Source organism: Lycium barbarum, chromosome 2 (genome assembly GCF_019175385.1).
Source record: "Lycium barbarum isolate Lr01 chromosome 2, ASM1917538v2, whole genome shotgun sequence".
NCBI lineage: Eukaryota > Viridiplantae > Streptophyta > Magnoliopsida > Solanales > Solanaceae > Lycium > Lycium barbarum.
Genome location: NC_083338.1, coordinates 127,715,267 through 127,776,194, shown reverse-complemented (window position 1 = coordinate 127,776,194; position 60,928 = coordinate 127,715,267). Strand labels below are relative to the sequence as shown.

The following is a 60,928-nucleotide window of genomic DNA, read 5'->3' as shown; positions in this document are numbered from 1 at the left end:
TCTAACACCAAATGTCTCACATTAGCCACAACATTCGCTTGAAAAATGACCACAGTAATTATATCATCCGCTCAGTCAAATTTATTTTTACTTAGCGGGATTATCATTTCTCTGAATCTTCTTCACATTGAGGTGTATGATGGCTTAGTTTATTTGCCACACTCAAAATAACTTTTCAAGAATTTCATCACAATAAATATATATTAAAAAATATGCATCTGCATCCGGCTTATATAATTAACACCTCAAATGTAAATATTCACAAATACTCAAACAAGCTGGAAATTATCAAGAGCAATTTAAAATAATATTACAACAACACAAACACATAGTTATATGAAGAAAAATCAGTCATTATTCAGCATTCACCCAAATGACCAAGAGTTATGTAAATATTATTTTTAGATCATAAAGTACTTCCACCCAAATGTAATATACTTTGGTTCTTCAATATATATATTAGTGTCGCCACAAGAACCAAAAATTTCGTAAGGCTCTTCCATATTGACATTAAAAAGGCTATTTTGATAAATTCAGATTTAGAATTACTCATTGATCACTCATGATCTCTAGCAACATAAGTAAACTGTAAAATATAAAATTAAGTTCTTCCACTGTTTAAAAGAAAATAATATATTGCCTCTTTAAAATGTTAAGAAAGAAACCTTAAAACACACAAGATAATGAGAACTAAAAAAAAGCAACTCTTATATAAAACTAAAGAGATAACATGCAGTTTCTTTCACAATACAAAATGCACATATATAATAACACACAACAAATCCACATCAGTAAATTATAACGTACAACCCCAAACAGTAATAAAATGAAAAGGAAATTATATGTATCATCTTAAGGCCAAAGTTTATCTTCCTATTGTATTCTCACGAGAATAAACATGAAATAATAACTATTGAGGAGGCATTAGCTCAATTACGCATACTTGACATTTAGACGTAATATTATGCAAAATCATATCAAGTGGAAGATGTTACTGTCCGCTTTTAAAGTCCATAAGAATTTCATAAGTAGTATTCGATCTCCATAAGAACAAAGTGAAAATATCCTCAAGATTGTTGTCTTAATTGACATGCCTCAAGCTTTGAAGAATTCCGTGCAGTGTTCGTGATCAAGTATTTTCCGACAAGGTTCGTGATCAAGTATTTTCCGTAAGAATTTCCAACAGGGTCTAGGAAGGGTAGAGTGTACGCAAACCTTACCTCTATCTTGGGAGGTAGAGAGGTTGTTTCCGATAGACCCTCGGCTCAAAGAAAGGCAAACAAAAGCAGTCCGGATAAAGAAATAACTAAAAAGTAAAGGAACAATAGACAATAACAAATGCTTGGTAAGAGTAAATTTGTTATATATATACAATCAACTTGCAGACCTTTTTGAATATTTGATATAAATGGTTGGTAAATATATCTACAATTTATGGATCTTTTTATATAAAATATAAACTTATGGGTTAAGTTTTATATTTAAAAAAAATTGAAATCATGATTTGGAATTCCATATCATACCTTTAATTTTTGGAGAATTTAGAATTTGAAACCATGATATGAAGTTGAAGTTGAATTTTTATGCAAATTGCATAAACAAATGCAAATGTGGAATCAAAATATCGCACCACCAAACGCCTACTAAGACACTGAAATTGTTACGATGAGAGTACTACTTTTCTTTTGGTTTGCCTAAGGCTCGACTGAAAATGTTACGTTACCTGTACAAAGTAGCATATAACAATCGAACAATCGAGATGCTAACAAAATAATTCTAATACTAAAATTATAAAAAGAATATATTATCCCTATTATCCTTTAATAATGTTGAAATTCCCCTTTTTTGACAAATGGTTAGCAATCTTATTATTGCGATAAAACATTACTTCCTCTGTCTTAATTTATGTAACACAATTCGAGTTTTGAAAGTCAACTTTTTTAACCTTAACCAACAACAACAACATACTCAGCCCCCGTTTGGCCATAAGAGTTATTCACTTTATTCTGATTTTTTTTTTTCACTTTTTTTCGAAATCAGCGTTTGGCCATGAGAATTCCGAACACAACTTGAAGTTGTATTCCGGAATACCAAAAACTCAAAAAACTTATTTTTTAAATTTTTTCACTTTTTACAACTATATTTCACCAAAAACTACAATTTCAAAAACTATGGCCAAACACAATTCCAACTCCAAAATTCCAAAAAAAAATGATTTTTTTTTTTTTGTATCTATGGACAAACGGGGCCTCAGTATATTCTCATAAAGTGGGTTCTGAGAGGTCTGCCTTGAGAGGTAGAGACTGTTTCTGATAGACCTCGGTTCAAGAAAAGTTCTTTACATATTTAAAAATAAATCTTTATTTTTTTTTAAAAAAAATTTACATATTTAAAAATTGTCTACACTAATATAAATTACAATAATTAATAACTTAAAATATTAAAAAAGCATATGCCAAAATTGGAGAAAAGGACAAAAATGGTCCCTTAACTATGATAGTAGGTTCAAAATAGTCCCTTAACTATGCACTTAACGGTTTTAGTCCTTTAAGTTTGTTACAAGTTAACAAAAACGGTCCCTTAACTATGAGAGTAGGTTCAAAATAGTCCCTTAACTATGCACTTAACGGTTTTGGTCCTTTAAGTTTGCCATAAGTTGACAGTTTTAGTCTCGACAAAATATTCATCGAACTCTGTTTGTTAGATTTGACGAGAACTATGAAAAAAAGGGAAAAATTAGTGAGAACTCTAGATCGGTCAAATAACTCGGGACAAAACCGACGGACGTTAGTCGGTTATAGGATGGACTTCTGCGCATTTTTCCTCAAAAATAACCGATGGACTTCCGTTGGTTTTCGTAAAAAACAATAAAAATTAAAAAAAAAAATAGTGTCCCTCGATTTTATCCATCGGTTTCCGTCCATCATTTTTTTCGCTTATTTTTGGTAGTGACAACTTTTTTAGTTTCTGCTATTTCTAATTTATTTCTAAAGTCTAGTGTATTTTATTTAGTCGATGGATTCCCTCAGTTTTAATCGATAGAGTCCGTCGGTCTTTGTGTTTCGAGACATCATTTTCTGACATTATCAAACCGTTAAGTGCATACTTAAGAGACTATTTTTAACCAACCCTCATAGTTAAGGGACCATTTTGTCAACTTATGGCAAATTTAAAGGACCAAAACCGTTAAGTGCATAGTTAAGGGACTATTTTGAACCTACTCTCATAGTTAAGGGACCATTTTTATTAACTTGTAACAAATTTAAAGGACTAAAACCGTTAAGTGCATAGTTAAGGGACTATTTTAAACCTACTATCATAGTTAAGGGACCATTTTTATCCTTTTCTCGCCAAAATTGGTAAACAGAAAAAAAAAGTTTCCTTTTACAGGGCTGGAGTCCGGGGACTTCTTCAACCAACACATCAAATATAGCACCAAAAAAGCAAAGCTCAAATCAGCAATCAAAGTAAGTTCTAGTCCTTTGAGGTGAGATTTCCACAATATTGTTTTCTATTCATCCAATTATAAGAGTTCAATTTGTTTTTTAAGCTGTAATTTTACACACCTCCTAAAGTTAGAACTAGATTATTTATTAGACTTCATCATAATTTGGCGAACCATAGTGTTTATGTCTCATATTTGAGAAATACGCCAAAAAATTTATCTTTGCACCACGAATTGGCAATTACCATGTGCCTCAAAACACTGCCTAATACATTCATCTATAACGCTACTGTTGTTGCTGTGTTCTATATGCACGATAGGTGTTCGATAAAATTCCTCTGAGACATATTGCCTCTATGAATTGGGCCGCATTGATGGGGTTCATGTAGGTGTTAGATGAGAGCTTGATCACATTGCTTTTCTATGCAAGACTTCCCCTAATGCCCCATGTCTTTACTGGACTGGTGTGCTGTATTAGTGATTTAATCATGTATGAGTTAAGTGAAGGAATCCATTTTCTATGTTGTAAACTAGGATCTGATGAAGTCCATTCCATTTGGTTGTTATTCCCATGTGCCAATTTTAATTGGTTGGAATTCTTACTTGGAGCTTTTGTGCTTGGAGGCCAAGTTTGGTCTCCTATAAATGGAGAATTCCATTTGTAATCACACCAACAAAGAGAGAAAGAAGAGTGAGGCATTCACAGATAGAGAAATAGTCTGTGAGGTAAAAGAAGAGTGTGAGCTATATTGTTGGGAGGTGGGAAAATCTTAAAAGAGGGTTATTTCTTTTGAGTGTGTAGTGGTCTTTTGGAGCATTTTACTCAAACCTACAAAGTGTAAAATCCTTGCTATAGTGATATCAGTTGCTCCTCTCGGCCCGTGGTTTTTTCCCTTTTGGGTTTCCACGTAAAAATCTTGGTGTCATTATCGCTCCTTTTTATTCTTGTTGATTATCCTTATCACGGTGCTACATTATTATTCCGCTGTAAATACCGTGAATATTATTTCCGTAAATACCGTGAATATTACTTCCAAATAACGTAAGTAAGGGTGTTTGGAAGATTTTGAGAAATAGAAAGGAGGAGGGCTTGAGCTTTGAAGAGGTAGGAATTCGAGCAGACGAAAGAGGATGGAAGATCGATTTAATGACATTCTTCTTAGGATTTAGTACCATCTTTTGAATTTATACCGTTTTCAAGATATAGATACTTCCTTAGAATGGCAACCTAGTTTCAAACTGCTAGATTCAGTTAAAGACAATGGAGTATTGGCATGAAAGTTTTTTCAATTAACAGGTAGAAGACAGGCATACTGATATTTGCATTTAGGAAAGGCTCACTATTTGCAGATTTTATCACATTCTTTACACCTTCCCAACTGTTCACTGCTGTTGTAGATCAAATCTTTTCTGCTTGTTGTATGAGTAACAATAATCCATTCTATCTTGGATAAATGACGCGGAGGTGCTTACTTGAGTTCAAATGGTAAATCAATGAGAGAACAGTGATTCCATTTCATTTGCTGTTTTCAGAGTACAGGATGAAAGTCTATACTATGAACAGTTGACACCATGTCTTCTAGTGATTTGTAGAATTGAGAACAGGTTTCTCAAATTTTCCCCACTTGGGTAAAGGAAAGAATATGGGTTGACAGAAAGGCATTCAGTGAGAATATTCTCCATCTTTTGAAAAAATGGAACCCTAAATTGGATTAGTTCAACCATTGCTAAAGACACACCTCAGTTTATCTATTTCTTCCTTTTTCTGTTTATTGAAGACTTTGGTTATGGCCAACTATGGGTCCTTATCTCACCGGTCAGCTTGCACACGCAGGTGGACTGATTCTTGGTCTGCTCTGGTATCGTGTTAATATTTGACCCTTCAAAGTTCTGAAACTTGGGAGTTATTGGATACTTAGGTTTGATATTTGAAGCTTATGGATGACTATACTGAACAGCCACTTCCACCTGGGGTTCTTTCTACGTCAAAATCTTCGCCACTTGTGCCAACTTTGAATCCTGCTGGCCATTTGCCCCAGTCCTTTCAGCAAATTGCTAATTCTTGTTACCATGCTGGCAATGGCGATGGAACTCTTTTCCCTGTTGTCCCTTCTATTCAACCTAGCTCTGAAACTTTTCGTACCTTTGAACACGAGTCTTCTGAGGCTATACTCAATACATTACCGTCCAATTTGGAATCTGTTAATGGATTTAAGCTGCAGCCACAAAGTGCTAATGATCTTGAGAGTGCAACTCAGAATGCTGTTTTGCATGAACAGGTCAGTTGTACCCTTTAGGTGATCTATTCTTTCTTCACTCATTGGTCTAATTTATTTGCTTGCCTGCACAGGAAATTGCTGCACAGAAAGTAATACAAAGTCAAAGGTTTGTTTTATTTGGCTCTTATTGTTAACTTTATTAAACTGAACTATACAAGAGGAATGGATGTTTTACGACAATTTCACTTCTGAAATCCAGAGAAGCAAGGGATGCAAGTGGATCTAAGGATAATTCAGATATTTTCTCTGGTCGTCATGACCCAAATGCTTTAAAGGTGTTTTGAGTCTCTTTGATTCTTTGTTACCTTTCTTGTGATATCTCTTATGGTAGCACATTTTCTAGCTGGCCTTGCTGAATCTATCTGCTAACCGCAATTTATAGGAGCATTTACTCCAAATGACGGCAGATCATCGTGTGGAAATGGCCTTAAAGCGTGGCAAGGCGACACAGCCTGAGCAAGGTTGGTATCTTACCTCAATTTATATGGAACAGTTGATATCCTTGTAATGGTGTCACAAATCAAAACATGCAATAATGTATTCAAAACCTTTTCTTTTCCACTTCTAATATTTTCCAGGACATGAAACAATTGAAATGTGCATGTTACCAATGGCCCTTTGAAACTTTCTAGCAGTGCATTGAGAAAAGCCCTACCTTTTCCCTCACAAACATAGATATATGTTTACTTGCGTTCTAATATGTTAGAAGTATCAAGATTTTGGTTAAAAAATTGTATCACATTGGATGAATATCATGTGTATTGTGTTTGACGCCTATTAATCGGTGTCTCTTGGACTTGATAACATGATGGTATTCATGCACATATTTCTGTTTGATTGGCATATAGTTGAATTAGGAACAAACACATTGTAGATCTTAATGTATGACCTATCACACTGAAAATTGCTTGCAAATTGGTGGGAAAAAAATCTAAATCCTACTAGACTATAGCATTAGGCCCGGTCTTTCAGCTTCTGTATGTATATACGTTCAGCACCCAAGGGTGTGACCTAGCGGTCAACGAAGTGGGTGGAGAACTATGAGTTCATAGATTCAAATCCCACCGGAGGCAAAATAAACTCTAGGTGATCTCTTCCTATCTATTCAAGCCTTTGTAGACGCGATATCTGTGCTGGTGGGAGATAATAGGTATCCAGTGCAATAGTCGATGTACGCGCTATGGCTCGGACACCATCGTCATTAATAAGTTTGATTTGTGTTTTTTCGTAGTAAGTGTGTGGTCACTCTTCCCAAAAAAATTCATTGGGAAGGCATGGATTAGATGATAATGTAGTCACAATTAAATATCATAGGATTAGGATTAAAATTGTAATATCATTAAATTCAAGATGTTACTTTTTTTTAGCACATTACACAACGTTTAAGGTTGCCAATTGTACATTTCTCCCGCGCTCACTTGATGCTGCTAACCGATACACATATCCTTGACCAGTCAAAGAAAAATTAAGGACATTACCTTTTTCTTTTTGGGTGAAAATCATTTTCACCCCTCAACTTTGCTTTAAAAATCAAACTCCCCCCTCAACTTTGAACAATAGACATTCTCCTCCTTTATCCTATGCAATGACTATTTCACCCTTTTTTTTTAATCCTCTATTATGTAATACATTTTTATATTATATATAATCTTTATTTTTTTAATCTTGGTATTTATAGATTCTTATTTAAGTTCATTAATTATAAGTAGAATAATACTTCTATGAATTTGTGACAAAATCTAATGCTATTTTTTATGATTGTTCTTTCAATATTATATGCATTAAGTATGTATATATGTATGTACATGCATGTGTGTCTATTGTAGTTTCACTTCTCTCTTATTCTCTACTGTTTATATAAATACACAAGTTTTAGTTGTCACAAATGGAATATTTCTTAAATATATTAAAATTCATTTACAGTATAAATAGATAAATTTTTAAAACTTGCCCCAATTTTTAATTGTTTTTGCATTACCTGCATAGAAACATATTTATAAAGTTATTATGACATGTTATTTTTCACTTGTATAAATAAATATTAAAGTTTTGATTTTTTTATTAAATTAATTTTTTGTTTATTCTGCTAATTTATTTATTATAGTACATCATTAACTTATATACTCAATTAGTATTTCTCACTTTTTCATTCGCCTACGAGATAATATTTATTTTTATAAGAAATTTGTTACATAAATTAAAAAAGAAGAAGGAAAATATCATGATTTTAAAGAAGTAAAAAAAGAAGACAAAAGTTGATAATGTAAGGGTAAAATAGGCATTTAAAAAGTCTATTAGGATAAAGGGGGCAGAATGTCTGTTATTTAAAGTTGAGGGAGGAGTTTGATTACGAAAGCATAGTTGGGGGGTGTAAATGATTTCACCCTTTTCTTTTTTGTTGATAAAGTAATAAAAATTAAGGACGGTACTAAAAGGTGAAATTGTTGATTGGACTGCTTTACCTCTTCACCTCTTATTTGCAGATCTAGTGATCTGCTAGGGTTATTTTTAATGATAATACATGTCTTATAGAAAAATGTCTATTCAGGTTTACCGTTTATATGATGAACATTGAACATGAAGAAACTTTACATTCTACCTAACATATTGGGACAATGTTTATGACATAGTGAAAGCATTCACAGGATATCAGCTTAGAGTGAGCACGCTAATCTGGACTAAAGTAAAATCTGGTTGTTGTTTAGACAAAAATGTAATTCCACTACTGGTAAATCAGCATGTTAACAGTATCAATTTATAACTTCATTTTATAAGATAAAGTAGAGTATTAATCTATATCCTAAATCCTAAAGAGAACCCTAGCTCTGAGTTGCAAAGAACTCAGATAAACTACTAAAGCAACTCAACTAATCATGACAGCAGACATCATTGACATGCATTAGAGAAAAACGTTGAAACCCCTCGTCCAATGAGTTAAGCTGTAGTCGTATGAAATAGATCTTATTTCTTGTTTGGCAAAATTTGGGAATTGAACAACTCTTTTTTTCTTGATAAGGTAAATAATTTTATTAAGAAATGGGAATCCCGTATACAAGCCGACAAGCTGTATACCGAAAGAAGAGAACCTACCACAAAATACGGTTCTCAACAAAAGAGATCCAATCCTCTATACAAATGGGGACCTCATAAATACACCAAAAAGAAGCTAGGCACAAAACACTATGTTGCAACTTTACAAACTCTTGTTCCACCCTTTCAAAAGCTCTCCTATTTCTGATGAGGAGCTGGAACAAGGATGGCAATGCAGCAAAGAATGAGGAGAGATGGAGGATTGTCCCTGCAAGTAGCTGGTGGACGGTGTGGAAGGAGAGAAATCAGAGATGTTTTGAAGACAAGCAGAGCAGCATTCAGAACCTTAAGATGAATTGTATAGCTCTTTATTACTTTTGGTGCAAACAGGAGGTGTTAGGTCAAACAGAAGATAGTTTTACAGCTTTAGATTGGTTGTAATCTAGTGGAATATAGGAGGACAATATGTAAGATGTAACACTTTTGAAGGGGGACTACATGTTTTGATGTAGTATACCTGTGGATATATAGAGTAACTGTTACCTTTTTCAGAAAAAAAAAAAAAAAAGAAGCTCTCCTATTTCTCTCTTTCCATATGACCCACATAATTGCTAAGGGGGCAGCACTCCATGCCCTTGGGCTTCTCTTCCCCCTCCTATGCTTCCAACTTCGCAAAGCCTCCTTCATTGTGCCCGGCATCACCCATTGCATTCGAAACAAATTTAGGGCCACTCTCCATAACCGATTAGCCACCTTACAATGCAATAAAAGATGGTCAGCATTCTCTCCTCCACTCTTACACATAAAACACCAACTAACATAAGTGATCCTCCTCTTTCTCAAATTTTCCGCTGTTGATATTGCACCCCTTGCCGCCAACCATACAAAGAAACACACCTTCCTCGGAGCTCTAGGGATCCAAATAGAGTGGTGGGGGAAAGTACATTCATCTCTCACTACTAGCTTCTTATGATAAGAGCTAACAGTGAATAAACCATCACCACTCTCCCTCCACCACCATACATGCGATAAGTTAGGAGTTTCTAGCCCATACAAAAGCTCAACCAAATTGTGAAATTCTCCCATCTCCCAATCCTGAAGGTTCCTTCTGAATCTTAAGTCCCAGTGGATAACCCCCTCGTGAGATCTGCAGATATGTTGCACTGTCTTCTCTCTCTGGCAGGAGACACGGTAAATATTTGGGAAGGCTTCCCTTCAACTCGTACACCCCACACCACTTATGAGCCCAAAAACTAATCCTACTCCCATCTTCAACCTTAAAGGAAATATGTCCACAAAAGTCGTCCCACCCCTTCATAATACTTCTCCACAACCCACACCCGAACAGAGTTATAATGTTTCTAGTCCTCCACTCCTCCTCCATTTGCCCATATTTTTCCGCTACGACCCCCCTCCAAAAAGCACTTTCCTCCACCAAAATCTCCATACCCACTTCCCCAACAACGCTCTATTGAACACCTTGAGATCCTTAACTCCGAGACCACCCCATTCCTTTGGAGATGTGACAACCCTCCAATTCACAAGATGATGTTTCCTAACATCTTCTGCTGTGTCCCATAAATAATTGCGCTGAAGTCTTTCCAACCTATATAGTTGACCCTACTATGTTGTATATGGTGAAATTATATTGTTGTGGAATTGACTCTGAAAAGACGGTAGGATCAAAGGTAGACATAGATTTTGCTCACTCCATCTCTTCCCTAAATTGAACAAATGTAGAGCAGGACTAAAATCTATACAAAGTGGAGTCCAGATCTAAGTAAATAAAGACTAGAGTATTGTCATATTATGCCACCAAAATAGACAGGGCTTTCAATTTGGCATGGCTCTGTAAAACAGTTTTCTTTCGTGGGAGCTGCTCCTACATGAGTAATAGCACGGAATTTAAACCACCATACAGTTCTTAGTATAGACATTACTTTTATCAAAAAAGAGTTCTTATTATAGACATAAAAAGACATCAAATGACCGATTAATTTTGGAAATTATGCTCAAATATCACCAATTTTGAGGCAGAATTTCACGTACAGGAGAGAGAGGTTGCTTCTTTTCATCTTCACAAAATATTATGTTATAGAATCATATAATGAAATTTGGAAGTGTAACTAGAGGTGTTAAACAGTTAAAGATGGACAATCCTCTTCAGTTATCCTCTCTTGAGTTAGTTCGATCTTGCTTCAAATTTTCGTGTTATTACAACAGGATGAGAAATGGTTAAGTTTTTCCTTTGCCAGGTAATGTGGAAATTGGAAATGGGTATGGTGTGCCAGGTGGAGGTGCTTATTACAGTGCTTCAAATCCCGATGCCCCGATCTCCAGTAAGAATGGCTTCCTGTTCTGTGGGCAATGCATTTTATCTTCTTGTTTGAAGTTTTATATTAGATTCTTTGAGTTATTTGTTTTTGCTTTTTCATGTTCAGAGACAAGTACAATCACTGGTCACAGAACAAATCAACATGGTACAGACCATAATGGGGGTTCCGAACATAATTCTGTTGGTAAAGAGTTGCCTGAGTACCTCAAGCAGAAGTTGAAGGCTCGAGGTATTCTGAAAGATGATTCAAAAGTAGAGAACCATGCCATATCAAGCAATGTAAGCCGGTTATCTTCTCCGATTATCTTCCTAGTCCCTGTTTAAATTTTGACATACTTCAGATGGTCCTGGCTTACTAGAATCTTGAATTAGGCTTCCTTTGTCTTCTGATCTTTGTGATAAATGGATTTTTTTTTTCTTTTGGTTCTTATGGGATTCTTGTTGTCAATGCTAAGTAACCTCTGTCTTCAAAATCTCATTTCTCATTATCCAATTATCCTCCTCATACTTTTAGTCTCTTGAAACTGAAATGTTTCTAACAACTCTTTCTGAACTAAATCTGCACATTTCAGAGCTCAAAGGCACAGTTATCAAAGACACCAGATGCCAATTTGCCTGTGGGATGGGTGAGTTATGGCTTAATATACTTGTTTAAGCATTCCTTTTGAAGTTCTTGATTTATTGTTTTTTTTGTCAGACAGCTATACCTGAATATAATTATGGAATATTAGTTTATGATTCTGTTAGGAGCTTCAGTCTAATTTCTCTTTTTATTTCTTTACTTATTTATTTACTTTTTAGTTATTGGTATTTTGGCAATTAGAGCATTTGTACTCTCTAGTTCTTTCCTCTTTCTTGTTTGGTCCTTGAAAGACTTAGACAACTGAAGGTGTTTATATGCTGCCTTTGCCCTTGAAAGCAGACCTCATTCCTTTCCAGCCAAATTTTCCATGAAATGCAAAGAGGAATTGTTCTCCACATTGCCAGTTTACTTTTTGCCATTTTTGATAATGCCATGTCTCCAATAAGCTCATAATATCGGGAGTCATTACCCATTTGATACCATACATATTTAAAAAGAGCTCCCAGCATTGTCTTGCCCCACCTTGCAGTGAATGAGTTTATGCTGACTGTTTCTAGTTCTTCTTCACACATATAGCACCTATTACTTAAAGCAATTCCTCTTTTCCGCAGATGCTGAAATAAGTTACAAAATCAATTTGATTATTGTAGTACTCAACTCATGTGTTTTGTATGTTTTAATTTTCCATAAATTGTGCACTTCACTTCAAAGAAGCACGAACTTTACTTCTTGCTTTTCGCTTCAATTACCATAGATGTTGTAGCTTTTTTGCGGTTTTCACTTTTAGAAACACTGATGTTTTGAGTATTGATACTTTTCTGTAATTTGAGAATGTAGATTGAAGCCAGGGACCCTACAAGTGGTGCTTTATATTATTATAATGAAGGTTCTGGGAAAAGTCAATGGGAAAGACCTATTGAGGCTCCTGCATTAGTTGCCAGGGTGTGCTCGGGACTTCCTGAATATTGGCGGGAAGTTCTTGATGAATCAACCGGTATGCTATTTGTCATAACTTTGTTAGTTGTTGAGTTGCTACATGTAACTATGGATAGAGAAAGATACGATTAGAACACTCAGAATTTATCTCATAGTAAAAATTGAGTTAAAATAGTTTTTTTTCTTACATTCAATTTAGTTTCTTCATTGTAGGATGATTCTTTTCTAATGAATCTTGGATGTTGCTATTTCTTAAAAGATTTTTGCTTCCCCCTTTTCTGGATAATTGCTTTGTGAGGCTCGTTTCATTCTTTATTACTTATTGTAATGGAAATAGCCTTTTCAAGAAGTTAAAAAGTAAAAAGAGGAGACGACGTTATCATTGCCAAAGAAAGTAAAGAGGGGAGACTGCAGTTATATTTCTTCATTGATAAGTGTTGGACCTTTCAAATGTAAGAAGAAAAAGAAAATAATAAAGAAAGAAAAAAGGTGATTCAGGTTTACAAATACATGCTAGGGTCATGTTCCTGATCTACCTTTATTTTTTACATTTGGAAAGACCGTAAGTGCACAATGGATGTGAAAAAGTTGACAATATCGAAGGATCTGAAGAAAGAGAGATGATTGTCATTTATTGCTACTAAGAAATGAGGCACTGATTGCTGGCCAGTCTGCAACTCAAGTGAAGAACTATACAAGAATGGGCCCAAGCCAGGAGCAACAATCCTTAACTTCTCCCGACTGACCATACCCAAGCCAAGATCCAAGTGGTCATTTGTTTGTAGGTTACGGCAAATGAAACTATTAGTTACTCAACATAAGTGTCATATTGGTACAGAGAATGATATTTGTAAGTCCAAAGATCGTTGACGTAAATGGAAGGACTTGGAGATATAGCTGGGTGATTTTTGACCAATCACAACCTTTTTATACATGTACATATAAGCTATGTTGCTCGCACCTTCCAAAAATGTTGCCGTACCTGTGTCTGATCCTCCAAATGGAACGTTGAATGCTTTTGGAGGATGCTACACACAACCGGTGGTATTTTTAAGAGTCCGAGCAACACAACATATAAGCCTTTATTTTCTGTAGATGCTCCACAACTTCAGCTTAAATGATCCTTCTTTGTCTACACTCTACTTGTGCTACACGAGGTCGTTAAGAGTAAAATGATTACATTCCATATGGACTGCTTGTTAAGTAAACTATTTTAGTACTTGTATCTTCTATAAGTGCAAAATAGATCTCTTTGGGAGCAATCTGTTCTCCGTGCTAGAAACAGAAATTCCTCTTTTAAATTTTACCTCATCAAAAAAAAAATTCCTCTTCAGTTGGAGAATATACAACCTTTCACATTTGTATATGTCTCATAAAACCAAAAGGTCCTGAAGTGCTTCAACTTCTAAATCTAGGGACTAAAGTTGTGATAAACCTTATGCACTTGGATGTGAAGTACAATGTTGCTCAGAGCACGAAACACAAATGAAAACTGCAATTTGATAAGTTGGTCTCTCAACCTTTCATGATCTACTGTCCATTATGTTGATATTCTTCTTCTTCTTTCTTTCATTTTTTTTTTCCTTAAAAAGTATTTTTCTCATCGCTGTGATTATATCCTGATACATCAAGATAAAAGCTTTGTTTTAGAATACAAAATAAAGGAAGGTGCAGTAACACTTGGAATAAATGTGCTGATTTTCCGACTACTAAATCCAGAGGTCCTGTTACATTTCTCCTTTATCGTAATGGGGCATCTCCATTGTGTCATCTCCCAACTAGGCACGAATTTACGACTATGGGGATCCCTGTGCATCATATGTTTGACATGCCTCTTTTTCATTCTCCTATTTAATTGGTGAGGGTGTAACTAGTAGTACATTTTGTGTTCCTTTACTGCTAGACAAATGAACAAACAGAACCCTATACCTAGCTAGTCACAATTTTTGATTGTTATTGGTACCTAACCATCAAAGCAATCCCCAAGTGCAAATTCTGTTGTATGAGTTCCTCACATTTTCATATCATATTGAACCTATGTTTTTCTATTTTACAAACTGTGTTTGCAGGTCAAAAGTATTACTATAACTCACAGACGAATGTATCACAATGGGAACATCCTTCTAAACCACAGCAGGTTGCCATTCATCACCATGATAGAGCAGTTGCCAGCAATGCAACTAATGTAACTTGGGTTGACCAAGCTTCCACAATCCAGAGATGCATTGAATGTGGTGGGTGGGGTGTGGGCCTTGTACAGTCATGGGGTTATTGCAAACATTGCACTCGGTATGTTGTCATTGCATACATTTCTCTTTTTGATATTTTTGTGTTTATTTGTCTTGTCTTAGTTTTCGTAAAATGCTTGCACATGAGTACCTTTGCTAGAGTAAGATTCCAACGGAACTTAAACTTGTGCTGCAACTTTTAGGGCTTTCATTTTTTTCCTACTTTATTGTTAATTAAATGCACTGTCTATATGTGCAGTCCAACATCTACCACACATGCAATTGACTTAGAAGGGTTGTTTGAATTTAGTCGTGTACAAGGGGTATACCATCTACAAAATATGATTCTCTAGAAACGCCACCCAATCATCTATACAACAGGGAACTTTCTGTTAACACCAAAAGAAAATAAGGGATTGGAGACTACTCCTCAACTGAGAGAATCTCGACTCTACTCCTTCAAAAGCTCTCCTATTTCTCTCTCTCCAAACTACCCACATTAACGCAAGCGAAACCACGTTCCAAGCCCTTTGTCTTTTCGTCCTCCCATTCTTCCAACTGAACATCAAATCTCACAGTTTTTGGCATTGCCCAAGGACTGTCATACCACCTAAACATATCCCACCATAATCTCATGGTTAGCCCGCAATGTATAAAAAGATGATCCACGTCCTCGCTCGCCTCCTTACACATGTAACACCAACTGATGCAGATGAAATAATTTGAGTATCCAATTAAAACCTTATGGAATGGTGGGGTGGAACAAGACATTACTCAATCAATGACAGACAAGTGTGTTTTCTAGCACCCTTCTATACGTGTAACTCAGTTATTGAGTTTACACATGGATTGCAGACTTCTATGTTCGTCATTTTTAATTACTAAAGAGTGGACCTGATGTAAAGAGAGATCAAACTCATCAGGATAAATAGTGGGCCTCGAGCTGAGAGAGAAGAGAGAATCGGCTTAATATGCTAAGGACATCAATAAAGTTCATGGCTCGGTGGGCTGAGTTGTGATAAAGCATAGAACAACAAAGTAGGTAGAGAGAAGACGGTTGTGCACATGGGCTTACCAAAGTTTGGCTCTGATACCATGTGAAATAGTCTGAGCAATTTTTTCAGGCATTAAATCAATGGGTGGAGTGGCCCCAGACGTTGTAAATCCCTTTGAAAACCCTTGCAGAATAAACGAGGAATAAGTGTATTTTCAAATACGTTCTTTTCAGCTTTGGCGAAAAAGGTATTCAGCTCGTCAGGCTTATACGTGTCGGAAAATCTCAAAAATATTAATCGTTTATTCCTTCACAATAGAAAAAATTATTCCTTCACAATTCAATAGCAACAGATCTTTGAAACATATTTTTCTCGATTTTGACTAAGTTGAGTCATGCCATTCAGCATAAAAGATGCATATGAAAGCTGGGGTTCATGAAAAGTTGGTAAAGCCATCAAGAAAATGCGGATTATGGTTCATGCAAGTATATTTTGGTGCATATGGTCATAAAAATTGCAGATGTTTTTGATGGAATCTCAACTCCAAACCACTCCTTAAAGGCTAGATGTTTACTTAATCTGCTAGCTTGTCCAATCTACCCTTCTAAAGAATTCTTGTCATATTTTGGATTTTGTCAGCTCCCTTGTTATAGCTTAATCTCTTTGTATTTAGTATTGAATTAACCTTTCCTTGTAATCTTTTCTAATTTCCACATTTGTTTGATGCCATTTTTGAAACCTACTCAATTCATAAAAAATGCTTCTTTTCAGCTTTTCCTTCGAAAGTCCTTCCCTTGTTTAGTTTGACCCTTTGAGAAGAAAATGAGTAAGTTTGAGAAACTAGTTTATAAAGTTTAAAGGAATTCCAGAGCCTCTGCTTGTTTAAATTTCAAGTTTCTCTTTTGTTTTGTTTAAGATATACAGCGAACTCCGAATCAAAAAGCTGATTCATATCAAATAACTATGTTCTGATATTACTCCTTTGTTAGTAGTGGTACTATAGATTTTAAAATAGCATGTAAAACCCTCGGATCATAGTGTCCGTGAAATGATGTTGCTCAGACGCGGGTGTTGGTACCCGACACGGGTGCGGGTCTAGAGGTCGAATTCTTCATCACGTAAAATTTAGGATTCAGTATGGATCTGAGTGCGGATATGGGTGTTGCGATACAAGCAATAGATGTATATTACAACATCTATAAGTATATATTTCGATTAATCAAAGTATTGAACTAAAACTTTATAAACACCTAATACCTAATATTTTATTAATAAGATATCTCGTGTAATAGTAAAGTGTTATATATATATATACACATACACACACATATATAGTAAAGCGTTTTTTTCCTAAAGAAGGGACATGGCCCCGGTAAGGTGGCATATCTCAAAATCCTGCATTTGCATTCTTCTTTTTTGTAAAATTTTAGCCTTTCTCAAATTTAATAAGGAGTCGCAAATAATTCAACCATCACTTTAAATTTTACCAAAGCGTCACCTTCAGAAGTACGCTAATATACACCTCCTCCTCTTTTTTGTGCCAGGTTAAATTCCTCTTTGTAGTTTAACCCGCTTTCATCTACTCCGCTTCCTCCCTCGCCACCTAAAACCAAAAAATAAGCCAAATACCCAACCAATCTATACTTCTTGGTTATAGATGTAGTCAAAGCACCCAATATAAGTTGACCAAATTCGGTGTGGATCACATACCAACACCCAAATTGTGTCGGATCGACGCAGATGCGGCAGGGCTTTAGAAGGGTCCAAGTAACTCAATGTAAACCATTAAGTTTGCATCATTTGAATCTTCAAATTTGTCATATACCTTAAACAAATGAATAGAAGTATTGTCTCTCAAACCACTTAAGCTTATAGAGGAGGTTGTTCAATCAAATTTAACATGATATTAGAGCAGGCAAAGATCTTTAGTTTCACTGTCATCCAGAAACAAAAATATCTACACAATCTTGGCTCAAGAAACAGAATTAGGCCACATTTCAGGGGGCCTTTGGTAGACCTTAAATAAATAAATACAAGTATTCTCTGGTTAATAGCTAAGCATTTGAAGTAGTGGTTTGCTCAAATTCAAGGATCGTAATTATCTAGGATGCATCATTTGACTGAGTCTTGATATTGTTCTGGATGCAGAGTTCTCAAGCTTCCTCAAAGCCAGTATCTGTCAGCATATGTGGAGAGACAACAGCCAACTTCTGGCGATGCAGGTGCCACAGAAGACCCTGAGAAAAAGTTTCAGACTCAGAGGTATGCTGCCTGTTCACAGTTCAAGTCTATAATTCTAAACAGCTGTGCTGCTAAACTTTAGTTCTGGTTAAAGAAAACCCATGGGCTTCTTGGTGCTGTTTACAGTTATTAAGCCTCTCCTTTATCCCTTTTTCTTTCCCAACATCCCCTGGGAAGGGGCTGGTTGGTGGTGTTGAGGGAGGTATGTTCCTGAAGATAATTAAAGGGGAAAGAAAAGAGCCAGCTAATTTTTCTGGGAATTGAACTGGAAGAATATTATGTCTGATATGGATTCAGAAAGTATAGTCTCTTGTCCTTAATTGAGGTCACATAATTCAAATTTCTCTCTCTTTTCTTTTTTTTTTTTTTTTTTTTTTTTGAGAAGGTAACATATTTGTATATTTATATATATAGAGACTACACAAAACTGTGTGGTCCCCCTAATTACAGATTACAAAAGGGTAAGCATCTGATCCTGTGTCATCTCACAAGGATTCTAATACATCAGAGATTGATTCATTATCTTCTAAACCTATTCCTTTACACCAAAAGTAGAACAGCCCTAAACACTTCATTTTAATCTTCTGGAAATGGTTGGCTTTGTCTTCAAAACATCTTTGGTTTCTCTCTTCCCAAATTGTCCACCAAATGCAAGCTGGAATAATCTTCCATCTCATTTCCTGAATTGCATTACTGCCTTCTCTGTTCCAGCATGCTAGCACATCAACTATCTTACTTGGCATGGCCCAGAGAATCCCCCTATAATTGAGGAACATCCTCCATAGTTGTTCAGTCAGTTTACAGTGCAAGAACAGATGATTAATTGTCTCAGGTTCCTCACCGCATAGAAAACAACTGGAACAACTGGAACATAGATTATGACCTCTCTTACACAGATTGTCCAGTGTGAGTGCTTTTCCTCTAGCTAGTAGCCATGTAAAACAAGATACTTTATAGGGAACTTTGACTTTCTTACAAGATCTTATTTTCTTCTTTTTATATACTTATCTTTTTCCAACTTGGATGTTTGAGAGAAACTGATAGGAACTAAGCCAGAGGATAAAAGTTAAGCATCATTTCCTGATTCTGCACAGTTGGTGTTTCACTAGTTTCTGACGTAGTCCTCCTGATATGTGTGCATCCCACTAGCAATTCAGGTCTTTGATGTTTCATTAGTCCTTTTTGTCTATGATAATGATCCTTTATTTTTGTCGCATGGAATCTTTGTATGTTAGTTTTGCACTTAGTAGTGGTGCATCATCATGCCAGTTAGTGAACGAACCAAAAGCTTTATCCTTCTAAACATTAAATTAATAAATGTTTTTATCTCATTTTTCCTTGTTACTATTTTGGAACTTATATTGGCGTACAGTAGATATAGATGACAGCGGAGGTAATGTTTCTTGAAAAAGCTAACTAGCTGTGTTGCTTGTTTATCATGATGAATTCTCATACTTGTTTTATTAGCACTTGAGGTAAGCAGTTTGTCAGGTCAATGATGATGATATTATAGATGATGACAGAAGTAGATGTCAGAACAATTACGTCATGTTAGGTGTAGTAATAATTAACTACCATTAGGACTAGCTTAAGGGGAAACTGTTAACTGCATTACCTGAAACTAATTGAGAATTCTGTTCATGCATATAGATCAAGGCAAAAGGAAAGGAGAATCTATTTAATTTTCTAAGTCGATTATCTGATCATTCGGGCTGCAGGTCCAGTTTCAAACCACCAATGAGTAAAAGTAACAAAAAAGACAAACGGAAACGCACATATGATGAAGATGATGAATTGGATCCCATGGATCCAAGCTCTTATTCAGATGCTCCTAGGGGTGGTTGGTACGTATTCCAAGGCAGTAGTGCTTCGTGCACTCTGCTGCTTGTGTTCCCCTTACATGGTTGCACATTTTGGAGATTTTAGAAATTCTGAAGTTATTAACTGATCAGATCTTTTATTGCTGACTCTGTAGGGTTGTAGGTCTCAAAGGAGTGCAACCACGGGCAGCAGATACCACCGCAACGGTATGTTGAGTGCTGCATGTCAAGTTAATTAATAAGGCTTAACTCTACTCCCTCCGTCCCATATTACTTGTCCACTTTTCCCCTTTGCACGCCTCTTAAGAAATCATAAATAGAAGTGTATTTTAACTACATTACCCTTATCTCTCTCCAATAAATTGCACTCTAATCAATTATGTTAAAAATCAATTAATGTTAAGGACAAAATAGGAAAAATTTAATTAATTCTATCTTGGTTTTGTAAATTGACAAGTACTTTGGGACGGATACTTTTAGTAATGTGGACAACTAATATGGGACGGAGGAGTATATATTATGTCCATTTTTAAGACAAACATTTTTATTTCATCACAAGAAATGGTAGCCTGCAAAACAGAGAAAGTTAAAAAGGGAAAAAGAAGAACCTGCAAGATTGTAGCCTGCAAACAGAAGAATATCATTACAATACCATATGTACTGGGATTCTTTAATCACAACTAATTCTACCATAATTGATTCATGAGTCATGTGCCCATGTGTCTGTTCACTATGGTAAGGGATATGTCTTGCCACATTGTAAGGACAAAAGCATAAAGAACGCCAAATTCTGCTAGTGCTTTAAGCCCAACTCCCAATTAAAGCGCAGATCGTAGTAAAGAAAGGAGAAACGAAGAACAATTTAAGATATATATGTTTTGGAAGGAAAATAATTTACGGTAAAAGAATTCAAAAACTACAGTAAAATGAAATATATAAATTATTAAAATCATATCAATTGAGTTAAAAAATCATTGTTTTGGATTTTAAACATGCATTTTAAGCTCCCCATTCATATTTAGTGACTAATTCTCTTATGGTGAATTTTAATTTTCTATTTCTACTCATTAATCTATTCAATTATAACGTATTTTTCCATATGTTATTACTTGGCCAACAATGGCTATTGTTTAGTTTTGCTTTCTTCAGTAGAGATAGCTGTTGAGACACATGCCACAATGGTTTGGTCACATTACAGCGCCGCCTAAACGGTGCGAAGTGCCTAAACTGTGCGAAGTGCCTAAACTGCTGCTCTTAGCTTCATGGCTTAAGTATGCCTCAAGCAAACCTATAATTTGGAATCTTGAATTTTGAAATAAATTTGGAATCTTCTGTTAAGGTCAAAATTTTCCACTCAAACTAACTCTTAATATTTCATATCATGTGTGATATTATCAATAATGTGATGGTTAAGGGATTGAGCCATACGAATAACAACCTTGAGATCCCAGGCTCGACAGCTAAGTTGCTTGGACTTGGGTGCGGCTGTCCGATAGGGGTGCGGATCTAGAGGTCGGATCCTTCATGATCTGAATTCTAAGATTCCAGGGGTATGGATCCAGGCATGGGTGCAGGGATTCGACTAAAAATAATTCAATATTGAAAAATAGAGTTATATGTCTAAATTATGAGACATTATGTGGAAAACTTACAAGGTATTATGAGGAGAAAATTTTGATTAAGAGAAGAATTTCAGGAGATACAATGAGGACTGAGGACTGACATAGAAATTTCTATATACAAGGAAAACTTAGCTTTTGTTTTGATTACAGAAATCATTGTATCTGTCCTGAATTTCTCCGTCGATTTTGGTCAAAGTACCCAAAATCAGTTGACCATATCCGGTACGGATCCGACACCCACGTCGTGTCGACACGGGTGCGGCACCGAAAGTGAAGAGTCCGAGCAACTTAGCTCGACAGTGACACCACTAAGCCCATTTGCTCCAACCTTAGTAGGCGTGTCTACCCTGCACCTTTTCTTGTTTATATCAGGTAGTCCGACTCATTAGTCGATGTATGCACAAGTTTCCTCGGACACTAACGTCATTGGAAAACCTTCTTCAAATTCAATGTGACGTTTCCTTGAGTAACTTCTCTACTTATTCATATCTTAACACCTCTCTAATAGACGTCATACAACAATCTGTTCAAGCATTCCACTCTTAAACTCCCTACTGGTTAAAATGGTCAAGTATTTTGGTGATGGGAGTAGATGCTTTACTGAACTCATTCTACTGCTTTCTTGCTCTTTAAATAATAGGTAGGTTCTGTTCATTCCAAGTTGATTTTGGTTTGCCGTATTTCTTGTTACATTAGCTGGGAAGAAAATAATAAATAGAACCACTCTGACAAAATAATTTAATAGAAACACTCCTAAATCTGAAATAACGAACCTGCTTAAGCTTCTTTTCCATTTCACCGAATACTGAAATATTGCCGACATAAGAACTCCTAAAAACTCAAAACTACAAGAGGTTAGAGTCAGAAGTAAATCATGAGATCTGCAGGGCACAAGGTTCTTTACTTCAATGCAAAAGAGCCAAAGAAAGATCAATTTCTAAAAACCACACTTGATATGCACTCTTTAAAGCTGATTCAAAAAAATTCAATAGCAGAGCGATGCTTGTCCATAATAGAGATATTGTTCGCCAGCTCCCCTGGTAGGGGTAAAGCGGGGAGTTCCTTGAACAACACAACCAGGGTCGGAGCTAAAATACGGGTACCGGTTCGGCCGAACCCAATAGCTTTAGTCCAAACCCTGTATTTGTCTTAAGAAATCCATTGAATATGTGCAAATTATTAATTTAGAACCCAATAACTTAAAAGGATTAGAATCTCGAACCCAAAAACTTCAAATCATGCACAACCATCTAACATGGAACTTCTCTGAAGCACTCATGTGCTAGCTGTATGCCTATTATGGGCTCACAGTTGACATATCTTTGCTTTTTTTCTTTAAGCATTTGGACTGCTTGACATGCACTAGCACGTCTGTCTAATTTTGTGCCCATATTGGGCCAGACAGGTGTTAAAAAGACTCCAAAACTTCTGATGAGGGATGATATTTTGCTTTGTAAATTCATCTCGGTGTTTTGCAGCATATAATCCAACAAAGAAAAAGGATTGCAGAAAAAAGATACTCCCTTTATCCCAATTTATGCGACACTCTTTCCTTTTAGTCAGTCTAAAAAAGAATGACATCTTTTTATGTTTAGTATAAATTTAATTTTAATTTTACCCTTAATTAAATGATTTATAGCCACATAAATTTCTTAGGCTTGTTTTAGACCACAAGTTTCAAATGTCTTTCTTTTTCTCTTAAATTCCATGCCCAATCAAACACCTTCACATAAATTGGGACGGATGGAGTTAATAGAATTTCTCGCTGTTTTATCTGTCCTATTTTGCAATTTCTTGAGAACTTCCTTCATCTGTGTTCATAAGAAGTAGTGGATAAGGTCACATAGTTGATGTGTGGGGAAGCATGCTATCAGTTGTCAATTAATAACATTTTATTGGTATCTTTGAGTGCCATTGGCTAAAATCAAAATCATGTGGAAAATTCTGTTTGAAAGTAAAGTCGACCCATGACATTGCAATTTGCAGTAACCTTGATTCGGTTTTATCTTATTACCATTGTATGTGGTGCGACCAATAGTCTTGGCTGTGGTTATAAGGTTCCATCCTTCTGTTGCAGACATTAGTGGCTAACTCATATCCAATTTCCTGCTTTATATATATATATATATGCTTTTATTCCTTGTATATCTTTAACATAAAATGATATCTTACCAATTCTTCAAATTTCAGGGTCCTCTCTTTCAGCAGCGCCCTTACCCATCTCCTGGAGCAGTCTTGCGTAAAAATGCTGAAATTGCTTCTCAAAGGAAAAATCCTAAATCGAATTTTACCCCTATATCCAAGAGAGGTGATGGTAGTGATGGACTGGGTGACGCTGATTGAAGAATTTAAGCTACTGTGTTATATTTATTTGCTTAAAGTAAGTAGTCCCTCAGTGAAATTCTTGACATTGTCATTTGGCTACACATGAAAGAATAAAGCGCATTATCTTCATTCCACTTCAATTAGATGTGTTAGGCACAGTGACATTTGCCAATCCTCTTAAAGATCAATTGAACAAGAAAATCAAGAGTGCTTAGTGCTTGGTCCCAGAAGCTCATCGCGGATGATAGGACAGACGATAGTGGTTCCGTTCTTGCTCTTCCTATTCCATACCATAAACAGACACCTTTGGTTCATCAACATTGGCACTAGCAGCTCTACCCCCACCCACCAGCCCTTTATGGAGTTAGTGGACCAGAACTCAGTTGCTGCACATTTTAACTGTCAAATCAATTTTCTGTTTCAGGGAGGATTCACAGAAAGGGAAGTTTTCCAGTTGAAGTTGCTAAATGACCAGGCGCTAAACATCACATTCTAATCGTAGAGGCTGTAAGTTCAGGCATGGATGGATATTCTTCTTGATGTTCCTGACATAAGCTGAAAAAGTCATCCAAAAATGCTATAGTGCCTAAATTATTCTTTCTTTCTTCTTTTGTGTGTGTGTGAGAGAGAGAGAGAGAGAGATAGAGAGAGGAGAGACTTCCAAACTTAAGAAACAGGGACTATTTTAGGAGCATAGGTCAGCCGCTGTATAGAAAGCTATTAGTTGTAATCCTATGTATGTTTGACATACGGTTTTTGTAACAAAGAGTATGAGTAGTCGAGAAAGAGATGTCATGAAAAGTACATGTTAATTAATCATGATTAAGTAAAAGAACTCTATATCCAAACAAATGGCATGCATATATTGGTTTGATGTAAACACTCGATGTGGGTAAGTTTTTACCTTAGGAAGTTAACCACTGTGATCCTACTGAGTGTTAGCGGCTCGTATCTAATTCGTTTCACTACATTATTCTAAAAGGGAAGCATTCATTTAATATTTAGTTTATACTTCTTGTTAAACCATTATCTTTAAACGTTTTTGGACAACCACGGAGTTTGCAAGCGTCTCATATTCCTATATTTGAAGTTCTGTATGTTAAAACTAGAATTAATATTACGGTAAGAGTAGAAAACATTTAACTATTTCATATCAAAGGAGCTGCGACCAGAGATGGAACTTTCGATGTATTTGATAGACTTGATTGCATGGTAATACCTTTATGCACCTATAAGTGGAATTTCGTCCATAATGATGCATTTTTCCTTAACATGAGTTCTTGAGGGGCCAAAGTCAAAAAATACCCAAAAATCTTTTCTAGGAAGAAATTGAGCGAGTTGCACAAATGATCTCAATGTTTGCTTAATAATTTAGTCCGAATTTTGCTAATCTGTCTGTCTTATAAACAGCCTCTCAGGGATAGATCTCCATTTTATTGAGTTTCATCATTCAAAAAATAATTCTCTCATCTGGTCTGTTTCTCACGTAGTATCAAAGCTAAAGAGAGATAACATTCGAGTCTTGATTAATATAGTTGTTAAAAAAAATCAATAAGTTTGGGTTAGTGGTTTGTCAGAGTGTAAAATTTCTCATCTGTGGCATATCTTGTCACTTTTCCCACGTAGTATTAGAGTCGAGGAGAAAGCATCCAATATGCACGGTCATAGTCGTAGAAAATATGGTTGCATCATGCTTTCTTATTCGAACTTTGTCCCAAGTATAATGCTGATTATAACATATTTTGTTTTCTTGGATTACTTTTGTGGCTTGATTTGTTCTTTACTAGTTCATTCTTGCTTGTCCTTACGTAATGAAGACAGACATGATCACTTGTCGAGTCAAATTTGGTCTTTCTAGTTATGTAAATTGACTAGTGGATACATATTTAGAAGTCATCGCACGAGAACATGTTACGGCAATAAAGAGAGTTGTCCGATAAAGAAAGGTGTGAAAATGACTTTTATGTTGCATTTTTTTTTTTTTTTTTGAAAATGAAATCAATCTCTATTGACGTCTTGATTGGTACAAAAACACCGACAAAACTGAAAATTTTCGAAGTTTTCCTTCAATACTAATATCTATGAACGATATCAAAAAAATAAAAAGTACTGTAACACATAGAGTTATCAATAACAAAGAAAATGGAAACCTAGTACCAATATTACAAAATAATTGGAAATTTCATCATTGATTAGCACAAATTACATTGTGCTACTTTTCCCTCTTTCGATATTATCCACATCAAATTTACCTATTTCTCTTCTTTTCCCCACACCCAGACATAAAATTTAGTATCATCTTCAAAATCAAATTCTTTACAAGGATTACCTATTTGCTCAAGCTTTTTGGAGGTAAAATCAGCTTTAAAGATAAATTTTTAATTAAAGTACTTGACAAAAATTTATAATAATACTTCAAAAGTAATCTTCATAATTTGTTTAATAGAAATAAAAATCATAATTAAAATCGTTCATGATGAATATTTTAAAATTATATCTTTGTTTAATTAATAATATTTGTATGAATTTACCAAAAAAAAAATGTTATGAACTTTGATTTGTCTTTTCTTGTAATTGGACACCCAAATTACACTTTGAAAAGATTTAAAAAAAATTAGTCTAAATAAAAACCTAACCGCTGGTATTTATATTAAACTAATAAATGCATGACATGTACAGTCAAATCTCTCTATAACAGCATCATTGGGTTTGAATTCTTTTGGCTGTTATAGAAAATGGTTGTTATACACCTATAACGGCATTTGACACTTAAATAAGTTGGTTGTTACAGGCAAAATATATGCATAAAATCTAATTTATTTATTATTGTTATAAAAAAATGACAAAATTATTTAAATTTTAAATCTCAAAGATAGGCATACTTCACTAACTAAACATTAAAGAAAGCTAATACAATTTCAATAAATTCATAACTAAATGTATAAAGTTTTAAGCTCTAAGACACACATTTTAAATTTACTAATTGAAAATTAAATTCTTTCAAGATTGTTGGAAGAAATTTATAATTGTAGCTTATTTCGTAGATTCCAATCTCTAAGTAGTGACATAACACTTGAATTGTCAAAGATTTGGGTCTAAACTTTCAGCAAACGGGTATCCAATTGCTTTCCTTAAATGGAATGTAAGAGTTGAACCGTTAAATCTTCTATCCCGGTCCAAGTAACAATAGGTTCAGATTCTTGGTTAGCATTTTCATTATATCAAATTAAATATTTGGTCAAAATCTCTACACTTATTATGGATAATCATAGATGTTATTGAAATGTGTTATTATATGCGGACGTTACGGTAACTTGCTATATGTATATATGAACTAACTTTTGACGGCTAAAATTAAATTATTTGCTTTGGCATAAATGGTGCGAGCAAACATTTAATAATAATTTATTATAAAGAAAAAAGCATTTCACCAAGGCACCTTCTAAAAAAAATTACTTGTCAAAATAAGCAGTTCTGGGAGACAGATTCCTTGAAAATTAGAATTATACACACAGGCACGAACTCCAAAATCTTGGTTATTGGGCTGGTTATATTGTCAGAACCAAGAACATAAGACTACTATTGTTTATTTGTGTATTCATTTTAGTAATCTGCTGGTAAAGAATTGGAGTATAATAGTAGTATGGCAGCCTATTGTCGATGCCAGTTTGATATTGGTCGGACAATACATTTTCAAGATTGTCAGCTAACAAGATATGGAAATATTTCAGTGTTTGGAGTTGGGTTTTCATATGGGTCCGTGTTGTGGAGGAAGCTGACATGTGGTCAAAAGCCAAAACTGAAGCTTCTTGTCAGTGCTGAGCTTTCCAATGCTTTCTCAGCTAATGTTGGCTTGGATTCTCAGGTTGATTTTCCTCTTCTCCTTTTACTTATTAGTGTCATTCTGTCAGTTAAAGCTTTAATATTTGCCCTCTTGTTTATGTACCAGTGATGCCAAAAGTTGTATTTTTCTTTATAGGCATAATACATCGATAGATACTTAAATTTGACCTCTAGTGTCAGTTGAACACTCCCAACTTACAAATGATCATCTAAACACCTCCAAAATATATGTGTCACGTCAGCGTCGGGTGTCCACGAGACACAGTGGGGACGAGTTGAGGTGTCTAGATGTCCATTCTCAAAGTTGGAGTGTTTAGTTGCCAGTTGAGCCCAAGTTAAGGTGTCTATCTATGTATTATGCCTTCTTTATATGCAGCAATAATGACTTTATATGCCAATGATTCTTCAATTGAGTAGTCTTGATATTGTGTTTCAGTTAGCAATGTAAATTATGCCTTGATATGTCCTGGAATAGGAAGTAAAAAACAAAGAGATTAGTTCTAAGCAGAAGTTCAGACTTTTGTTTTATTATGTATTCTTCCTATCTTTATTGAATTCAGTTACCAATCAATGCTCTTTTTCCTTGGGTTGCCTATACAGGGTTGGAGCAATGAAGCAAGGGGGTTTCAAATGATACCCCTTGCTAATTTTATTTTTACTTATTATACATTGTATTTTACAAGTCAAAAATAATAAAATGCACAATAAATACAAGGGTTGAATCCCCATGACTTGAAACAGAATCTTGATCTAGACTATTACCATAAAATTTGAATGTCCTTAATGAAGATTCTGGCTCCGCCACTGTTCATATAGTGGATCTAACACAACAATGATAGGCTTAGTTTTCTAGCTATTAGATACGCTTCTAGCTATTTTGTTTCCGCTCCAGTAAGGTGCCATAGACTATCTGACTTCCTGTTTCACTATTTTTGTGTCTCTTGCATAGACTGATATAAAAACCAAGTGTTTCTTGCTTGAAACTCGAAGCAAGAAAACAACTTAATTGATTGATTTATTTCTTAAGCAAATAACGTTTGCACACAAATCTTTCTACTATGTTATTGTTCTCGTTACCTTTATTTTTTGTTTCTATTTAGTTCTTAATTTGAAAGTTTTGCCTTTTGTTTTATCATTGTTCATTTACTTGATTCTGGACTTCTTTTTTTACAAGTCTTGATCCGGAATGGTTTCTAGTCAAAATTTATATTTTTATTTTTATTTTCTGATATAAGTAACTCAATTGACAAAAAAAGGGACTAGCCTGTATAATAGAGGTATTATGAAGTTCTAAATCGTTTCCGACTATAATCTCTACTTGAATAGTTGTGGCTTGAACTCCATATAGTTAGCTGACTGCTTTCCTGAAATTTGTACTCCCCAGCCCCGTGGTATATCAAAGTTACCCTGGATTGGCCCTCTACCTGGGGACATTGCTGAGATAGAGGCTTATTGTAGAATCTTTCGAGCTGCTGAACAACTTCATAACACATTAATGGACACACTATGCAATCCAGTGACTGGAGAATGTAGTATCTTATATGATGCACCCTCAGAAGATAAACATTTACTGGAGGACAAAATAGTTTCTGTTCTAGGATGCATGGTATGTCTTCTAAACAAAGGGAGGGAGGATGTCCTATCTGGGAGATCCTTGATCGTCAACTCCTTTAGTGATTTTGATGTACATGTAATGGATGATAAGCTTCCTCCACTAGCTTTTTTTAGAGGTGAAATGAAGAGGTATTGTGAGAGCTTGCATGTTGCGCTTGAAAACTTTTTAACACCTGATGATCCTAGGAGCATTGATGTATGGAGAAAGCTGTGCAAACTCAAGAATGTATGTTATGATTCTGGATTTCCCCGTGGAGATGATCATCCCTGCCATACATTGTTTGCTAACTGGGATCCTGTTTATTTTTCACCAGAAGAAGAGACAAAGTCTGCAAGTTCTGAGGTTGCTTTTTGGAGAGGTGGCCAAGTAACTGAAGAAGGTCTTAGATGGTTGTTGGAGAGAGGGTTCAAAAGTATTATAGATCTCAGAGCTGAGACTATAAAGGACAACTTGTATGAAAAAGTGCTAGATGAAGCCATTTCCTCCGGAGATATTGAAGTATTCAAACTTCCTGTTGAAGTTGGCACAACACCTTCAGTGCAGCAGGTTGAGAAGTTTGCAGCAGTAGTCTCTAATTTATACAAAAGACCCATATATATCCACAGCAGGGAAGGAGTTTGGAGGACATCAGTTATGGTCTCTAGATGGAGACAATACATGACTCGTGCAGTTGATCATGAAAATGGGACACTACCTACAAGATCAAACAGCATAAATTCTGCTGGGGAACTTTTCAGACAAATTCCTGAAGCTGAGGAAAACAAATACCTAAACAAGAATGTAGCTGATGATGCTGTTGCATCGACTTGGAAAGGCACATTGCCTGCAGGTGATAGTGGGGTAGTATCCTATACTAATGAAAACCCTCTTAAGTCTCAACTGCCTCCCTCTAATTTGTTCTCCCGAAATGAGATGTCTACATATTTCAGTAGTAGGAAGGTTTCACCGGTGACATATTCCACTCATGAAAAGAAAAGATTGGAAATACCTAAAGGGAATGAAATCATAGACAGTTATGCGGAGGACAGAGCTATGGTGTCTCGAAATCCAAAAGGGTCATCTAGCAAGATGCACTTATCAATGGGATCTTCAAATCCCTCTGCAAATACGAAAAAGTATGGGACCCAAAATGGCTCTGCAGCTCCAATTTTGAATAGATTTAACACTGGTGAAGTACATACTTCCGTTAAAAACTGTGGTCCTATTGATGCAACTAGCGAGTTGGATACTAGTGATGTGTTCTCAGCCACAGCCACGGAAAGGAGGAACATTGAGGCCCCCAGACCTTCAGTTGATGCTAACATGGAGCTGATTGAAGGAAATATGTGCAAGTCAGCAACTGGTGTGGTAAGGGTGCAGTCCAGAAGGAAGGCAGAGATGTTCTTGGTTCGCACAGACGGGTTTTTGTGCAACAGAGAAAAGGCAACAGAATCTTCCTTGGCCTTCACTCATCCTAGCACCCAGCAGCAGATGCTTTTATGGAAATCCACGCCAAAGACTGTTCTACTTTTAAAGAAGCTGGGACAAGAACTCTTGGAAGAAGCCAAAGAGGTGTGTACACAGTTATCATTAATCGATCTTGGACTCTGTTTGACTACTCTGTTAATGCTGGATATGCTCGTTCTGTTTGTTTTTCATGAGGATGCATACAGTTATCAGTAGGCTTAATAGAGCTGCTAATTTACTCTAGTAAGGCTCGCATTTGTGTTTTCTACTAATGAAAGGAAGACCCACAAAGGATTTTCCTTGAGAGCAAGACACCTATTTTGGCTCATTTGAAATTTCTGTGCTACACAATCATCTTATCTACTCTCTAAACTCTAGGTAGATATTTTGAAAACTCCAGATTGAGTGTTCAAGTAGGCCTGCTTGCTCCTGTTTTTTTTCTGTATCAACAAAAGAAAAACAGAACATGCTCCACATATATTCCTGTGTCATACTAGTCCAACCTGTCAGCATATACAAATACATTACAAAAGCTGCCATAATTTAGTCAGTGTCAATCATTTGTAATATGAATCCATCTACTTTCTGTCCTAATTTTGCCAAAGTGACTCTTGGTTAGCTTAGGCCATGGAGATTTTCTCCATTTGTTTCATTTTGAGAACCTTTAATTTTAGCTTGTTAAACATAGCTCTGTAATCCATGTATGGAACTTATCTCTGAAGGTTCCATATTTCAGAAAATATATGCTTCTAGCAGATTTGCTATTTTCTTTTTCAGCATGCTGATACAGTGGAAACTGCGTCCTTATTGTTCTTTAATACTTGGTTTTACATTTACTTTAGATAAGTATCTCTAGCAAGTAGTTTACTATCTCATAGTTTTAACTCAATTGCTTTTCTATTTTCTTTCTAATTATTCTTTGAAGGTTGCTTCTTTCTTGTATTACCAAGAGAAAATGAATGTTCTTGTTGAACCTGAGGTGCATGATATATTTGCACGAATTCCAGGCTTCGGATTTGTTCAGACTTTTTATAGTCAAGATACCAGGTGGGATGACTCGTAAACTATTTGGGCAGATAGCATAATTCATGTATTTGTTTGTTCGTCTCGGTTCACTTCTTTTACTTCACTAAAAGATGCTGACCTTGCCTGATGTACCTGATGCAGTGATCTTCATGAAAGGGTTGATTTTGTTGCTTGCCTAGGAGGAGATGGAGTTATACTCCATGCGTCTAAATTATTTCGAGGTGCTATCCCACCTGTTGTGTCATTTAATCTAGGATCCCTTGGATTTCTCACTTCCCATACAGTATGCTTCTTGACTGACAATGTTATGATTTAATTCTTTAATTCACTTGGGAAGTCTCTCCTCTTACTTTTTCTTATTAATCCATAAAGTTCGAGGATTATAAGAAGGATCTAAGACAAGTCATTCATGGGAACAGCACTTTGGATGGTGTCTATATAACTCTACGAATGCGTCTTCGATGTGAAATATTCAGAAATGGGAAAGCAATGCCTGGAAAGGTGTTCGATGTCCTAAATGAAGTTGTAGTTGATCGTGGTTCTAATCCATATCTCTCCAAAATTGAGTGTTATGAACATGACCGCCTCATTACAAAGGTACATTTTTGTAAAGCAGTGCCAACCACCCCACTGTCCCTGCAGAAGAACCAAAGAATCCCATTTTTCATATTTCAGGCTTTGTAGATCTTCCTAACCAACTTTTATATTTCAACAAGCATCCACTTGATTAGGGAGCTAGAGAATATGGAGATACCTGACGCCATTTTATGTTATTTGGCAGGTGCAAGCTGATGGGGTCATAATAGCCACACCAACTGGAAGTACAGCTTATTCTACGGCTGCTGGAGGTTCCATGGTAACTATTATCCCTGAAAGATGTGAACCTTTTTAACCTACATGAATAATTGAACATGTGTCCTGAAATGCCACAAGCAATGAGTTGTATCCAAAGCAAAGAATAAGTTTAACCTGAATTGCAGAATAGTGCAAGATGTGAGGGTTTACAGCTTGAGCAGTTTTTTGTGGCAACAATGAACAACTGAAAAAGAACCACAGGGAACCAGTACACTACCCCTTCCTTTCTCAAGAAGAAATAGGAGAAGAGAAGACTGCATTATGCACTTAATAGTAAAGATATAGAAGTTTCCTGACATACTTTATTGGTAGAAGCTAGGTGATTCCTCCTGTCAAGAGTTAACTCTTGATGTGGAAATGGGGGGATCCAACAGACAGTGAAATTAAAATAGATGAAAAGATCACTTTGAAGATGTAAGAGAAAGCTGCTAAGTTAGTCACATTTGGGCTCCTCATTAAAGACCTACTATTGATGTTCTTTTTTTGGGTAAAGGTTGAAAACCTATCATTGATACCAAAAAAACTGACGTCCATACTTCTTTGCATGATTCTGTATTCAGTGGTAATTGATGTTTATGGTTCTTAGCTGTGTTACATAATCTAATACTGGTCAAGTGGTTTACTTCTTTCCACTTCCTATTTATTATTTGTGATAAAGCAATAAATTTGTTTCCACTTCCTATTTATTGTACTGATTGAGAAAAGTGGAGATCATAAAATTATTTCATAAAATGGCACTCTTAGTGTCGATGTGTGCAATAAAGCCGTAACTTACGTCAATCAGGTCGTCGGCAAGTATGAACTGTTTTTCGGCATCGAAAGTAAGTTAGCAGAACTCTATGTTAAACAAATGAGCTTTCAGTGTGCTGCTAAGCAGTTTTAGCAAGTTTTGTGAAGACTTCCTTCTGATTTGTTTCATTCCACGCACTCAATCTTGAAATTGCATCTTGCAGTAAGATGGTTTTGTTATTGAATTTTACACACATCGTTCTTGATTTATTTGTAAATTTTGGAAGTCGTATGTTTGTCGTTCATTTAATTGATGATGAAATATCACTCAAAACTGTGCTCCTTCTGTTCAACTGTAATTGATTGTTTCGTCTTGACCAAGTGGATGCTAGAATAGTGTATCACAAGGAAATTTATGTCATGCAGGTGCACCCAAATGTTCCTTGCATGCTCTTCACACCAATCTGCCCACACTCACTCTCATTCAGACCTGTCATTCTTCCCGACTCTGCAAGACTGGAATTAAAGGTGACTTTCTCAGTGAAAATTTAAATAGTCATAAATAAGTTTTCTCTTAATTGCTAGTGCTAGTACCTTGATATTCGTTGGTACTTTCTGGTGAGTGGTACTTAATGGGCCTAATTTCCTGAATATAAACCCTATACTGAATAAACTGAATTGGAAGAAAAGAACCACAACTGAGAAAGAATATTTGAGAAGAATAATAGGAGCATTGTTGTATCTTGGCTATTAGTGATCTCTTAACTCAGGATCCTAGAGTTGTATGCTTTAGGAGAATGTCTTGAACTATGCCCCCAGGCTTTTGGTTCAATGATTAAGGTAGTAAAACATGGAATGTATGCTAGCCTTGTCATGAGTTTGAATCTTGACTACCAAGTGGGGTATTTAAGCGAAAAAGAGTAGAGGGATGGACCCATTCAGAGCAAAAAACAGATTGATCAGTTGTCAAAAACAATTTAACTTATTTTAACTCCTATTGGCAAGGGTGTCTATGAAATAAAAGTCAACTTATTTTAAGGATGGCGTAACTTTTTTTTACCTTATCAAAAAAGTTATGGAATAAATTACTCTTAATTTCTAGTGTGTGTTATTACTTTTTTGGCACTTATTTTATTTAATTTGAAAAAGTATCTTAGACAATGGAATAAGTTAGTCTCTAAGGGTAGTCAATGTTGGATATTATTGAATGAGTTGGGGAATGCAAGACGAGCGAGGGAGAGAGCGAGCTAGATGAAGGTGAAAAATGAGGAAGATGAAAGTGAAGGGAAGAGTTTGTTATGATGGCACAGTCTGTTTTTGAAATCGAGGTTGGATGTAGACACTAAGTCTCTTATTGAAAGCATAATAATGTGGTGATGACATTCTGAGTAATGCTTTCCCAACTGTATTTGGTATACCGATACCTGAGAAAAAAAAAGACAGTTGCTCAAGTACATATATACACGATGGAGAAACTCTTTTGGGGCTTGAGGTTCAGAAGAATCCTACAGAACTGGGATGGATGAATTCCAAAACCTCATCACTTTATTATATAAATGGATATCTCACAAATGGACCAAGATACGCTGAGATGGAAAGAAAAAAAGAATGGTGCTTGTTTGATAGAATCCTTCTACCTCTAATTTTAGGAGAGAGGGAAGTGCATTTCCATATTCTTAACTATTAGATTTTAAGACTCAGATGAACTTTTGCTCATTCACTTGGCAAGTAGCTATAAGGGGCTATTCTTACAGCTGAAATTTGAGAAAGAATATTGCATATTTTGGTGGTGTTACAAGTGTAAATGTTGGACCACCTATTAGCCAGTTAAGGTGGATCATGGGAGATAATGCAGAATTTGTTCGGCATACAGTGAGAAAAGTCTGCCACAATAATGCCGCTATTAATGTTCAGCTAGACTTCCACAATGATGAAAAGAAGAGGCAAATGTAGCATCGTTGGCGCTTATGTAAGTAGTTTGGAGAGAGAAATAGAAGAGTTTTGAAGGGATAGAATATACTTTATTACAAATGGGGACTGGTCTTCTACATGCCACTCGATGTCTTTTGTAGAGAACCATATTCTTGTATAGGTTCTCTACTTGTACCACGGGATATTCTCTCACAACATCAATGATTTTTTTCTTCTAGAATGTGTCCTTTTCTTCTGCTACTTCTGATCTTGACTTCTCTTTGATTTCTCTTCTACTCCCGTGGCAGTTACTAAAGCAACTAAATATGAAATTGAATGTTGCTAGTTAATTCATTCTTATGTTTGACTAATCAGAATCAGAAGTTGAAAATCAATTTTATGATAGAAGTAAGTTTTATTGTTGTTGAAATTACATTTCACTGATGTTCAATTTGAGTTGTTTGATTATTATAGTCAATAGTGTATACTGGATGTTGAAATTAGTAATTTCAATTGCAATATGATGCTTTATGTTGTAATTTGTTTGTACTAGATATTTTAACTAATTCGTTAATTGAGCGTTTTTTTTATTTACTTTTATCTTTCCTGGCCTTTTCCATCACTTCCTGAATTGAGCGCTTCACTTTGAACCTTTTGATCTTTTGTGGATATTATTTCATACTATTTGGTTAGAAGCTTAGTTATTTGTGTATAAACAGATTCCAGAGGATGCACGGAGCAATGCATGGGTCTCCTTCGATGGGAAGAGACGGCAACAACTGTCTAGAGGAGATTCTATCCGAATATGTATGAGTGAGCATCCGCTTCCTACAGTCAATAAGTGTGACCAAACGGGTGATTGGTTTGGTAGCTTGATCCGTTGCCTGAATTGGAACGAGAGACTAGACCAGAAAGCACTCTGAAGCCTACTTGAACTATTCTTTCTCACATATATGTAAAATTTTGTAGAGTCATATTAGAACAACTGAATTACAGAAGATCCACTTTACAAAGTAGAAAATTAATTTCCCCCATACTCATTGTTTATGGATTACTACTCCTTCCTCTTTTACCTAGTATCATGCCCATCCCCCCAAGCTCCAGAAGGTTATGTTCTGTCAAGAGCAAACATCAAAAGTGTGTTGAACTGTTCCCTGTATTATTTGACAAAAGTGTGTCAACCTCCTGTTATTAAGCCTTGGTCACTTATTATATACATTTTGCAGACAATGCCTTGCGGCATCATTAAATATCTCATAAAGAATTATCTATTACATCATACTTTTTCTGGAGGCTCCTGTTTGTTCAATGGAAATGTTGATTTCGTGAAGTGAGAATGGGGCAAGGGGACTTTCACCTGCTTGTTTTTTAAATTTTTTTTTTAAATGTATGTCCTCGAAGGGACGTCTAATTGCGTCGACATATAAAAATTCAACAAGACCAATGATGACTATATGAACATATGCATAGAAAATACTTAACCCTTCACAACCATAAAATCTCTGAGGGCAATACCTTATTACGCCTTTAGCAAATCCAAAAGTATCAAACACCTTGATGCTACTTTAATTTATTCCTAGACATTCTGCGACTGTTTTCTGGTTGAGGTTGTCCTCCATAAATGACATTATCAAGTTTATGAGTGGACTCTTGATTTCTAAGTTAATTCTGACTTTACTTGTTTCATTGGGGTTGACCTTCATCTCACTTGTCAAACGAAATCGAGCTCATGTGTAACAGTTAAGACTTCTGATTTCTTCTAGTTAGCTAGCTGGTTCATTTGACTTTCCAAGTGATTTAAGAAAATGACTTTTATATTCTGAATTTCTGGTCCTACCTAACGGACCAACTGCTTCCAAGTTGCAACATCTCTTGTAGTATAGTCGAAACATTGACTTCCAACGAACATTTTTATATACAATGTTTCATTCTTCACTATGCCGCAATTATATAAACCTTTTCCAAGATCGTCAAGTTTCACAAAATAAGAAACAATGGGGTTTCTTTTTATTATATTTCTCTTGATCATGAAAGTGCCATTTCGACTACCTCCAAACTGCTGCCTACCTGATGAATGATGATTTCATGAATAATCAAAGGCCTAATACAAATGTATAAGGAAAGTCCTAAATTAGTAAAAGCGAATGTTCCACTAATTTCTTGCTTGGCTTTTTTTTTTCTTTAATTTCCTTTGAGGTCTATGAAATGAAAAATTCTGCTGGTGACTACGCTGATCTTTTTGTACTACTATGGCAATCTCAACTAAACTTGGACATAGAGAATCTTTGGATTGGCTTATTTTAATTACTTTTTGGCTTTAAAGCTCTTTCTTTTATCTTAGTGGTGTTCAGGAAAGATAACAAGTGTTTTTACGCACTTACTTTTCATGCAATAAAAAAAAGTACAAAAATAAGTTAAAAGTTGGACCCAACTTTTAACTTTTAGCTTTTAACTTATAAACTATTTTAAAAAAAGTCATCCAAACACCCTCACAGTGGAGGAACTAATCCTCGAGCAATCCCATTGCGAATCCTGCTGTAAACGTCCAAAATTTCTGTCATAACGCTATCTATGGCTTCGAGGACGATAGCAGAATCCGATAATGGCCTAATCTCAAGCAACATATCAAGCGAAGTCTGCAATTTTTGGACATGAACAACATCTTGAATCATTAAGTGATTCTCTTTTTCTTCTATATCATGATTGTTGTTCAAATTCACCATTCTTCTCTTTAACCGCGATTAATTCTACGTAAAGGAGGTTCGATTTGTGACCAAGAAACGTGAAATAGGCGTGAACGAACGCATTAATTCCCTGCATTTAGGATTTTCTTGAATGCCCGTCTTATAAATTGGAGAGATCAAATGGCAACCTCCCAATTCTCTCAAGACAGGGGAGCCTGGTGGTGTAAAGGCCATGCATTAGAATTAAAACTTTAGTTGCAACAACCCAACTCCTCCTTTTCTTTATTCGATTGGAGATGGACCGCATGAGGGGCTTGAGATTGGTTGATGACGAACGTAGCCATCTCAAAATGCGATCGACCCTCTTCATGTTCATGGAGAATTCATCGTGGCTTGTGGCGTTGATGAAATCAGCCTCGATGACCGGATTCAGTCAGCTGTTCGTCGCGATAACCTAGCAAATCATACGCTTTTTTGATCTTTAAGCAATCGGGATACCTTTCTCCACAGCCTCATTTTTTTTAAACTCTTCTTCCTATTGATGTTCTTTCTTGTTGGAAGAGTTTTTGCGGTGGTATTCTTTTAGTAAAGTCCCACTAAAAGATACTCAACATGTCTTTATGTGTTTGTTAAAACACCAAATCTTGGACAGGAACTAAAGAACAATTTAAACACCTTCAATGCTTTAAATACTCTTAATAAGTTTGAATCATTCAAATCTTATATGGAATCTCAAAATCATTAACACCTTCTTCATTTGAAAATTCATGTGAATTTAATTTTTTTACCACTACACTACTACTATATTTGTCACAACACTCAACCGTTGCTTGAATTGGAACGACAGACTAGGCCAGAGAGCACTCTGAAGCTACTTGAGCTATTCTTTCCCACATTTATAATTTTTGCACGGTCATATGAGAAGATCAGAATTACAGAAGATCCACTTCACAGGGTATAAAATTCATTTTCTCCATACTCTTGTTCATGGACCTCTGTGAAAATCATACTCTTGATAATACCTTACTGCATCATGAAATATTTTATTGAGAATTATCTATTACATCATACTTTTTCCTGAGGCTCTTTTTATTACTAAATGAAAATGTTGATTCACCCCTGTCAAAAGAGTGAACCCCTTCTCAGGATTGGTGTGTGTATATGTAGGAGTTTATGGACATATATAACCTCATGAATCAGTAGTGTTCAAGGATCAATATGCCATCAGGCTTAATGTCTATAGAGTATATATAATTTGTACAAGAGTAAAGTATCATTAAGGACCTAATATGTTTGGTTCTATATGTTAATACATACTACATGTTTGGTTACATATACATATATTAACACTAACCAAACATATCATGTCACTGATGATTACTATATTCTCAAGGCAAATTATGTTAATTTAGTGACATTACGATTTACTATCATGTTAAGGGTGGACTTTTGGTTTCTAAGTTAACTAGTTGGTTCCTTCGCAAGTCTCTGACTTTTAGCTAGTAACTATTGGAGTTGACCTCCATCTGAATGTGAGAGTTGACTTCTGATTTCTCAGTTAACTAGTCGGTTCTCTTTACGAAGTATCTGACTTTCTAAATGATTAAATACCTTTTGGTTTAATCTTCAAGAAGATGACTTTTAAATTCTGACATTTGTAGATTATCATCTTCTCGAGATGTATTGACTTCCAACGAACATCCTTTATACTCCCTGCATCCTAATTTATGTAATTTAGTTTGACTAGGTACAGAGTTTAAGAAAGAAATGAAAACTTTTGACATTTGTGGTTTAAAACAAGTCATAGATATTTGTGTGGTTGTAAATCATTTCATTAAGGGTAAAAGTGAAAGTTTTAAGTTAAATTATTTGTAAATATATAAATATATCATTCTTTTTAGAACAGAGTAAAAAAAAAGTGTATCACATAAATTGGGACAAACGGAGTATATAATTTCTTATTCGTCACTATGCTGCAATTATAGCACCTTTTTTCAAGATCGTCAAAATTCACCAAAAAAAAAAAAAAAGGTAAGAATTAAGATCAATAATTTAACAATGGGGTTTCTTTGTCGGGGCAGAGTTGTATTTCTCTTGATCATGAAGGTGACATTTCAACTACCTCCAACTGCTGCACACCTGATGAATGATGATGTTATGAATAAACAAAGGCTTAAGACAAATGTATAAAGAGAGTATTCCTAGATTAGTAAAAGCGAATATTCTCTTTCTTGCTTGAAAAATGAAATATTCTTCTTTAATTTCCCTTGAGGGATATAAAATGAAAAAATTCTGGTGACTACGATGATCTTGTTGTACTACGGCAATCTCAACTAAAACTTGGACGAAAATAACAAAAAGCAAAAAAGTTGAATGATATGATTTAGTGACTCAACTTGATATCATGTAGATCACATTATCGAAGAATCATAACCAAAAATCATAGTAGGAAGTAGGTACCTTCTATAATGAGTCTGTTACATGCATTGAGTATGTAAGTCCCACTAAAAGATACTCATCATGTCTTTTATGTTTTTGTTAACACCAAAACTCGGAAATGATCACTCAGAATAATTCAGATATCTTCTTTAATTACTGCTTAATTTGGACCAATGGTCCCATTAAATTGAGCCACTACTGTTAGACATAGAACGTACGCGCTTAGAAGAAATCCATTGGGGCTTTTGCCTGTATCATTTGTGCCAATCTGGCCTGAATGGACCAAGGTCATGCTTATTTTTCATTTAAAGTAAATTCGAATATGAATTATTCATATCTTGGTTCTTGAAATGCATTTGTTTTTTCCTTTTATGATCACCTATTATTTGATCTTAATACATATAAATCCGTCAGATCTTATACGCATGGAATCTTAAATTATTACTACCTCAATTCTAACTTATGTGGCATCTTTTGAATTTCGAGAGTCATTCTTTAATCGTGCATTATAAACAAAATATATATATCTATATATTATTAAAAGCCAAGGACAAAGCTCTCTCCTTAAGCCAAGTGGCTTGATCACAAAATGCCACATGTAACTTATTAACTAATAATTAATTCAGCCATGTGTCATGACCAGAAAAACCCACATATAACTTATTGACTAATTTTTATTATTAATACTAACTAATTCAAGTGGCATCATATACAATAGACACGTAGTAAGTTTGAATATAATATTGGGAATTTTAATAAATAGCTATCTAAATTTTCTAAAAAAACTGGGAAAAAGATTTCCTAATCAATAATTTAATAATATTTAGATCTAGATATTCATCATTAAATATTACATATTTCTAATCAAGTATGGAACTTCTTTTTCCATTTTATCCCACATTTCAATACATTCTAAATCGGTAGAAAAAGAAGAAGATAATTTCAGGAAAAAAGATGTATTTAGATTAGAAGATAAATTATATGAATATGATTTGAAAAATAAACACAAGAATTACTACACTATTTTATCTTTGCATTTTATTTTGTTTTCATCTTTTAAAAAAGAAAAAGAAAAGAGAAAAAGATTAAAAAGAGAAAATATTCAACTAAATAAAACTAACCTATGCACGTCCCCTTACCTCCATTTCTCCAGTTACACATTTCTACATTGAAAACTAAATAAATGTGCTCCTTATTTGTAGCAACAAAACACAAGTTTTTGTCTCCTTTTTTTAGGTCACTTTTAAGAATTGTATTTGTCCAAATTAATATCCTAAGCAATTTCAGTTTTCAAGGCACGTCTTCTGCTATGCTCTCTTTGATTATGTAGTTTTTGATTAAAAGACCCCCATATTAAATAAACAGTTTTCAAGAGTAAACCAAAACATTTTTAGAGAGTAACCGCCTATTTTCAGGAAGAAAAACAACTAACGCTCTTCACATCTTCAATTATAGTGGCACGAAAAGTAGAGAACGCATCAACAATCAATTAAGTAGAAGTACCAGACGAATGACAAAGGAAGAGTTGTTCGGTACACCAGCTGTAAAACAAAGCGATACTTTGTCGTCAAAACTGTAATTGTAGGTTTGCGGTTGGACGGGCCAGGCCAATAAGGGTTGGACTCTTTTGTTGTCCCACTATAATTAAGTTAAAGTCCTATTTTGCAAGTTAACACTACGTGATATGCTCTTATGGTAAAAAACATTTTGCCTTTCTTAAGAAGATCTGACGCAGAGCAAGTGATGAAAATGGAGATTGTTCCTATTTCCTTTGGCAATGCTTGAATTATTGTCTATCAGAGGATGAGTCTCATAGAGGTCCATCTAAAACCAAATTTTAAGATGTGGCCTTTTCTGGTATTTTTGTCTTCTCTTTTACATCATGCTTTACAGTTATATCGAAGGAGCATATTCAGGTTTAGAGTTGGTGAAGTTCCGAGGAGCACTTTTTCTTGGACTCAGGAACCTGTCAAATTGACCATGAAGCATGATCAAACTTATAAAATTACATCACATCAGCAGAGAAGGTAAATGAAGCAACTTGGTCATTCAATGTGTTCTTAATTGGTGCAATTTTGTGTAGTCATGGATATTTTCTCTTTAACTTCTGCATTACCAGATATATGATATTTGTATTTTTCAAATTATAAGGGAAAAGGGAGCCAAGATCTATGATCCAGCTAATTTGAGGCATTCACAAGCAGAGGCGGAGCCAGGATTCGAAGCTTGTGGGTTTAGAGTTCTAATTCTTTAAAGTTACTTACTGCTTAATTACTAATTTGTATATATTTAACAAAAAATTTAATGCAAATATATGAGTTCGGACAAAAGCTACTGGGTTCGGCCGAACCAGCACGCTCCGCCCATGTCCGCAAGAATGGCTAGAAGATGGAAGGAGGAACTGAAGGGAATGCCTGAGATTGTCCGAATTTCAGGAATGCGCAAATACAAAGTGAATGCACACGAACGCCTGGACTAACATCTATTTCCACATGATGCTAATTTTGGTACCCAGCAATGCGTGGCATTATCAATATATATATATTAATCAAGTCAAATTATGATTTCTCTTTTTACAAGGAAGTTTATGCTAAATTTCTCTTTTGCTTTCTTTGGCCTGATGTTTTTATACCATTACTAAATTTGTAAAAATCAGTCACTATAAGAGTGTTCCGGAAGCACTGGGTTTTTATATCATCTTTTTGTATTTTCACAAATTTTCTTAAATACTTGGAATATTAGATGTATTAAGATTACTCGACATTAAGTAATGGAGAGAACGCAACAATAACGATTACCTGTATATCTAGCTTCCACAAGCTACTATAAAAATTTCTTTCGAAGTGCCCGTTTGGCTTAGCTTATAAGTTGCTGAAAACAGCTTATAAGCTGTTTTCAGTTTTTTTGAGTGTTTGGCTAGTCAGCTTATAAGTCATTTTGTACTTAAAATAAGCCCAAAAAATAAGTTGGCCCGTTTGGCTTAACTTAAAAAAAGCAGCTTATAAGCTAAAAAAAATAAGTTGGGCTACCCAACTTTATTTTTTTTGGCTAATAATCTGCTTTTTTTAAGCCCATCCAAACAGGTACTTACTTTTTTTTTCCGGTAGTATGTTTGAATTGGCATGATCTAGCTCAAAATTACTATATTCGATTTTTTTTTTTTTTTTTTTTTTTGCTGGTTGAAAAATTCAATCTTCTGTCAGGTTGCACTTCTTTGACAAAAACATACCACTAACTTTTATTATGACTATATATATTTACGGATTAAGGTGCTCAATATAATATAACGTTTTGTCATGTAAACTTTACAATATTATTTTACAACAAGTTGAGTTTTAAAATTATTCAATAACCAGTATATTTATGTCTATGTTTATCAACTGACCGCGCATCGCGCGGATACGTATACTAGTATATATAAAGCTGGGACATAGACCCGCTGACGTGGCGCTCTCTGAGGCTTAGAATCTTATTTATCTTTTTTGTAGTTTTTTTGGCCTTTTTCTTAAATTTTTCTCATACTACTTAATTCTAAAAGTCTGAAAATGCCTACGTAATTACTCTATTAACGCGGAAGCGGAAAGCAGTTACTCAATCAAATGCGCGACCAAAAGACGTTACTCTTCATCAAAACTTTTTTGCCAACTTATTGATTGCATTACATTATTACATGAACCGATAAATGGGTTCAACAGTTACATATAATCCTCTGCAAATATAGTTAAGTAATAGCCTCTTTTCTCCTCAACATGAAAGAATCTATTCTTAACAATGTCTTCGTTGGCTCAAAATTGAGATTCACATGTTGTTCCATGTTAAATATTTTTACTTGGCTTACGGGTTGTAATCTATTTACAATATAATTAACCTTCCAATATCTTCTTCCATTAATTTTTCCTTTCTCCGTTATTTGCTCTTTCAGGTACGTAATGGAGCAGATCGTTTGGTAGTTTTTTTTGTCCTATTTATCGATTTTGGCTGCTATACTGAAAATTTTCATATATGGTGCTAATATTTTCCTTTTTATGCTCTGTAAATATTTTTAAAGAAATTTGTTGTACGTCTTTTCTATCCGGGCAAACGTTCTTCTGTTAGGTTTGTTTTTTCCCTTTTTATGCTCTGCATTTTTTTGTTAAACTATTTCTTCATCATTTCTCGTTTCTATATCCAGGCAAACGCTTTTCAATTGAGCTTATTAATTTTTAGTTGAGCTCTGCCCTGAAATATTTCAAATATATGATTGTATTTTATGGTCATGACATGTTGCAGATGCACGCTGATAAGTGCACGTGAAGATGTTGAGTCAACGTTATACACACATCCAACTATCAACATTGAAGTAGTGGTGGTGTCAATAATAATGCCTATTTAGTGAAGATTTTGATTTTCTGATTATGTTTTTCTATAGTAATTATGCTATAAAGAGGCAGAACTTGAAACGACGAGTTAAGAAGAAAATGGAGCTAAAGTAGTCGAAGAAAATGCAGTAATGACTATGGTTCAAATATTGCATACAAGTTAGGTCTTATAATTGTGTTGTAAATAGGAGAAGAGGGTATTATTTTTTTACTCTATTATCATATATATAAAAATTATTGTTGTATATTCATATATAGAAAAAAATAATCAGTTTTCCACGTTTTAAAAAAAAAACAGTTTAGAAAAAAACTTTAAGCGCTAATGATAATTAATTAGGTGTAATTAAATGTAAAGTAAACAATTAACGTGTCAGATTTTATGCTTCTCACTCTCCCAAAGAGAGTGAAATACACTCTCCTTGCCATGTCAGCGCTTAGGGTTGTAATTATTTCATTTTAAAAAAGTTCAGGGAGTAATAGGCCTCCTAAAAAGGTAAGGTGTGTCATTGTAACTAATTTGTCCAAAGTTCAGGGAGTAATAGTGTCTTATCCCCATTAGTTTTGTAGTAATTATTAATTTAGTCGTGGCTCTCAAATATTGATATCACTACGGAAAATACGGTGTACACATTGCCCCGACATAGTCCTACTATATATACGGTCAAGCTTTTGAGAGGCCAAAAGTGATTAATTTTAAAAAGTGAGGTGTTTATCCAAGCTTTTAGGAGAAAATAAGTACTTCTGGAGAGTAGCAGTAGCTGTTTCTCAGAAGCTAAAAATAATACTTTTTTCCCCGAAGCACTTTTGTTAAAATACACTTAGAAACACTTTATAAAAGGTTGATCAAACACTAATTGCTACTCAAAAATATTTTTTAAATTAATTAGTCAAACACAAATTATTTCTCTCAGAAAGTACTTTCTTGAAAAACAATTTAAAAAAAAAACACTTTTTAAAATAAACTGATTTTAGAAACTTCACCAGGCTAATCAAGTAATGATAAGTAATCGTTTCTCCGCGGAGCCAGTGGCGGACCCATGTACAATTTTTGGGTGCTCCAGCACCCATTAAATTCAGTCACGGAGTGTATAGCTGTATAGAAAATATAAAGGAAACAGATATAAATAGTTAATAGAGCACCCCCGAACTCAAAATACTGGGTCCGCCACTGCGCGGAGCATATATAGAACAGGTGAAAGTTGACTAAACGTGAATTAAGGCGGCTAGCCGACATGGAAAGGGCACAATCGAGGTTGCATATCCAGTTGTACATCTGTTTTAATTGCCTTGTTTACGTTGGTCTGCTGATATATTTATTTCTTTCTTTCTTGATGCGTAAAAATAATTGTACGGTCTCAGTCATGAGTTCGGATTTGTACCTAGGTTCATTGTTCACAGTTCCACACCAATTTTTTTTATGTATAATGAATGATGTATTAGTTTTCTGGTTGATGTTTACGAGTTGCTTGGTAAAGAGAGAGAGAATGTGCCTAATCTTTCCTTATTAATTTGACATTGGCTCCTTGCTGGTCAAGGTCAACAACTCCATTTCCTTATTCGGTTGCTGACTCCGTCTCTCTGATGGCTAATCATTATTGTTCATTAGGCTAAAGAGTATTTAATTCGGTTAATTTCAAGATCTATATTTTCTCAAAGGCTCAATCTACTAATACAACCTATGTTAACATTTTATATGCTGTAAAATATATATTGCATGTTGTGTTAGAAAATCAGAGAATTTTAGAGAGAACAAAAGAGAAAATAATACTAATAAAATCATTGTATTATTCATTGCATTATTCTTTGCATTAAGAGTAATTAAATTTCATTTTACCCCCTTAATCTTTTGGGTTTGGAAAGCAATACCTTTTTTGCCTTTTGAACGAGATAAACCTCCTTAATCTACGGCTAGAAATGAGTTGTTTCATGATAAATCCATTGCATTATTCAATAGATGATCATTTTTGGCATTTTAAAAGGATTTATTATCTCATTCTAAAGGTGAAGGGGATATTATTTTCTAAACTCAAAAGGGTAAAGGGGTTATGTAAATTTACTCTTGCATTAAAGGAATATTCTATCATCCTTATACATCTTAATCTAAAAGAAAAATAAATATTTACATAACACCACCCCCCCCCCCCCCACCCCACCCCAATCCAGAAGCTTGGAAATTAAACTTAGATCGACGTATCAATACACTAACAAACAAAAAACATACTAATATCAAGTGCAGAAGAAATCAAGATTCAACAACGAAAGAAACGTTTAATCTCAAGATATGAGTATCTTGACTTCATAATGAGAACAATATTAATAAGCATAATTAAGGTCGGTATAGGTCAAAGTTTTGACTCTTTATAGTCACAATTAAATGCAACAAAAATGACAAATAATTACAAGAAATAGAAAAAGAAAGAGGGAGAAAAACAAAAAGAAAGAAATGAAAAATCGAATCATCTGTACAGAAAACAGATATAGCATACAGATTAAACCAGACGTTAAGGAGAGAGCAGAAGCAATTCAAATGGGCTCAGAATTGAAGACTTTTCATACAAAGAATTTGTAACTAGACATAGATTCAGTTTTGTTTTTTCTTTGATACTTAGCTGGCTGTTTGTTGTTGGTTATGTTTTGCTGAGGCATCTCTGTGACTGAAGTGCTCTTTTTGTGTAAAAATTTTGGTCTGTTGGTATGATAATATTCACACTTTCACATATGTTAATAATGTTACCCCCAAAAAAAAAAAAAAAAAAAAAAAAAAAAAGGAAAATCTGAGAAATGGAAATTAATATATTTTGTAATTTACAAAGACAGAATTCATCGATGCATTTCGCAGACGAAATCTGAAAAATGGAAAAGCAAAAGCACAAAATATTCCAAGAAAACAGACACAATATTGTGCACTGCCATATTGAAGATTAACAAGCCAGGTATAGTAATTCCCCCGAACCAAACAAAGGAGAAAAAATAAAGCTATTGACTTCACACCTTACAAAGAAAAAATAAGAGTAAAAAATTAAGCTAAAATAGAATAATTAATTGTCTCCTTCTTCATCATCATCACATGGCTCTAACAGCTTGGAATCTTGGCTCTTTGGGTAGAAACTTCTGCTCAGTATAAACATTCATGTAATCACCAAACACAAAAGCTGGATAATTACTAATTAACTCCACCTTATTGTCTTCCTTATTATGATTCTCCACAATTAGCTGAGGTGCTGGAGCAATAGTAGCTTTATAGGAAGGATTGTAAAAAGAAGCAATTGACCTCCTATTCCCATTTTCCTTAGCTAAAACACGATGCCAAATACTCTTATATTTCCCGTTACTAAGGACCTCAATTTGGTCACCCGTATTTATAACAATGGCGTTTTGGATTGGCTGAACATCGATCCAAACACCGTCTTTGAGGATTTGAAGGCCATCCACTTGATCATCTTGAAAGAGCAAAATGACACCACCAGCATCAGTGTGTGCTCTTAGTCCGTTCACCATTTCGGGATTTGGGCATGGTGGATAGTGACTGACTTTAGTCCCGAAAAATGCGTTTTCTGATCCTTCTTCAGCTTCTTCTCCAATGTTATTGAAGGCTTTTTTGATGTAACCTTTTTGTAAACCTAAGTTCTCGTCCATTACTTCCATCACTCTCTCTGCTAGATTCTTCAGTTCTGATCGATACTCTTTCATTGTTTCCCTGTTTATTTAAATAAAAATGTACACGTCTTGTTAGTGTAAATGATCGAAATGATAAAAGCATATTCTTTATATATGACTAATTTATCTGGTTTTCCTCTTGATTACCAGAAAATGCAGTATTTTATATAAGTTGATGGAATCTTGTAGATAATATTATTGTTAATGTGAATCAATACTTGGCAAATCCTAACGACATTGCATTACTGACAGAAAAGACAATGAGAAGGAAAAAAGGAAAAATCTATTGGAAATGAATAATTAATGTTAAGGGTAAAATAAGAAAAAAAATTATTTGCCTTTCTCTTGATATGCTTGAGTGGACAAGTAAAAGTGAAAATTAATTTTTAGTGTAGTGGACGAGTAAACAATAATTAAATATTGTTTTTAGGTTACATATCCCACTCATTATGGGCAGTTACTTGTAGTTATATATATATTAAGGTAATCTCCATCAATATATAGAAATGAAACTCTTTTCTATATATCTTGTAGCTAGGTCTGATGGTTTGCAAGTTGCAACTTCTCAGATGCAAATCTAATTATTTCCATATTTACTTAAAAATGAAGAGGAAAAAGCTTAAGATATTTGAAAACAAAAAGAGGAAATTCTTGTGAGATTTATACAACAACAACAACAACCCAGTGAAATCCCACAACGTGGGGTCTGGGGAGGGTAGAGTGTACGCAGACCTTACTCCTACCAAGGTAGGACGGCTGTTTCCGAGAGACCCTCGGCTCAATAAAAACATAAAAAGAGGTCAGATACGGCTAAGAGATTCAATATCTTTGTGAAAATTCACCTGAATTGAGGAACATGGGAGGGCCATTCATTATCATCAGTGAGAAGGAATACATCTTCCCAGTCAACATTTTCAACTTTGCCATTGCTCTTATTCTTCTCCAGCTCATTCAGGAATTTCTCTGCTGTTGACTTGTTGAACTTCTCTTCTCTTTCCTTCTTGAAGCTCTCTGAGGAAACTCTCTTCACCTTCTCAAGGAGTTCCACAGGAATCCCATGATTCACCAACTGCGCAAATCATAATTAATTATTCACACATTTCCATTGGCTTTAATTATACTTGTATATACAAAAACATTGTTCAAAGAAATAGCAATAATACAATATGCCTCGATCTTAAGAAATACTACTCATTTCGTTTCAATTCATATGACATAGTTTGATTATATTGGACACGAACTTTAAGAAAGAAAGAATTTTAATACGTATGGATATTAGACTTTTGAAACTTATTGTGATCTTAAACATGATATAGTATTTTTGTGGCTATTAAAGATTGTTTTCACTCGTTAAAGGTAAAATGAGAAATTCGAGTTAAATTATTTTCAAATATAGAAATGAGTATTCTTTTCAAAACGGATTAATAAGAAAATAATGTCATTCTTTTTTTTTTTTTCAGGAGACAGAGAAAATACAATACCTGAAAGAATCCCCATTCTTCACAGCAAGTGGCAATCTGAGCAAGAGTCTTGGCTCTCTCGTCTCCATTAAGCTTTGAAAAATCAATAACTGGAATAGCCATTGGTTCAATTATAACAGAGTATAGAAGTATGAAAAAAAGAGGTATAAGAGAGAAAAATAATTCTAGAAAGTAAGAACAGTTCTTTGTTTGTTTTTAGGCTGGTACTGTTGTGTTATGGTATAGGAAACGATTACCATAGCCCTATTTATAGGCAAAACAATTTCAGCCACCTTGGATGTCAACTCTCTAAATAATTTATTACTTGTTATAAAATAAAGCTATGAAGTAAATACACAGAAGAAATATGTAGAGAGAATATGTAGAGAGATATCAGTTTATATTACTTCTGCTCTTTCAACATTGCATTTGTGCATCCTATTTATAGAGAAACAGGACATGAGATATTTTGAGATATTTTGGGATATTTTGGATATCCACTATTTGGGATATTTTTGACACTCCCCCTTGGATATCCATTAATAGATGATGTGTCTCGTTAAAACCTTATTAGAAAAAAAAACCCTGTGGGAAAAAGTCCTAATGAAGGAAAAAGAGTGCGCATATCTAATAATACGCTTTGAGAGTTGCCTCATTAAAAACCTTACCAAGAAAACCCAATGGGACAAAACTTGGTTAAGGGAAAAAGAGTACAACACGTATTTCACTCCCCCTGACGAAGACCAAGATTCAGATGTCGGAGTCTTCGCATTCCAATCTTGAATATCATCTTCTCAAGAGTTGAAGTTGGCAAAGATTTAGTGAACAAATCTGCAGGATTGTCACTTGAACGGATTTGTTGCACATCAATATCACCATTCTTCTGGAGATCATGTGTGAAAAATAACTTTGGTGAAATGTGCTTTGTTCTATCTCCTTTTATGAAACCTCCTTTTAATTGAGCTATGCATGCAGCATTATCTTCATATAATACTGTGGGTATTTTTGTATCACACTTCAAGCCACATCTTTCTCTGATGAAATGTATTACTGATCTCAACCACACACATTCTCTACTTGCTTCATGAATAGCGATTATCTCAGCATGATTTGAAGAAGTAGCAACAATGGACTGCTTGGTCGATCGCCATGATATAGCAGTACCTCCGCATGTAAACAGATAGCCCGTTTGAGATCGAGCTTTATGTGGATCAGATAAATAACCTGCATCTGCATAACCAACAAGATCTGTACTACCTTTGTTAGTATAAAACAGACCCATATCGCTAGTTCCCTTCAGATATCGCAATATATGCTTAATCCCGTTCCAATGCCTCCGTGTAGGAGAAGAGCTATATCTTGCTAGCAAATTAACAGAAAATGCTATGTCAGGTCTTGTAGCATTAGCAAGATACATAAGTGCACCTATTGCACTAAGATATGGTACTTCAGGACCAAGTAGCTCTTCGTTTTCTTCCTGAGGTCGGAACGGATCTTTGCTCACTTCAAGTGAGCGAACAACCATAGGAGTACTTAAAGGATGCGAATTGTCCATGTAAAACCGATTTAAAACTTTCTCAGTATAGGCAGATTGATGGATAAAGATCCCTTTTGCGAAATGTTCAATTTGCAGACCAAGACAGAGTTTTGTCTTTCCGAGATCTTTCATCTCAAATTCTTTCTTCAAATATTCAATCGCCTTTTGGAGCTCTTCTGGAGTTCCAATGAGGTTTATGTCATCAACATAAACAGCAAGTATAATGAACCCTGATTTTGTTTTCTTAATAAAAACACATGGACAAATGGCATCATTTATATATCCTTCATTTATCAAGTATTCACTTAGGCGATTATACCACATACGCCCTGATTGTTTTAAACCATATAATGATCTTTGTAATCTGATTGAATACATTTCCCGAGACTTTAAACCAAATGCTTCAGGCATTTTATATCCTTCAGGAATTTTCATATAAATTTCATTATCAAGTGAACCATAAAGATAAGCTGTAACCACATCCATAAGATGTATTTCAAGGGTTTCATAGACAGCTAAACCCATGAGGTATCGAAATGTTATAGCATCCATAACTGGTGAATATGTTTCTTCATAGTCGACGCCGGGTCTTTGAGAGAATCCTTGTGCAACAAGGCGTGCTTTGTATCGCACAATTTCATTTCTCTCATTTCTTTTCCGTACAAAGACCCATTTGTGACCAACTGGTTTTACACCATTAGGCGTTTGGACTACAGGTCCAAAAACCTCACGTTTAGCAAGTGAATTCAATTCTGATTGAATTGCTTCTTGCCATTTTGGCCAATCATATCTTCGTCGACATTCTCCGACAGATTGAGGTTCCTGATCCTCACTGCCCTTTATAATATTTAGTGCAACATTATATGCAAAAACACTATTCACCACAATTTTCGAACGATATAGTTCTTCACTTACTGAAGTCTCGGGTTTGCTGATTTCTTCAGGAATATCAGAATTAATCAGATCTTGAATCTCTTCATGAGATCCTTTCATAGTGTCATTCTGATCATTGTTTGTATTTCTTTTTCTTGGATTTTTATCCTTGGAGCCCAATGGCCTACCACGCTTCAGGCGTGGATGAGATTCAGAGGCTATGACACTAGTAGATTGTCCCTTTGGAACATCAATTCGAATAGGCACATTCTCTGCAGGGATATGCGACTTAGTTATTCTTTTCAAATCAGTAAATCCGTCTGGCATTTGATTTGCTATTTTCTGTAAGTGGATGATCTTCTGGATCTCCTGCTCACATATAGGGGTACGTGGATCAAAATGAGATAGTGATGGAACTCTCCACGCAATTTCTCTTTTGATTTCTTTTCTTTTGCACAACATCATGCTTTTCATCCTTCCTTTTACACTGCTGGTGGTGAAGGGTATTATATGGTGCATAACGAGAATCATGATTAAAATTCCTTCCTCGACCACGACCATGACCACGACTGGGGCCACGACCTCTTCCACGCCTAGAATGGCGAAAATTTGCCTCATTCACTTCAGGGAATGGGGCAGTACCAGTGGGTCGGCTTTCATGGTTTTTCATCAGTAATTCATTATGTTGTTCAGCCACTAAAAGATGTGAGATTAGTTCAGCATATTTCTTGAACTTCATCTCTCGGTATTGCTGCTGCAGGAGCATACTCGAGGCAGGAAAAGTGGACAATGTTTTCTCCAGCATATCATCATCAGTAATATTTTCACCACATAATTTCAATTGAGAAATAATTTTAAACATTGCAGAATTATATGCCTTAACAGATTTAAAGTCTTGGAACCTTAAATGGAGCCAATCAAAACGTGCTTGTGGAAGTATGACCATCTTCAGGTGATCATATCTATCTTTCAGATCATTCCACAGCGTAAGAGGATCTTTAACCGTGAGATATTCCATTTTCAAATTCTCGTCAAGATGACGGCGGAGGAATATCATTGCCTTAGCACGGTTTTGGTTTGATGCCTCATTTTTATCTTTGATGGTGTCTTCCAGACCCATCGCATTAAGGTGAATCTCGGCATCAAGAATCCAAGACATATATCTATTACCGGATATATCTAAGGCTACAAATTCACATTTAGTAAGATTTGTCATTAGTAAAGGAAAACGAAGAAATCAATACCTTCGAGGTTTTGAAGTATTTGCTCGAGATAACAGAGTCTCGTGCTGATAACGTGTTATAAAATAAAGCTATGAAGTAAATACACAGAAGAAATATGTAGAGAGAATATGTAGAGAGATATCAGTTTATATTACTTCTGCTCTTTCAACATTGCATTTGTGCATCCTATTTATAGAGAAACAGGACATGAGATATTTTGAGATATTTTGGGATATTTTGGATATCCACTATTTGGGATATTTTTGACATTACTTTATTTTTCTTTTTTACCCAATATTTTAAGAAATAAACAAATTAAGAGAGTAGCCGCTAGAGTAAGTTAAGTTGGACGGTGACATGGTATTAACTTATTAAAAAGGGTAAATGTCTTTTGAGTCATTGCTTGCCCATAATAGAAGCATTCTCGTCATGAGATATAATTAACGGTGCATTCCATCCCATAATAATACTTAATAATATTTATTAAATAAGTAGTTAAGGACATAAATAATATAGTAGTAGTAGTACTGGTCCCTTTGAATACATTTGTATATACATGAGTCTTCGTCGGCTGCGCTTGCATATTTGAATTCAACCATTGTAAGTTGGACAAAGATACACTAATTTATTGGCCAATTTGGCCAAACTTATTTTGAGATCAGAAGCGTTTATTTTTCCAAGATTTTTTTTTTTTTTTGGAACGGCAAGGCACTTAATTAGCCGAGATTTTGGGTAAAAATTGAACGTTTTGAATAATAGTAGAATCTATTAAAAATAGCTTTGCCTAAAAGAAGAAGGCAAAGGTGGTTTTTAAAAAAAAATATGACATGCCCTTAGCAAAATTTACTTTTACCAAACTATTCTAACAATACATATAAAAAAACTAAACATATGCATTGTGGAGTGTCGGCAACATATTATGACCAAAGTCTCAAAAACATACTCCCTTTCTCTATTATGTAGTTTTAAAAAATATATATATTTAATTGACATTAAAAAAACTTAATTGAAGCATCTCCTAATTAAAAATTGTTCAAATCATTTATACATTTAAATGATTTGTAAAATGAATCTATTTTTGTCTCATATTGTAAAGTGAATCTTCACATGTCCTTTTTTGGCAATTTGATGCTCAAAGTACATTTTAAAAAGATTGGTCAAATGTAAATTGCTTCTGAAACACTGACAAAAGTGTTTTTCATTTCCCAAACACAAACTATTATCACCCAAAGGTAACTATTTCTAAAACTCCATTTAAACAAAAAAATTAAAGTTAACATATTTTGAAAGCTTGGACAAATAGTCTCTAACTCAAAACTGGTACGTATTAGTATTTTAATTAGCCAAAACAGAATATCTTAACTCCCTTTTTTCTTTTTTGTATAATGAAAAATAAGGAATTATCTTTAACTCAAAAATGACATACCAATAAAGACATTCTTTAAATTTGATAAATATTTGATATTTTAATTCAAGGTCATAAGTTATATCAACTCCGTTGGATATTCAGCGAATAATGTTAACGAATTTTAAAGAGTTTCAGTATGATAAATAATAAATTTTAAAAATAAGATGTAGTAATTGCTTCAGAAATTGTAATTTGAAAATGGCTGCCGACTAGCACCGTCATCATGTTGACCATACAGTTATCTTGCTAACCCCTTGCCTTTGACTTTTCATAAAGCACAACATGGTACTGTATGTAAAGGGATCAGTTAATTAAATTAATCTGCACTAATTCCTAGGCATAGTTTGAGGTCTAAGGAAGAAGGTAACTTTGATTTAAAATTTAAATTTAATACCTAAAGCTGTCAACGCCTTAAGTTAATTTAAGCAAAGATGGGGTCTGAACTGAAACAATTAATGAAAAATAAAATAAAATAAAAATTAACTTTCTGGTAACATGTTAGAGACTTAGAGATAATATAATTTGTACCTCATGAGCCAGCTTCGTTTAACACTTTAAACTGAACACTTGTTGTATTGTAGACCATTGGTTTTATTCTGAATGTCCGAATATTAGGGTTCATCAGTAATGGGTACAGCTAATATTGACCGTATGATCAAGAACATAGGTTTTGGATTTTGTATTAATCATTGATGATACGTACTTTTATTAGTACCTTTCAGTCTCTTACCCATCTGTCTTTAGGTTACATGATCAAATAATTGTTGACTTATTTATTCGCTACTATTTTTTTCTTATAATTGATAGATGTTGTTGAGGCAGTGGCTTGATCATATCGTAAGCTTCCATGCATGTGACTATGGAGTACAAAAAGCATCAATTGACCTAATGAGAACAATATTTGATCGTTTTATCATTTATGCAGGATTTTTATATGGGAGAGATAATTAAGCAAATAATAGTTTCAGAAGAATTGCTTACAGGAAGCATATTATTGGATAATATAATTGGCTAAAGTTTTACAGAAGTATTAATTCTTTAATTTTCACATCACTACAAAAAGGTTACATACGACTAAGCCCATCAACCGGTTTCCGTTAACCGGTTAAAACCGGTAACCGGACCAGTAAAACCGGAACCGGTTAACCGGTTCCGGTCAACCGTTTAATAAATACCGGTCCGGTTTCGATTTTTTTGGAACCAGAACCGATTAAACCGGTAAAACCGGAACCGGACCGGTTAAACCGGTCGAATTAAAAAAAAAATGTAGCCATTGGGCTGTGGGTTGGACCATTGGCCAACGGTCCATTTGCAAAAATGGCCGTTGCCAAACGGTTCCAAACCCCCATTTTGGCCCCCCAACCCCCCAAACTTTTTTTTTAACACTTTAACCCATTCCCCACCCCTATATAAACCCCTCTCCATTTTCATTTTAATCCACACCAATTCACTCTTCTCTTTCTCTCAATCTCTCAATTATAGTTACTTTGTAACAATTAGCCACTTTAAATTTCTCTCAATTAAATATTACAAAGTCTTATTATAGTTTCAATTATTAATTTTGCAATTATAATATTGTTGGTAGCTGGTGATTTTGCAACAATCCGAAGTAGCTTTGGTGGATTTGCAATTCTAGCCGCCTTCACTTTGTTGGAAATTAGTCCGGCAATTTGGTACCTTCGTTCCAACTCTATCTTTATTTTTCGCAATTTAATTTGTTGCAATTTATTTTCTTGTGATTTATTTGAGTGTGTTTTAAATTAATTCTATTTAATAATGGCGAAGAGATTTAGACGTGGTGCCGGTAGTAGTAGCATTGTTAGGGGTGGGTTTAATGAGGAAACATTTGTGGAAGAAACACCTAATTTAGGTATTGATGTTGGTGGAAATAATCCACTTTTAGATCATAAGGCAATGTAACAACATTATACCGACACTTTTAATGAAATTGATGATGATGATAATGATGAAACACAAGCCCCCGAAAATCCCATAGGAGATACAGGTCCTGCACAATCACATACAAAAGATAAACCGCCTAGAACTCGTAAGCCAACCGCTAAAATTTGAAATTTTATGACTAAGGATAAAGAAAGTCAAACAGCTAAATGTAACATATGTAAACAAGTATTTGCTTTTAGGCAAGGAACTAGTAAGGATGGTAGAACGGGTACACTAAATGGTCATATGAGAAAGAAATATATGGATGTTTGGGGAGAGCAAACGGGTTCAAATGTGGGGGTATTCAAATGACGATAGACCCACGAACCGGTAAAATTTTTAAGTATGACAAGAAAAAAGAGCGTGTAGAAATAGCTAAAATGGTAGCTTATGATTGTTTACCATTTTCCTTTCCTTCGGGTTTGGGGTTTGTTACTTACATTCAACGTTGTTATAATCCGTTATTTGAGGGTATTCCTAGAAGTACTTGTAGAGCGGATGTTATAGATTTGTATAAAAAAATATAGATTTTATTTGTGCCATGTATTTAATTCTTTAAATTGTCATGTTTCTCTTACCGCTGATTTGGGTCTTAGTCTTAACAAGTTAGATTTTTTTGCTATTACATGTCATTGGATTGATGATAATTGGGTTATGCAAAAAAGAATTATAGCTTTTTTATATGATAAAGGGAAAGGTCGTCACGATGAAAAATTTTTAGCAGATTCAATGTCTACTATTATGAGATTTTTTAACATTTATAGAAAAACACTTTGTATTGCTTTAGATAATGCTTGTAATAATACAAAGGCGGTTGGTCTTTTAAAAAGGGAATTAAACCCTCCGCTAAAAAATATTTTTCATGTGAGATGTAGTTGTCACATTTTAAACTTAATTGTTAAAGATGGTCTCGTGTGGTTTGAAGATTCTATTCAAAAAGTTAGAGATGCAGTTGCGTTTCTTTTTTGTAATGCTAATAGGGAAAGACTTAGAGATTTTAAGAATTCTTGTGTGGAAAATAACCTTAGACCTAGAAAAATTCAAGTAGAAATTGAGACTAGGTGGAACTACACTTACATTATGCTACAACAAGCATATGAGTATAGGATTCTCATACAACAAGTTCATAACAAATATAATATTAATAATGATGATTGGTTAAATTTTACGGATTGGGAAGATGTTAACGAATGTGTTGAACTCTTAGAAAATTTTTATAATGCAACTCTTGCTTTTTCTAAACAATTCTATCTCATGATAACCGGAATTTTAGCCTACTTAGCGGAAATAGCTAGAGTTTTACAAGAGTATAAAAATAAATCCGGTTATCAAGCGGCTATTTTTAATATGAAAACAAAATTTAAGAAGTATTTTTTTCCCATCTCAACTTTATTTATATTGAATTCTCTTTTAAATCCTTGTTTAAAAATGTCTTATAGTAGAGCATTGGTTGGTCAAATTTATACATTTTTAGAAATTGAAGAGGGAGTTGAACCATCTTTAGCTGACGCCGAGCTCGCGATTGATGCCGAGTTTGGAAAATTTTTTAGTCATTATTCCAATTTGAAAGAAAATGCTACACCGTTACTCCACGCCCTACTACTTCTCAAAGTAGCAAAAAGGGCTTGTCGGGTTTGTCGCATTTAAAAGTTTTACATTCACATCCAACTCCTTCTCATAATGCAAACTTTGATGAACATCGCTTTTATTTGATGCAGCCAAATGTGGATATCAAGGAACTAGATGATTTGGACGTCTTAGCATGGTGGAAGAAATACAAGGAAAGTTATCCGATACTTTCAAGAATGGCTCGAGATATCCTTACGATTCAAATATCAACAGCGGCTTCGGAGAGTGCATTTAGCCAAGAAAGACAAAAAATTGGAGATCATAGACACTCATTATCCGGATTTAGCTTGCAAGTATTAGTGTGCATTCGCGATTCGATTAGATCGGAGCGACGCAACCAAAACTTACAAGCGGTGGAAGGCGAAGAGGAAGAGATTCAAGATTTGATAGCAAGTGGAGCGGACCAAATGGAAGACTTTGAAGATATCTCCATGGCCGAATATGATATGGGGGAAATTAACCAAATGATTGACAATTGGTGATTTTATTATTCTACTATTTCTTTGCAACTCATGTATTATTTGCAAGTTAAAAAAAACTACAACTTACAAATAAATGTTATCCAAGAATGAATAAAATATATGGCTCATTGAGCTTTCTTCTATTTACTTGTGTTCATATTTTTACTTATATTAAGTTAAGAATATACCTAAAATATACTAAGAATATACTTATAATATACATCTACTTAAATTAAAAACTAGAAAGTTATATACTTGAAAAATAACTAAAATATACTAAGAATATACTTATAATATAAATATACCTAATTTATAAAATACGAATTTATAAACTTAGAAAAAAATTCAGCTATAAATAACTTAAGTTATAATATATAAGTTATAAGTATACATATAACTTAAACATACATGTATAAGTTATAAGTATATATAGTATACATATAACTTAAACATATATATATAACTTATAACTATATATAGTATATATATATATATATATATATATATATATATATATATATATATATATATATATATATATATATATATATATAAGTTATATGCTTAAGTTATACTACATACACCTAAAATATACTAAGAATATTACTTATATATATACGTATATATATATACGTATATATGTGCTGTATTGCTGTTAGTCAGTAAATATATAAACTTTACTTATAAACTTATATAATATATGTAAATATACCTACAATATACTAATAAATACTATAATATATATATATATACTATTAAAAAAAAAAAAAAGGTTTTGACATGTTAGAACCGGACCGGTCCGATTTTGATTTTTTAACCGGTAATCCGAAACCGGTGGCCGGTTTCAGTTTCTTAACCAGAAACAGGCCGGTTTGTTAATAGGTTACTGGTCCGTTCCGGTTCGAACTGGTTAACAGGCTTACATACGACAGTGAGAAAATTATTTGCAAAAAGGTCACATACCACAGTGAGAAATGAGAATATATCGCATAACTATTTATATAATTGCTACCGTGGAAATTGTCATCGCATGCATTTTGGAAATAAACAGTCGAAGATAGTCACAAAAAATAAAAGACAAAAAAATTGTGTTATTGTATACGGTAAAAATCGAATATATGTTAGATCGGTAAGACCGGTGACCGAGGGAAGAAAGAGATCAACACGGGTATGGAGATTTACTTTCTTGATTGGAGGAGTGCTTGAACCAAGGAAAGGGAAGAACATTGTTTGGTCCGATTTTCCCATAGCCAAGTTGATTGTGGCCGTTAGTCCGTTTGATCGTGGTCGTTAGTCCGTTTGATCGTGGCCGTTGGACCGGGAGATCCGTTACGCGATTGCCACGCGTCGATAACGTTCTGCCATGCTCAACTGCCAATCGTACGGGTGTCAGACCGTACGGCCAACCTAACCCCCACCTAATCCATTTCAGAGTTTTTTCTTTATTTTTTAGTTTCTCATGTTGTATGAAGCCCATGGGGCAATACTATAAATAGGGCTCATTGCCCTACTTTTGAGGGGTTGGCTTCCTCATATCAAGAACATCTTGTACTAGAAAATACATATAAATCTCTCTCTCAATATATGATTTTGGCCCAGATCATCGTGTTCATCTTTTAAATCTGCTTGATCAAACAATATTTATATATTACTAGATACAAAATCTATAGAAAACCATTGATTATCAGTTGCTCCTTCATAGCATATTCATACATTTCTTTCCTCTATCAAATAGATTAAGGCACAACCACATATCCTATACCTCACTCATAAATTCAATTGATCATCTCAAATTCGGGGTAAACAGTTTGGCGCCCACCGTGGGGCTAGGATAACAGAGGTCTTTGATCTTGATCTCTATCTTACCCATCAAAACCAAAAGCGTCTTCTGTTCGTCTCTGAAAAAACGGACCAAATGGCTAACAGTGGGCAATCTGGTCACGTCAACAACAACGAGATCGTGGCCGAAAATGAAGGCAGCGGGCCACGGGGAT

General features: G+C 34.7%; 3 protein-coding genes across 7 annotated transcripts; 2 read left to right on the top strand and 1 right to left on the bottom strand.

Moving 5' to 3' along the window:
- The first annotated feature begins 3,337 nt into the window (after positions 1 to 3,337).
- On the top strand, positions 3,338 to 24,719 carry LOC132627156 (uncharacterized). 5 transcript variants are annotated; one of them, XM_060342318.1, is made up of 15 exons: positions 3,338 to 3,467; positions 5,280 to 5,724; positions 5,796 to 5,830; positions 5,924 to 5,999; positions 6,107 to 6,185; positions 11,010 to 11,093; positions 11,196 to 11,368; positions 11,662 to 11,715; positions 12,510 to 12,666; positions 14,678 to 14,897; positions 17,980 to 18,093; positions 19,791 to 19,916; positions 20,048 to 20,099; positions 23,705 to 23,894; positions 24,264 to 24,719. In XM_060342318.1, the coding sequence occupies exons 2-14, from the start codon at positions 5,383 to 5,385 to the stop codon at positions 23,855 to 23,857; spliced, it is 1,665 nt and encodes a 554-aa protein (XP_060198301.1). In that variant the 5' UTR covers positions 3,338 to 3,467; positions 5,280 to 5,382; the 3' UTR covers positions 23,858 to 23,894; positions 24,264 to 24,719. The 5 variants fall into 5 exon arrangements, with proteins under 5 accessions (XP_060198301.1, XP_060198303.1, XP_060198302.1 ...); XM_060342320.1 differs by having other exon boundaries at positions 23,984 to 24,719; XM_060342319.1 differs by having other exon boundaries at positions 3,338 to 3,487.
- A 2,516-nt stretch (positions 24,720 to 27,235) lies between these two features.
- LOC132627155 (NAD kinase 2, chloroplastic-like) lies at positions 27,236 to 36,538 on the top strand. The gene is made up of 8 exons (XM_060342317.1): positions 27,236 to 27,704; positions 29,067 to 30,848; positions 31,669 to 31,790; positions 31,911 to 32,052; positions 32,142 to 32,366; positions 32,551 to 32,625; positions 33,780 to 33,881; positions 35,984 to 36,538. Exons 1-8 carry the CDS (start codon positions 27,483 to 27,485, stop codon positions 36,185 to 36,187), a joined length of 2,874 nt encoding a protein of 957 aa, XP_060198300.1. The 5' UTR covers positions 27,236 to 27,482; the 3' UTR covers positions 36,188 to 36,538.
- Positions 36,539 to 47,622: 11,084 nt separating this feature from the next.
- On the bottom strand, positions 47,623 to 50,117 carry LOC132627154 (1-aminocyclopropane-1-carboxylate oxidase 5-like). Its single transcript, XM_060342316.1, has 3 exons — positions 49,884 to 50,117; positions 49,245 to 49,471; positions 47,623 to 48,442 (listed from the first exon to the last, which is right to left on the bottom strand). Exons 1-3 carry the CDS (start codon positions 49,983 to 49,985, stop codon positions 47,809 to 47,811), a joined length of 963 nt encoding a protein of 320 aa, XP_060198299.1. The 5' UTR covers positions 49,986 to 50,117; the 3' UTR covers positions 47,623 to 47,808.
- Positions 50,118 to 60,928: the final 10,811 nt, after the last annotated feature.

Coding starts and splice junctions, on each gene's coding strand:
- LOC132627155 (XM_060342317.1), top strand. CDS start 27,483: ATGGCAGCCTATTGTCGATGCCAGTTTGATATTGGTCGGACAATACAT. Junction 27,705..29,066: donor ATGTTGGCTTGGATTCTCAG/GTTGATTTTCCT, acceptor TGTACTCCCCAG/CCCCGTGGTATATCAAAGTT. Junction 32,053..32,141: donor GATTTCTCACTTCCCATACA/GTATGCTTCTTG, acceptor TAATCCATAAAG/TTCGAGGATTATAAGAAGGA.
- LOC132627156 (XM_060342318.1), top strand. CDS start 5,383: ATGGATGACTATACTGAACAGCCACTTCCACCTGGGGTTCTTTCTACG. Junction 5,831..5,923: donor AAAGTAATACAAAGTCAAAG/GTTTGTTTTATT, acceptor TCTGAAATCCAG/AGAAGCAAGGGATGCAAGTG. Junction 11,716..12,509: donor CCAATTTGCCTGTGGGATGG/GTGAGTTATGGC, acceptor TTGAGAATGTAG/ATTGAAGCCAGGGACCCTAC.
- LOC132627154 (XM_060342316.1), bottom strand. CDS start 49,985: ATGGCTATTCCAGTTATTGATTTTTCAAAGCTTAATGGAGACGAGAGA. Junction 49,472..49,883: donor AAGAATGGGGATTCTTTCAG/GTATTGTATTTT, acceptor TGATTTGCGCAG/TTGGTGAATCATGGGATTCC. Junction 48,443..49,244: donor TCCCATGTTCCTCAATTCAG/GTGAATTTTCAC, acceptor TTAAATAAACAG/GGAAACAATGAAAGAGTATC.